At 49.8% G+C, this 68,160-nt stretch overlaps 3 protein-coding genes and 2 long non-coding RNA genes across 5 annotated transcripts in view; 3 read left to right on the top strand and 2 right to left on the bottom strand.

Annotated features, from left to right (window-relative positions):
* SRRM3 (serine/arginine repetitive matrix 3) overlaps positions 1-3,066 on the top strand; it is a 33,238-nt gene extending 30,172 nt beyond the window's left edge. Inside the window, exons 12-14 of the mRNA XM_081819478.1 lie at positions 425-649; positions 752-889; positions 2,700-3,066. Coding sequence (XP_081675604.1) covers positions 425-649; positions 752-889; positions 2,700-2,928 — 592 coding nt within the window. The 3' untranslated portion in view covers positions 2,929-3,066. The remainder of the gene's footprint in view (positions 1-424; positions 650-751; positions 890-2,699) is intronic.
* A 6,939-nt stretch (positions 3,067-10,005) lies between these two features.
* HSPB1 (heat shock protein family B (small) member 1) lies at positions 10,006-11,488 on the top strand. Its single transcript, XM_006733909.3, has 3 exons — positions 10,006-10,498; positions 11,004-11,067; positions 11,173-11,488. Exons 1-3 carry the CDS (start codon positions 10,129-10,131, stop codon positions 11,360-11,362), a joined length of 624 nt encoding a protein of 207 aa, XP_006733972.1. The 5' UTR covers positions 10,006-10,128; the 3' UTR covers positions 11,363-11,488.
* Positions 11,489-25,569: 14,081 nt separating this feature from the next.
* On the bottom strand, positions 25,570-50,233 carry YWHAG (tyrosine 3-monooxygenase/tryptophan 5-monooxygenase activation protein gamma). The gene is made up of 2 exons (XM_081819477.1): positions 49,953-50,233; positions 25,570-28,995 (listed from the first exon to the last, which is right to left on the bottom strand). Exons 1-2 carry the CDS (start codon positions 50,037-50,039, stop codon positions 28,339-28,341), a joined length of 744 nt encoding a protein of 247 aa, XP_081675603.1. The 5' UTR covers positions 50,040-50,233; the 3' UTR covers positions 25,570-28,338.
* Positions 32,990-49,945, bottom strand: LOC145721506 (uncharacterized). Its single transcript, XR_014145232.1, has 2 exons — positions 48,109-49,945; positions 32,990-39,637 (listed from the first exon to the last, which is right to left on the bottom strand). It is a non-coding gene; the product is annotated as an uncharacterized LOC145721506 (long non-coding RNA).
* A 10,305-nt stretch (positions 50,234-60,538) lies between the features above and the next one.
* On the top strand, positions 60,539-62,872 carry LOC145721394 (uncharacterized). The gene is made up of 3 exons (XR_014145068.1): positions 60,539-60,652; positions 61,236-61,408; positions 62,476-62,872. It is a non-coding gene; the product is annotated as an uncharacterized LOC145721394 (long non-coding RNA).
* The last annotated feature ends 5,288 nt before the right edge of the window (positions 62,873-68,160 follow it).

The following is a 68,160-nucleotide window of genomic DNA, read 5'->3' as shown; positions in this document are numbered from 1 at the left end:
CCCCAACAGAGTCCCACCCCCCACCCCCCGTGATTCTCCTCCCATCAAGGGGCACTCGCCTCCCTCACCTGACCGCCCCCACTGATCACTGTCCCTCGACACCACGGAACACTCTCTTCCACACTTATGTCACTACCTCACGCCCACCCCTAGCCCTTTTCCCTCCTCTGGGAATCTAGTCCCGCTCCACCAACTCACGCACCACTTCCTCCCCCTCACTAACCCTTCTCCTCATCCACATGTCCTCCGTAGAACTCCTCCCCTACGGAGTCCCTTTCCCTCCACTGAGCCCACTTTGTCCCTAGCTGAGCCCGCTCCCTGTCACCGGCACCCCTTTAACCCCACTCCGCCACCCCCCCCCACCCCCGTCCAGCCCACTGTCTCCCTAGCTGACTGAGTCCCTGTCGCCGCGCCCCTCCTCCAGGGCCAAGGAGCGGCCCCCGCGCGCCCGGCCGGCCAGCACCTCCCCGTCCCCGGGCGCGCACGGCAGGCACGGCGGCCCGGAGGGGAAGAGCTCGTCGCGCAGCCCGGGCCCCCACCCGCGCTCGTGGAGCTCCAGCCGCTCGCCCTCCAAGTCCCGCTCGCGCTCTGCGGAGAAGAGGACCCGCAGCCCCAGCCGCTCGCCGTCGCCCAAGAAAACCCTGGGCCGGTAAGTGCGGGCCCGGGGTCCCGCCGGGCGCAGGGGTGGCGGCGGGGACGGGCCCAAAGGGGCCCGGCTGGGCCGCGTCGCTCACCTCGACCGGGCCCACAGGGACAAGGACGGCGAGGGCCGCGCGAGGCACGCCGAGGCCGAGGCCGCCCGCACCCGGCGCCGCTCCCGCAGCTACTCGCCCATCCGCAAGCGGCGCCGGGACTCGCCCAGCTTCATGGAGCCGCGGCGCATCACCAGGTACGGAGGGGCCGGGCCGGGCTCGCAGGGACCTCCTGGGGGACGCACTGAACCTGGTGCAGGCAGGGGAGGTGGGGTTCAGGGGAGGGAAGAGGGCCTGGTGAGGGCTAGAGGCCCCTGGAGGAGGAGAGAGGCTAGAACTGGAGGTGCTGGGGAGGGTGGGACTCAGAGGCAGGGGTCTGAAGGCCCACGGAGGGGAGGGGGCTGTGTACTTGGGTCTGAGTGGGCAGCAGCAAGCATGGAGTTCAGCTCCAGAAGATTCCAGCCATCCTCCTGGAGCCCCTCCCTCTCTCCGTGCTCCCTACATCCATCTCCTGGCAATGATGTCTCCTTTTCTCCTTCATCTCAAGGTCCAGCCTGCCGAGTGGCCTGTGGCCGGCCTGGGGGCCGAGTGGACCCCCTCCCCACAGGCTGCAGGGGAGATGCCCATGTGAGCTGATCTGGCTCTGTTCAGCTGTCATCTGTCTGCCTTTCATGTTGTCACTAACTTCACTCCGCTCACCTCCCAGCACAACCCCCCCGCCCCAGGGGGCGGAATTCGGAGGAGGGGGCACCAGCAGCCTGCTCTCTGGGGCAGCTGTGGGAGGGCCTGTCCCTTCCACTCTCCCTTCCCCCCATCCCAGTCCAATGGGGCTGTGGGGAGTGTGTGGCAGATATGGCAGAAGCCACATCAGAGAGCGTCTCTGCCAGGACTGGAGGGTGTGGGCCTAGGTCTCCCCGTGAAATTATGCTCTGTGTTTGTGGAAACCAGTCCGAAGCCCTAGACCCCTGAGACTTGGGGTGGAGGGCTACAGGCAAAATTCTGAGCCCAGCTCTGCCACAGACCCTGCTGGGCAGCCTTTAGGAGATTGGTGTGCCTCTCTGGGTCTGGGTGTGCATGTCTGAACAATAAGCAGAGCTCCCTGAGCATCTTTTCAGCTCTAACATGGACTGATTCTCAAACTAGCCCTTCCAAGTCCTTGATGATGCAGATTGTGGAGGGAGGAGAGGGCATCGCCTCCTCCCCTCAGCCCAGAGCTAGAGGCCAGATGGCCAGGCTTGGGACACCCCCTAGACAGGCCACACACCTCACCCATATGCGGAGGGCCCTAGACTCCTGGAGTCCTGCACCTTCCACCTGGCACCCCCCTCAGCCCCTCTCCCAGGCTGCCTCCTCCTCCCACTAACGTACACCTGTTTTCTTCCTCAGAATTAACCCCACGCCATGGGGCACTGTTGCCCCCTTAACCACTCTCTTTTCTTTTCTCTGGGTCACAGCCTCCTGGCTTCAAACTAACTCCGGGCCGGCGGGAGGTAGCTGAGTGAGAAGGGGCCAGCGGGACTGGGGGGGACAGGGTGGGGGCATGGTCATGGGCAGCAACGGCCAGGGCTCTCTTCCTTGTTCCCTTGAAGTGACCTGACAAACCGAAACCCTCGATTCTGTGGGGACCAGAGAAACAGGGCTGGGCCTTATCCACAACCCTTTCCATGACCAGAAACCACTGCTTAGCTTGGTTGATGTGAGTTGTCTATATTTAAAAGTTTCATTTATTCAACAAATATTTATTGAGCACCTTCTCAGGCCAAGCAGACTTGGTCTCCTTTCTCTGAAGACAAGTGAGGAAAAACGAAATGACCAACAGGAAACTGGCAAGAGACCACTGACTGTCCAGTCCTTTCGGGGCAGGGGACACTCCAAGGCCAGAGGTCAGGGGAAACTGAGGCAGGGAAGCCCTGGCCACTGCTGGGGAAGGGCTCAGGGCCTGAGTGAGGGCCCAAGACAGAGCTCAGGGACCCGAATGGCCTATAATCAGCTTTTCCCTCCCGGCAGTGCCCGAAAGCGTCCCATCCCCTACTACCGGCCCAGCCCCTCGTCCTCCTCCAGCTGCCTGAGCAGCGACTACTCAAGCCGGAGCCCCAGCCGCAGCCCCAGCCCGGGCCACAGCCACGGAAGCTACAGCAGCCGCAGCCGCGGGACCCGCAGCCGCACGCGCAGCCCCTCCCGGACCCCCAGTCCCAGCTACCACAGCCGGAGCAGCTCAGAGAGTGGGGGCTTCTGAGCCCAGACAGACCCAGCTTGGTGCCCCCTGGCATAGGGAAAGGCGAGAGGTCAGGCCCCAGGACCTGTGAGGGGGCCTGCACCCCACTGCTACAAAGAGGTCCCTGGGCCAGGGAAGACCTTGAGGGTGGGCGCCCTGCAGACGAGGAGGAGCTAGGTTCTGCTGCTTTTGGAGGGTCCCCACCCCCACCTCCTGTCTGCCCACCATGTCCAGGGAACAAAGAGCCGTTGCGAACACAGGGATCACCCTGTCCCCCTTCCTGCTTGATGCCAGCTCACCAGGCTGGGGACAGCTCAGTGGACCCAGGGACACCTTGGAAGGTGCCAGACCTGGGAGCCTCCCCTCCCCTCTCCACAAGGCCCTCGGCTCCTCTCTATCAATGGGCAGACAAGGAGGTGGGAAGGCAAGCAGGATCTAAGTTAGCCAGAAGGAAGAATGGCCTAACCCTTGGTGCATCGCCATCCAGGCTGGGGAGCTGCTTCCTTCTGAATTGGCTGCACGATCCTGGCTGAGGATGGGAGGCTGGCTCCACAGCCTCCCCCCCAGCCCCTCCCCTGGCCCAGGAGTACCCAGACCCACTAGGTGGGCCCCTAAGCCCCAGCCTGAGGAGCCGGGGAGCTCACTCTTGGTCCCACCTCTTCTCTCCAGGCCAGGCTCTCCCCTTCAGCCCTCACCCCATGCCCTGAGCCAAGGCCACAGCTGCCAGGCCTTCTGCATGACAAGAGGTGGGACATTCAGACCACACTGCATCTGACCTTGAGGTCAAAAGGGGTTCAGGTCAGGAGGTGGGAGGGAGAAGGGGTAGATGGAAGAAGAGCCTGTGAGGAGCAGGGGAGAGCAATGCAGTCCGATGACCGAGCAAGCCCTGGTGTCCCAGTGTGCCCTATGTCTGGGACATAGGCCAGATGGCAGCACAGGGTCACCGGCATGGGATAACATGCACTTTGGGGCCTGCCCAAGGGAGCACTTCCTTCTTGGGGTTTGGTGGGGAGGTGGTCAATGGAGGCTACCCAGAGAAGAGTGCTAGAGCCCTTTGAAGAAAGGGTTAGGGTTAGATCTAGACTGAGGGCCTTGGCCTGGGGCATCAATGGGGAAGCAGTGGCCCCCCAGCCCTCTTCTGCTGCTCCCAGCCCACTCCTCCTGGGGCCCTCAGGGATCTCACAAAGTCTTCCTTGGCCCAACAGGGCACCTGCCCTGGGCTCCCATGGGGGGAGGGGTCTGGGGTCTGGTCCGGGTTCCCCCTCTATTTCCCCCTCCCTCTTTCTCCGCAGTGCGGATAAAAATTGGACTCTAATAAAACACTTGGTGCCCGGATGACAGGTGGTGAGACCAGGCCTCTGTGGATTTGGGCACCTGGGGAGTGTGGGGAGGGCACAGGGTCCTGGGGTCCTTCCCTCCAAGAAGTGGGAGGGGCGCAGACTCCACCCCAGAGAGAAGATCTGGCACCAACAAGCCAGAGCCCAGTGTGTCCATCCCCCTGACTCAGTGTAGGAGCAGAGCATGCAGCTCAGTGGGGAGGAAAACAGGGACCCAGGAAGACTTTCCTTTCAGCCTGGAGACTCTGGGGGCTTTGAACATCCCCACTTCCCTCAACCCCCACGCCCCACCTAGCTTCCTCTCCCATCATTGTCCTTGACTCCAATACACCCCAGTCCAGCTGACCTGCCTCCTTGGGCCCTCCATGCATGACCTCTCCACCACCAAAGGTTCCGGTGAGCTCATGGTTCAAGACCTAGCTCAGCTGCCTCCTACTCCAAGGAGCCTTCGTGGTCCCCAGCTGCAGTGGCCACTCTCACCTCTGGGTCTCTCCCGCTCTTCCGGGTCTACACCTGCCTTTAGGGCCCCAAGCTCTTGTACGGCTTATTTGTGGGCATGTCCATCTCTCCCTAAATCTGTGAGTTTCTGGAGCCCAGGCCATGCCTTCTTGGCCTCTGCATCCCATCCCCCAAATAGGCACCCTTGAGATGTTTGTCAAATGAGTAAACAAGTGACCCGGGGAGCCAGGGAGTAAGCGGGTCCAGAAACCTTGGGGGAGGGGAGGAACCAAAGGCAAGGTGTGGTGGTGGCAGATAGACACTAGAGGGCGACAGAGAGGAAGAAAATTGCCGGTCAGTCCGCACAGAACAGGCCAGAATGGAGAGCCCTGGGCGGAGGTTCTATGTCAGCCTGGAAACCCGAAGCTCCTGTCCTCAGCGCCCATCCTGGCTACTTGGGGAAGTAGTGTCCAGTCCCCGAGGAAGGATTGGGAGAGTACCAAGCCCCTACCCTCCCACAGACTGAGGGTTCAGCCTGAACTCTGTCCTATACCTTGGGAAAAGGGGAAAACTACCTCTAGGAAGGCAGGCAGGAAAACAGGAAACTCCAATTCTGCATCTGGGAGCCAGGGGTGGGGGGGATGGGGTATGTGCATGGGGGAACCTTCCCAGGATGTGGGCTTTTGGGGTGTCGAATGCAGGTCCTCTCCTGGTGTCTCTGCGGATGGGGGCCTCGGGGACCCTTCTGTCCTTACCCTGCCAATACACACAGCAGCCGGGAGTCAGTCTGGGCAGGGCTTCCTGTGTCCTGTTAGATATTTTCTCTTCTTAATTGGTTTCCTGCAGCCCCAGACCCAGGGTAGCAAGTCAGTGCACACGCCCAGTCTGGGTGTCCCAGGGAGCATCTCCCATACCCTGCCTCTCTGAGATGCTCTTGGAAGTCCCCGGGCCTCCCACCGGCCAGTGAGTGAATATGCTGAGGGCATATTCAGCAAACCTGCCCTACCACCAGGCACCTGCCCTTCCTTCTCCAGGCCCCTCGCCACTCAAGGACAACCAAGACACGAGAGTGCTCTAGCCATAGGGCCTCCCACCTCCACAGCCACCACAGGGGATGCCAGGTCCTCCCTCATCACCTCCCTCCACTCACCATACACACACCCCTCCAGGAGTATTAGATGGCAGAGTGGGCAGTGCAGACAGCCGGGGGTGGGGGGAGTGAGGGCGAGTGGAGGAGAAACTGTTGATTCACTATGCTGGAAGGAGCCTTCGAGAACATCCAGTCCAATGGTCTCATTGTACAGATGAAGAAAATGAGTCACGGGAGCCGGCTGCTGGCCAAGGTCACAGAGCCAGAGACAAGCAGGTCCCCAGACTCCCAAGCTAGACAGATCCTTTCTGCTAGACAGTGGGGCGGTAGGGGCCAGCCCTCCCCACATGGCCCCTCCTTGGCCCCCCTTTAGTGGTGAGGGGGTGAGTGACACCCAAGACTAGCCAGAAGCCTAGGGGATGGGCTGGCTGGAGAGGGACTCCCAGAGAGGCAGTGTCTAGATGCTTCCAGAAAGACCTGGTGCCCCCCACCCCCATGTGCTCTAATTACTGCTGCCCACATTTTTAACTCCCAGTAAGCCCAGTGACTGGCACAATCCATCAGCTGTCGGGTCTCTCCAGGGAGCTCGGGCAGCTGCCTGAAGACTCTCGCATTTTCTCTGAGGCTGAGCCAGGGAGAGAGGGGCTGGCTCAGCTGCAGCTGGCAAAGGCCTGTCAAAGTTGTGGCTACTGTGGCCAAGGCCTTGGGCTCACTGCCAGACAAGGAGGCTGGGAGGCTGGTCTCGGGCTGCTGCAGAGTACCGCAGACTTTGGGGCTAGGGATGAGGGGAGGGGCCCCTCTGATTAAGGAATCCCAGACCCAAGCTTGCCTCCCCCACCACTGCCCCTGTGGCTACTGGGAAATCCCTGGGAGTGGAGTTATCTTCTTTTTTTTTTTTTTAAGATTTTTAAAATTTATTTATTTGACAGAGAGAGACACAGCGAGAGAGGGAACACAAGCAGGGGGAGTGGGAGAGGGAGAAGCAGGCTTCCCACGGAGCAGGAGCCCGATGCGGGGCTCGATCCCAGGACCCTGGGATCATGACCTGAGCTGAAGGCAGACGCTTAACGACTGAGCCACCCAGGCGCCCCTGGAGTTGTCTTCTTAATCCCAGAAATATTAGCCCTGGCAGCTCAGTGCCCAGAATGATAGAGTGGAAGATTGTCAAAGAACACTTCGGCAGGTGGACAAGTGGGGGCTGACAACCAGCCCTTGCTCCTCTTGCCCTGTGCCTGAGCAACCGGGGTACGACCTCCAGGAAGGGTGCATGGTCAGGGCTGGAAGGGACTCCAGAGAGGCTGGCCCAACCTTCCCTGCCCCCTGGGTGCACACCTCCCCCTGCGCCCACCAGCCCAGAGCCCACAGCCCTCCCTGGACTGCTTAGGAAGTGTCTCCCCTGCTCAAAGAGAGTCAGGACGCTTGAGTTCCAATCCCTCCACCCGCTTACCAACTTTGTGACCTTGGGGCAGTTCCAGCTCAGTTTTCTCATCTCAGAAATGGGACTCTGAGAAGATACTTAGACCTGCCATAAAGTGCATACAACTGCGTAATTCTTATTAGCCTAAGTCTCAGCACCCAAAATTAAAGGCCCTCTTTCCTTAATAAAGGTGAACACTTACTGAGCACCAAGCACTCCCCACACATTATTGCATTTGAGATTCACCACAACCCCAAAAGATGGGTGTGTTATTACTACCCACATTTTGCAGGTGGGGACAGCGGGCTCAAGGAGGTCACCAGGCCGGTGAACAGCAGCATCCAAGTTCAAGCCCAGCCTGTCTGACCCCAAAACCCAGTTTTTCCTGCAACCCCACCCCTCTTGCCACCACCCAGAGCCACCCATGTTCCCTCCCTTGTGATTGACAAGGTCCCTCAAGAAGCAATCCATTGAAGATGGATGGATGAAGTCTCAGTCCTGCCTCCCCCACCCCCCATGGGCAGAGGGCTGGGAGCTGTTGGGCCCTGGTTTGCACAACTTCCTGGCTGGGGCAGCAGGAATGGACCCTCCCTGCCCTGGCTTCAGGCAAGATGCAGACAGCTACTAAGGGAGCCTCTGTCTACAAAGGGTTGGCAGGCAAGGCAGCCCGGCAGCCCCCACCCAAAGCGTGGCTGGGCCTGGCAGGACCACACTTGAAAGCATCCATGACCACACCTGACAGCTCCTGTAGGGTGGGGCTCCTGGACTCCAGTCTGGGCCAAGGTGGGCAAGCAGAGGCGGATGAGAGCCCTCCCTGGCTCCTGACCTCACCTCGACTTTATAGAGCTGGGAATGGGTGGGGTTGGAAATGCCAGGGAGCAAAGACCTGGGGCTTGCTGAAGCTGAGACCCTTGGGGCTGGGGGGGGGTGCCGCCAGTAGCTCCCAAAGGAGACCTACTGGGCCCGTGACCTGATCCAGCAAGGGAGGTGGAGCAGAGATGGGGTCCTGTCTGCCTCACACCCTTGGCCCATGAAAGCCCCAGGAGCTCAGAGGTAACCAGAACAACCTCAGACTTATGACCCAGACCTAGCTGTTCCCCCATGGGGAGCAGGTGGATAAGAAAGAGAGAAAGGCATCCAGGAGCTCCCTCTTGAAGAGGAAGTGGACACAGAAAAGGCATGAGATTTGTTGCTACCCCCAGCTCATCGAAGCAAGTGGCTGGAGTCTGGCTTCTGATTTCTCAGGTCTCCTGGGCAGGGCAAGGCCCCCGGTAAAACTGGTGGGGGTTCAGCCTCAGCCCAGCCCTGGGAAAGGGGCAGCAAGCAGAGTGGGCCTCAGAAAGGGAGGAAGTGGAAGACTCCGAGGTGGGAGTCCCATGAGGGTGAGAGCCACGGGCACTAGACAGGCAAGAGGCTTACTCTACTAGTATCTTAAAGGAGACAGTGCACCAATCACTGTATCTCTTTGAACTCATTTCTTCATCTAAAAAGGAGGGATAGGGGCGCCTGGGTGGCTCAGTTGGCTAAGCGACTGCCTTCGGCTCAGGTCATGATCCTGGAGTCCCGGGATCGAGTCCCGCATCGGGCTCCCTGCTCAGCAGGGAGTGTGCTTCGTCCTCTGACCCTCCCCCCACTCATGTGCTCTCTCTCTCTCATTCTCTCTGTCTCAAATAAATAAATAAAATCTTTAAAAAATAAAAATAAAAAAATAAAAAGGAGGGATAACAGGGTGTAAATCGGAAGAAGGAAGACTGGAGGGGGCTCATGCCTGTGAAAGCAGGAGAGAGGGAATGTCAGGATTATGGCAGGAGCCTAGGTGCAGTACCCTCTCTCAAAGGTGGGAGATGGGGACCTGGATCCCACAGGTGGTCAGACAGGAGGTGGGGGTCAAAGGGCAGGCCTCAGGTTCCAAGCATGTTTGAGTGAATTGTACTTCGAGATCATAATCTGCAAAAAGGGAAACTGAGGCCTAGAGAAAGGAGGGGCCTTGTCCCAAATCACAGTAAATCAACAGCAAAGCCCAGGCCAGATTCAAGGTTACTTACTGCCCTTCAAGTTCCCTGTCCAGGGCTCCTCAAGGAACAATAGATACATGGGGGGATTTGACAACAGCCTTCCTCCTGACCCCCTCTCAGCACTGGGTTTCTGACCTGGGTCACTGCCTCTGCAACTGGGATACTTACACACTCTCCTTCCTCCTCCCCCACCCCTTTTAATTGCAGATAAATAACATAACAATTGTGAACAATTATCAGGTACCAGGCCCTGGACTGAAGTCCTTACTTGCATTAAGTTGCTGAATCCTCACATCAATCCAATGATGTAAGCATTTTTATTACTATCATCATCTCTGTTTTCCAGATGGGGAAACCGAGGTCCAAAGTCTAACTTGCACAAGTCCATCCCATTAGTGGCAGAACAGGATGTGAAGTCAGACGGTCTGGCTCCAGAGCCCACACTCTTATCTGCGATGCCAGGCTGCTTTTTAAGACATTATTTCCCCGGGAGGCCTTGTGGTTCAAATCCCGGCTCTGCCACTTCTAGATACATGTGGTCTGGGACAAGTAGCCCAGCTTCTCTGGGCTTTGTCCTCCGGGACAAACGGATGGGGCTGTCCACCGGCCCTGGACGAGAGCTTTAGCGCCCAGGCCTGCCAGTATCTGGCAGTGGGCACTGCACCAGGACCGGTGCTACCGTCATTTGTTTTCTTGAACAAGAGAAGGTTCCAGATGTGGGCAGGGCCTTCCTCGGCCCGCCCCCGCCCCGTGTGCAGGGGGAGGAATGCAGGGGGAGGGGCTGCCCCCAGCCCGTCATTGCCTTTAATAGAGACCTGAAACACCGCCTGCTAAAAATACCCGGCTGGAGCCGCATAAAAGCACTGCGGGTCCGACGCCCCACACTTCTCCAAGCCTCAGCTAGAAGCGCAAAGCCAAGCCAGCATGACCGAGCGCCGAGTGCCCTTCTCGCTCCTGCGGAGCCCCAGCTGGGACCCTTTCCGCGACTGGTACCCGGCCCACAGCCGCCTCTTCGACCAGGCCTTCGGGCTGCCCCGGCTGCCCGAGGAGTGGGCGCAGTGGTTCGGCCACAGCGGCTGGCCGGGCTACGTGCGCCCGCTGCCCCCGGCCGCGGTCGAGAGCCCCGCCGCGGTGGCCGCGCCCGCCTACAGCCGCGCGCTCAGCCGGCAGCTCAGCAGCGGCGTCTCAGAGATCCGGCAGACTGCCGACCGCTGGCGCGTGTCCCTGGACGTCAGCCACTTCGCCCCCGAGGAGCTGACGGTCAAGACGAAGGAAGGCGTGGTGGAGATCACCGGTGAGCCCCCCGGCCCTGCTGGGACCCTGCTGGCGGGGCGGGAACTGGGCAGGGAAACTCCACCAGGGACCCGGAAGATTTGGGACTCACCCTGCCCCCGGGCTGTGGCCCCGACTCTAGAACGGGGACTTCGGGTAGTTCCTCAGGGCCCCTCTGGCCCGAAAAACGTTTTATTGAGGGAAGAAATGCCGCCTTCGGGCGCAGATCTCCCAGTCCCGCCCCCAAGTGACCAGGTCTCCTTGGAGCCACCCACAGGCCCGGACGAAGAGGCCATTGTCCCCTGGCGCTGTCCCTGTTCCCTGCCCCTAAGCCCGGGTCCGCGGAGGGGGCGGGTGCGCTTCCTTCGCGCCGCACCGAGCCCCACCCAACCCCCCAAAGCACTGAACCCAACTTTCCAGAAGCTTCTGAGGGGCCCTGAGACACACGGGGGCGTGTGTGGATTTGGGCGGGATGTGGATTTGGGCGGGCCCCTCCCTGCAGCTTCTGACCTCATTCTCCCACCCAGGCAAGCATGAAGAGAGGCAGGACGAGCATGGCTACATCTCCCGGTGCTTCACCCGAAAATACACGTAAGTCTTGGCCCCAGATCCAGGGGGACCTAAGGAGGGGTGCAGGGAGTGGGGGGCAGTGAGGCCCAGGTGTGTAACTCTTGTCCTCCCTCTCTGCCTGTCTAGGCTGCCCCCTGGTGTGGACCCCACCCTGGTCTCCTCCTCCCTGTCCCCTGAGGGCACGCTCACCGTGGAGGCCCCGATGCCCAAGCCAGCCACCCAGTCGGCAGAAATCACTATCCCTGTCACTTTCGAGGCACGTGCCCAGATTGGGGGCCCAGAAGCTGGAAAGTCGGAGCAGCCTGGAGCCAAGTAAAGGCTTTGCCCTGCTGTCCACACCCCCACCTCAGTAGCCATCACTGACCATCCCCACCCGCCATCTGTATGCTTTTTTGATACGTTTACCTTCTGTTTTTCTCAAATAAAGTTCAAAGCAACTGCCCGCCACTGCCTCAGATTCTGGTGTTTGTGGAGGCCTGGGGGTTGGTGCCATTTGCTGGCTCACACATGGATCACATTTGCCGAGGGCCTGCTGTGTGCCAAGCCCCATGCTAGGCCCTGTGGGTACAGTGGGGTACAGCAGGGGCATACCCCAGTCCTCCAACCCTGAGTCCAGTAAGAGGGAAGTAATGATCGGAACCAGCAGTGATGGGGGAAACCAGGTGAGGCAACTGGTCCAGGCTTGGGCACTCAGGGACACCTAGGCTGGAGTCATGTGCCAGGAGGACAGAGCAGGGCCTGGGGAGGGGAGCTTCTTAGGAGCTCAGAGTCCCTTGCTCACTTCATTGAGACTTCACTATTCTCCCAGAGAGGGGCAGGACCACAGAGAAGGCATGGGAGGTGTGGCAGTCCAGGTGACTTTCTGAGAGGAGGTTGGCCTTGTCAAAGGTCCCATCCCCTGATGTCCGTGCATTCAGGATGAGGCCTAGGCTTTTGGGTCAAGGGCACTCGGCAAAGAATGAGGGCCGTGTGGCCAAGGTTTTGGTGGAAAAGAAGCAAACACCCTGACAGGGAAGACTAACCCAGGTAGGAAGAGTCACACCTACCTGGCCCTCATCTTACCCACCACCCTCTCACCTGGCCCAAGAAGGGTTTGGAGGGACCTGGGGGAGGGATAGAGCAGATAGGGGTTTTGGAGCCCAGTCTCAGGTCCCCAGGAACTTGAGAGATCCCACACCATCTCCACCTACAAAGGTCACAGAGCCTGAAACTGTGGCAAGACACCATGACATTGTTTTCTAAGCCCACAGCCCTACCTTCCCAGGTTCTCTGAGAGGAGTGGCACCCTGCAGGGAAGGGCCAGGAGCATGCACACACACTCACTACCCTCGCCACTGCCCAGCTTCTTAATTTCCACTCCCTGGTGCGGATACCACAATCTGGAGCAGGCAGGAAGCCAAAGCAGGTCCCAGGCCTCGGAGGCCTTGCCGGGCCTGGAGGAGGCCAGCCAGGGAAATAAACACACGAACAGCTGGCAGAGCAGGTCTGGGCCTGTTGGCTAGGGCACTGCCCGGTCTACGCCACCCCTATCACCATTCATTGCACGAGCTCCAATCTCCTCAATCTGCCATCCTCCTCCCTGACAACAGACATGATACATCTCAGGTGTCTTCTGGACACGTCCACATTCCTGTGGTCACAACTGAATCAGCCTGTCCAGGGCTCACCCTTGCTCTGTAGCGCCAGCTCCCTTCTGGCTGGCAACAGGATGGCCCCGGCCTGCAGGGATGTGACTGCCTCCTCCCCTCTCGTCAGTCTTGTCAGAGAGAGTGAGAGCAAGGCTGCCAGCACCCTGCAAGTGTGGGAAAGCTGGTGCCAAGCCTTTGACAAGGTAATCCTCACTCCAACTCTGCGAAGAGGTGGGGTTAGTCCTGCTGAACACCTGGGCACCGAGAGCCTCGAAGAGGTGAACAGACTTGCCTGGGTCCACACAGCTAGTCCTGGAGGGGTGGAGGGACGTCAGTGTGGCCACAGGCAGGGGAGGGCAGGTTAGCTCACACAGGAAGGCTGGGGGGTCGGTGTAGAAGTGTTCCACACGGCAAGCTTGAAGTGCTTCTGAAAGAGGCTTGGTGGGGCCACAGAAGGAGGACAGGGATGCAGCTGAGTCTGGGGTCCAAGGCTGCTCACAGGGGGTCAGGCTGCAAATGACCTGGAGGGAGCTGCCAGGGGTCTCAGACGCAGAGTCCAGGCCTGGAGCAGGTAGGAGTCAGCCCTCAGGGGGTGCCTATCACAGGAGTGAGTCCGAGGTTAACAGCTTTGAGATTTTGGGGGCTCAGGCCATTATTTGGGACACAGCTGGGCACAGGGTAGGTGAGAGGGGAAGAATTCCATCCCTGCAAAGGAAACAGAGCCCAATTTCCTAGGAAAACTAAAGTAGGAGATGAACTGTAGCCTGGCTGGCCACTGTGGGGGCAGAGACAGGAGGGGAGTCTGAGGCTGGGCCGGCCCTATGCCCAGAGCTCCACTCAGAGGTGGGGTGTGGGGCAGGGCCTCTGGGCAGAGTGAATAGGGCTGGCTGGCTCAGGCCTGCAGGTCTCCCCTGGGACAGGCTGGCACTTGGCACGGGGACACCTGGGGAGTCCCTGACTGCTGCTGTGGGGCAGGAACAGTTCCAAGCTTCTCCAGGCCTTTCCCTGATTTTCAGTGGGTCCCTGTCTAAAGGCCTCTGATGTCCTTCAAGTATGCAGACTCAAGATATTGGTCTTGATTCAGTGAATGCTAGCATCGGGGCCCCTCTGCTCAGCTGAAGGTGTCTGAGGGGCAATGCTCTGTGCTCCAGGCTGATGACTAAGGCCTCAAGTCCCTGTGGCTGCTAGTCACCCCTCACCAGCTGCAGCTTCCCTAAGGATCTGTGCAGTGCACAAGCCATCCTCAGTTCCAGGCCTACATCCCTGGGTCTCTCCTTTTCTCTCTCCCTCCTAGTTGTGAAATCTGCCCCCCTGTTGGCACTTCCTCTGGGCCCAGGACCCAGCCAGTCAGTCCAAGTCCCTGCTCAAGGGGCCAAATGGAGGAAACAGCTCAATGAAAAGCAGCATTATGCCATTAGCAAGGGGGCGGGACACCCTGTTGGGTCTTAGTGGAATAGGAAAAAGGGATTTCCAGAAGCGACCCTTGGATAGGCAAGTGGCAATGGTATGGGCCAGGGCTGGCAGGCTGGCACAGTCAGGCTGGAGGAAGGAGAGCAAGAGGGCCAGTGAGGGAGGTGGGTGGGACCAGTCTTGGTGGGGGTGGGCACTGTAGGCCACACTAAATGCAGGCTACCAGAGAGGTTTAAGCATCCCTGCTTTAGAAACAAGGGTCCAGATCTTAGAGGAGAGTGGTTGGGAGGAACCAGTCAAGACGCAGGGGACAATGTGCTGCTTGAGGTGTAGTGGGCAGGGGTCCTGCCAGGGGGAGGGGGAAAGGATGCCAGGTGCCAGGATGTAGCAGTAGCAGGCTCTGTGGTATGGGGTGACAGACTGGGATGTGGGGGTACAGCGGGCAAGGGAAGAAAGGGATCTGCTGAGGCCCTGAGCCCTGGACTCTCATGGCTCCCTACCTAGGCTTGCTGACCTCAGTCTCTGCAAGGTTAGGCAGACCCCACGCCTCTGCTGCTAGGGGAGTGAATTGTTTCCCAGTAGCATCATCTTCCCTGCTACAGAATCAACCCAGGGTTTGTCAGGCACAGACTGCTCCAGGGAGAGGGTGGGGTGGGAAGAAAAGCTGCCTGGACAGTGGCTGCAGAGGACCCTAGTGCTGGGTCCAACGGGCATATGGTCAGAGCACCTTCGTGATGGAGGCAGGGGCAACCAAGCAAAGAAAGGAGAGGAGGGTCAGGCAGGACAGGAGCCCTGCCCAGGGACTGGCCATGGGGTCAACAGACAGCCCAGACCCCCTGGTCTATTGGCAGCCACCCACGCACTATTCAACCCTGGCAGAACCTAAGACTGGGCAGGGATCAGGCTGGTGAGGGTCCTATCCGCTTGCTTTACCCTGGACTCCCCTACACCTCCCCCCTTGCATACCACCCCTCCCCCGCCATGCACACAGTGGGGACCTGGGGATTTGGGACAACCCTTGAGCTCAGAGCTTGACCTCTGGCCCAGACTTGCATAGCAGCAATAAGCTGCCAGCTCAGGACCAAAGTAGGGAGGAAGCTGCACAGGTGAGGGCAAGCCTAGGCTGGTCTTAGCCAGGATCTGGCACTGGGCCTGGCAGCTCAGACCCAGGGAAGTAGGGTCTGGGCCTGGCAGCTCAGACCCACCCTCATGCTGCCCTCCCAGGAACAGGAAAGTGACCCCAGGGAATATGGAAGAGGCCAAGCATGTGCCCCCCACCCCAAAATCCGTACTGTCTGTCCACCAAACAATGCCCCTGTGTGCCAGCCCTGAGGAGCACAGGGTTCCATGGAGGGGGGAGACCCACACACGAGTGGAAAATATCTCCATCCCCACCACAATCCTCTTAGCTAAGGGCTCTGGGTCTTCCCCACCTCTTCCACCTGGCCAGGCGGCTTTGGACCTCACTGTGTGCACCTCACTCTCTATCCCAAGGATGAGCCATGTTCTCATGGGCTTCTTAGGAGACAACTCTGCCCACCACTCCTTGTGGTGGGAGAACTGGCAGCATGAAAAATGCCAGGAATCCCAGGCATAGTGAAGAGGAATAGCTCCAGATCAATAACAGAAGCGCTGGGTGGCTTCATGTAGGAGCATGGAGGGCGGAAGAGATTCACTGGCCAGCCAGCCACCTCCATCTCTTCTGAAAGGCAGGCTGAGGGCAAGGGAAAGCCAAGGGCCCAGCCAGGGTTCCCAACATCCAGAGAGAAAAGGTCATGTCTGGGGACCCTGGGGGAAAACCCACCAGCCCTGTGAGGAGTCTCTGCAGCATAATGACCCCCTCCACCCTTCCTTCCAGCCTAGCACATGTACCAGCCTGGTACACCACCCTGTCCAAACTATGGTGGCAGTGTTTGGATCAAGATGTGGCACCAGTGGTCCAGGTGCTGCCTCATAGGAAGAAAGTCTATCCCCACTCCCTCCCCTGGGCTGAACAGGCGAGAACCTTCCAGAAAGGCTTGGATTAAAGAAAAGATTGAGGTGGCAGAAGCAGCTCTGTGTTCAGGAAAAAGCACTGGGCTGAGGCCAGCTCTGTCCCTGTTAGAGGTATGGTCTGGGGTCCACCCTGTGTGGGCTCAGTTTCCATTTTGGGGTCTTGATGACCTCTAAGGCCCCTCTCCTACCTTGGCTGTCTGTGTTGTCAGCCCTCTGCAGGATGGGAATCAAGGGAGAATCATGAAGACTGGCAGCTGCCCAGAGTCTCCTAACAATGGTAGGAAGGCCAAAGTCCCAAGGGTGTCCAAGGATATAAGGACAGCTCTCTTCAGGACCAAGAAGGGCCTGGCATGGGGAAGGCTTTCAGGCTTGGCCCTGACCCCAAGGCAGGTCTGGGTAAACCTTTCCCTTTCCTTCTCACATCATTCCGCCCCCACCCCCCAAGATGGGTTGCAAGTTTCTCTGGAACTCCCTCCAGGATGGTTACTGAGTCTATGTGCTCAGGCTGGCAGGATAATGGGACAGGGTAATTGAGGACTTATTTAGGTGAATGAATGACCACAGAGGTCACTGAGCCTTCTCCCCTAAGCCCCCTCCCTCTCTGAGTTCTCCCACCCTCTCTCAGCCCTCTCCAAGACCCTTCTGATCTCCCACCACCCTGGTTGGTCTTCCCAATTCCTCTCTGATTGCACCCCCTTACTCAGACCCACTCCTCACTGCATCCATCCCAAGCTTTTTCAATGACCACCCCCCTTTCTCAGAGTTCTCCCATTTTCTTTTTCTAGAACTATTTTGTTTAAGATTTTATTTATTTATTTATTAAGAGACAGAAAGAGGGAGCTCACAAGCAGGGGGAGTGGTAGGCAGAGGGAGAGGGAGAAGCAGACCCCCTGCTGAGCAGGGAGCCTGACATGGGGCTCGATCCCAGGACCTTGGGATCATGACCTGAGCCGAAGGCAGACCCTTAACCAACTGAGCCACCCAGGCATCTCCCTCCCATCTTTTTTTTTTTATGATTTTATTTAGAGAGAGAGAGGAGGGAGGGGCAAAGGGAGAGAAACCCAAGCAGACTGTGCAGAATGCAGAGCCCATCATGGGGCTCAATCCCACCACCCATGAGATCATGACCTAAGCCAAAACCAGAGTCGGACGCTCAACCGACTGAGCCACCCAGGCATCCCAGAGTTCTTCCATTTTCACTGAACTTCCACCTCCCATCACTATACCTCTCCCTCATTTGAACTCCCCTCCCCCTCTGAAATCCACCCCCACTCTCTCTGAGCCCTGGTAGGTAAGCTATTCTTTTATAATCCCCTCAGTGGGCCTGCTGAAGATTCTGAAGACCCGCTTCTCTAGGCCTGACCAGCCTGAAAGCCTTGAACCCTGGGAGTGTCCCCACAGGCCAATCCTTCAGCAGGGGTCCTGGTGTTCCAAGGCCCTCCTTCGGAGAGGTTCTGGAGGAGAAACCAATCCCCACCAAGCAGGCTGCAGGCCCTGCCAGCTCAGACCTTGGGCAGTACTGGTCAAATTTAGAAAAAAAGCCTAGCCTAGGCCCCATGCAAGGGGGATGGAGCAGTGCCAAGACAGGCCCTGACTGCCCCCAGCATGCCTCCCTGGGGCTGGGTGTCCCCATCTTCCCCTCCCCTCCCCCAGGCCCAGACAGGACAGTAAATGACTGCCCCCTGGTGCTCTCCCAGAGACACTCAGATATCTAACACTGCCTACCCCAGAACCTTCAGGAATCTCTGCCCAGGTTCTAGGTCCTGCCAGGCCCTGAGCAGAAATGGGTCAGGAGACCCCGTCTTGGAAAACACTGACACCCTGAGCCCTGCACCTTCCATACCTTTGGCCCTGTTCTCTGTTCTGGACCTCACTCTCTGAGAACCCTCAAGCCTCCCAGAAGATCTCATCTGGGGGACCCAGTTCACTCCCTCGGCTGCCACCCCTGCCTCTGCCTTTGCAGGGTCTGGCAGCCAAGGCCTGGAATCAGAGCCCCTGCTCTGCCCTGCTGCATAGGTGTTCACCACTGTTTCTGTTACTTATCACAACTGGCATGTACTGGGCACCTGCTAGCTGCCAATCACTCCTTAGCTTATGAAATCCTCACAGCAACCAAATGCCACTGAGAGGCAGCAGAGGCTCGTGGTTATGCTTTCTGTCACTGATCAAAACTGCCTAGGTTCAAATCTTCATTGGGCCACTTACTAACTGTATAGGACCTTGAGCAAGTTACAAAGTCTTGGTTTCTTCCTCTGCAAAGTGAAGTCTCTGAAACAGAGCCCGAACCACACACTGAACACCCAGTCATGCTAGGCATTTTTTTTTTTAAAGATTTTATTTATTTATTCATGAGAGACACAGAGAGAGAGGCAGAGGGAGAAGCAGGCTCCCAAGGAGCAGGGAGCCCGATGTGGGACTCGATCCCAAGGACCCCGGGATCACGACCTGAGCCGAAGGCAGACGCTTAACCATCTGAGCCACCCAGGTGCCCCCATGCTAGGCATTTTTATGAGGTAGATTGTATTAGTCCCATTTTACAGATACAGAAACTGGGAAACCGTCCGTCTGAAAGGCTAAGGAACTTGAGAGGTTACACCACACAACTAGGACGTGGTAGGGTTGGAATTCAAATCCTGAGCTTTCTGCCACCGACAGCCCTTTCATTTGGAACAGGACAGACATTGCTGAGGGACAGACATTTCACCTTTGTAAACAGTAGCTAGCCACGCTGAAGCTGACCTACCCGTCTCCCCTCCCGGGCCCTCAGGTCGTACTAGCTCTATGTGGGGAGCTGTTTAGGGCAGAGATTGGGGTGCACGCGCTCCCTAACATTTCTGCCGTCTGATTCTGGGGCTGGCCCTGGGCCGCTACCATCAGTCCCAAGTCGGGAAGCGTGTGGGGGGGGAGAGAAGGCCTTCAGGGGTGGAACAAGCCCTCGCTCAGGAGGACAGGGCTGTGACACGCGGCAGGTGAGGCTGGAGAAGGCTTGAATGCCAAAAGAGGCAGGGGCGGCTTCGGTGCATCCAGGTTATGGCGCCATGGCGCCAGGGTGTGACAGACCCAAGTCGCCACCCGCCCTGAGCCCTTCCGACTGCTGTGAGGGTCGGGCAGGCTGTACTGAGGCCCGGCTTCCTCCTCTGCAATGTGGGGTAAATGTAGCCCCCAGGGCTGGTGCCAGGGCGAGGGCTGCGCAGGTAAGAAAGCATAGCAAACCTGCTCAGGGCATTTGCGGTTGTGCTGGCTCTTCAGAAACTGAGTGGCAGGCACGGGGTCAGGGGGAAAGCTGGCGTCTGAGGCCCTGTCCCCCCCCCGCGCGCTCCTGCCACCGACCACAGCGATGGACAGCGCCCGGAGACGCGACCAACGGGCCAGACGGCGTTCTTATACCCCGCATATCCCGGCCCGCACTACTCTGCGAGACAACTGCGCACGAGAGCGGAGGCGGGCTGGGGGAGGGCGGAAAGGGAGCCCCGCGGTGGGAGCCAATCGGACCTGGGCAACTGCATAGGCAGATCCTGGCGCAGCGCTAGCAACAGGCCGACCATTGGAAGAGCGGGACAGACTGGCCTGTGATTGGCTCTCGCCACTGCCCGAGATTGAAGGCGGGCCGCGTCCCGCCCAGCTCATATCCGGGGGTTTGACCGGTCCTGGAACCTTCGTGATTCAGGCTCCTGCGAGCCCCCAGCGCTTCAGAGCGCCGGCTCGTCCGTAGTCCCGTGGCGGGACCGTGGGGGCGAGCACCTGTGGGGCGCGGGCGTGCGCGTACGGCCGTGCGGCTCACTCAACGTGGCCTCACCCCTGTGCCCGCGCGGAACTGAAGCCCGCAGGGCTCAGGTGTTTGGGATGGGAGGTGACCCGAGAGAAGCCCGTGGACGGGGCTACCACGTGGATTGGCGCGGAGGAGGCCCAGAGGCTGGCAGGAAGCAGAACCGGGCGGAAACCCGGGGACCGGGGCCGGGTAGGGCTCTGTGTATGCTGGCCAGCCGCAGAGCCGGGCAGAGCCGGGCGGCGCCCTGCAGGGGACAGTGCCTAGGCGGGGCCTGGGCCCAGGTGGATGCGGGGAAACCCCCCACTCCCAACTCCAGGGCCCAGCAAGCCATTTGGTACCGCTGGTAATGGTACAGGAGCGGCCTGACCAGTCGTCGCTGGTGCATTTTGGGGGGCGGGAGGGGGGAGTCGTGAGGGATCACCGAGGCTGTTTTAGTTCTGCATTTCGGGGAGCAATTGCCCCTTTTGCTCAGCAGTGGGATGCAGTAGCTGTTTGATTTTGGACAGAATTTAGGGAGATTACATGGAAAGGGACTCGCCCAAAAGTGCTTGCAGTCAGCCATAAGCTGCTCATCCTTTATACCGGTTACCTAGCCATTATTCCCTAAATCTATCTTGTCTCTATTTCTAATGCAATCTCCTAATTTAGGGCAAGAGAATAGGTTTCACTCTTAAATCTGTCCACTACCCAATCCTCTGCAACCTAGAACCCATCACGGAGAAAACACAACACTCCCCAAAAGAAAGGTCTTTAAAACTGAGCAGGTTCCGGGGCGCCTGGGTGGCTCAGTCCTTAAGCGTCTGCCTTCTGCTCAGGTCATGATCCCACGGTCCTGGGATCGAGCCCCGCATCGGGCTCCCTGCTCCGCGGAAAGGCTGCTTCTCCCTCTCCCTCTCCCTCTCCCACTCCCCCTGCTTGTGTTCCCCCTTTCGCTCTCTGTCAAATAAATAAAATCTTAAAAAAAAAAAAACCACAAAAAACTGAGCAGGTTCCTAATGGAGAAGGCAAAAACGCCTGTAAACCATAACATTATACCTCCGTATTTGGGGAGGCAAGGACCTTCAGAAGGCTTTGTTAACAAACCCAATGGAACCCAAAATGAATTTTCCACCAGGCTTTAAGGAACCCACCAGCCTTCAAAACCCCACCCCTAAAATCTAGCTTCAGTTAAGTGAAAAAGAGGGTTTGATTACCTTTTTGGTCCCTAAGAGTCAGTAAGTAGGGGGAACTTGTCCATCACTGTGGGAAGAACCAGTTATACCAAGATTGTGTTAAACCAAGTCGAGATTCTTTCTCCTGATGTAGATTCCGTATGAAGGCAGCCTCTCAGACATGCCTGCCTGTCCCTGAGAACTCCTGGGAACATGGCGGACTATACCATTTCACCACCTTCCCCAGGCTTAGGGGCAGAACTGCGGTAGACCACCAGGACTCACCATGTGGGGTGCATGTGTTGGCTTGCTATGTCAAAGCAAGTGATGACTGGGCACCTACCTAACACTTTCTCCATCCGGGGGAGGCAGGAGAGGGTTAGGAGGCAAAACATCCTAGCTGAGAAGACTCAGAAAACATTTGGTTCCCGTGGGTGGCAGGCACTCACTCCCTCTAGCTTGTCCTTCAGCTTAGTCCTCATGGGCTCAGGTAACAGGCCCGGGTGCTGACTACTGCTTAAGATCACCTGATTCCCCGTAGAGAACCAGGAGGCTCCCCTTCAATTCAAATTCAGTTCCACATAAACCACTGAAAAGACTGGATGGAGGGGCAAAGTGTAAGCCTTACCCAAGACAAAAATGTGCCCCAACAGGGATGGGAACAAATTAAGTGACACAGGAGGAAACAACTGGACAAACCCAGAACGTGGGACATTCTATAAGACCATCTCTTGCAGGCGCCTGGCTGGCTGTTGGTTGTGTGCTCGACTCTTGATCTCGGAGTTGTAAATTCAAGTGCCACGCTGGGTGTAGAGATTACCTAAAAATAAAATCTTAAAAAAAAACCCATCTCTTGAAGATGCCTGGTTTCTTGAAAAAGTCATTATCATAAAGAAAAGAGGTGGAAGGAATAGGGGCTAAAGAAACCTAATAATGAAATTAGAATGAATTAATTAGATCCGAGTTGGTGGTGGGGAGGGGTGGTTAGAGCTTTCAAAGGCATCCTGGGGCCAAATTAGGGAAATTTGAATATGGGCTGACATTAGGGGATTGTTGATTTCCTTAGGTGCGATGATAATGAGGCGTTTATGTGAGAGAATATCGTTATTTTTAAGAGAAATAGGAGTAGAGTAAATGTCATTTCAAGGTTCCACAAGATAGAAATATAAATACGAAAAATTGTTAACTGCTGTACCAATATTTGGTTATCACTGTACCATTCTTTTCAGCTTTTGTGTTTGAAATTTCTCAAAATAAAATGTTGGGGGTGGGGCACCTGGGTGGCTCAGTCGGTTAAGCACCTGCCTTCGGCTCAGGTCATGATCCCAGGGTCCTGGGATGGAGCCCCGCATCGGGCTCCCTGTTCCTCGGGAAGCCTGCTTCTCCCTCTCCCACTCCCCTGCTTGTGTTCCTTCTCTCGCTGTGTCTCTCTCTGTCAAATAAATAAAATCTGTAAACAACAAAAAAATGTTGGGGGTAAAATGCCCCACCCACCCACGATCACCGAGCTACCCTTTAAACAGGGTTAAATCTAATTCAAGAGGTACTTTCCCCGGATCACCAAATTTCGATTAACCATATTTAGAATCACAAGACAAAACCTTTTATGGACCAAAGGTCACTTATTGCTCAAAAGAAGCAGAAATCCTTCCATCTCAAAGCCAGAGTCAAGTCTGAGCCAGATAAAAAATAAAGAGTGGTTACTTCTGGGAAGGGGAAATGGGCGGTTTGAAAACAGATATGGGAGAATGAGTTACCGATAAACCAGGGGTCACCAGACTACTGGCCAGATGGTAGACACTTTTAAGTTTCGTGGGCAACATACTGTCCCTTTGCACTTTTTTTCCTTTCCAACCCTTTCAAAATGTGAAATACATTCTTAGCTCGAAGGCAGTACAAAAATCTGTTTTAGACTGCACTTCTGTATTTTTAATGTGCCTGCACTACCTACTGAAATATAAACCAAAAAAACCTTATCATGTTCCCCAAATTCCTGACTTTCCTCTCCCACAGGGGTTTAACTGAGTGCCATCTGAGAGCATTACTGAAATTGGGAAATCCTGACCCATTTGTCTTGCCAGGTGTGGATAAAGCATGAACATGAGATACCAACAAACCTGACCTGGTATTAAAGACTCTCGCCCCACGGCCTACCAACCACAGGTATCTGGTTAATTAGAGCTAGAGTTTGTGGCTGTTCAGATTCAACCATTTATCCTGATCCGTACCAGAATTGGAAAATTCAAACCGGCAGGCTAATTAGCAAGCTGGCAGACCACATTTCAATGCTCTGATTAGGCTGGGTTACCACTTAATGTCACTCCTAGAATCACAGAAGTGTTACCCAGCTAGTTTTCAGCAGGTTTTTTTCTCCAAGCTTGCTTTGACAACTGTACACCCAGGAGGAGGCAGCTGCCATTCTTAGCCATTCAGATCAGCCTGTGTGAGTCAACATGCAGTTTCAGCTGACCAACACAGAGGCCAATGCATGTGGTAATTACACGTAAATAGAGTGGAGGGAAACTAGGGCCCCGAACAGCAACTTACTTGCTACACGGAAAGTCCCCTGCCACTGAATCTCATTGGACAACCCTTCCGCCCCACCCTCCAAGTTCTTGGAATGGAGAATTCTGCTCTATGGATGGCCCAAGCTAAGGGGATCCAGTCCTTTATAAATGCTCTCCTCCCCCATCACCCACTGTTTAACTGCTTCCCACTACCAGTTACAGCTTTACGTTCTGGAGTGCACTTAAGAGGAGGACCACGATCACTAGTGCCTAACATGGGGCATCATGCGTTTTCTGAATTCGAACTTTCTTAACTCTTTAGGGCCATCCATCTCTGACTACTTATCCTTGTGATGCCGGGTTTTTTTTCTTTCCAAATACTTCAGCTCAAAAAACACTAACAGACTGAGAGCAATAGCTGACCTCTACCAAGAGATCAGCAAAACTGTAAAACAATGCTCCCCTTCCCTTTTTTTTGGGGGGGGGAACCACACACAATTACTTTTCTTGATATTTTTTGGGGGGTGAGGGGCAGAGAGAATCCTAAGCAGGCCCCGTGCCCAACGTGGAGCACGATGTGGGGCTCACAACCCTGAGATCATGGCCTGAACTAAAATCAAGAGTTGGGACGCTTAACGTACTAAGCCACCCAGGCGCCCTAAAACTGTTACTTATCTCAACATGTAATGGGTTTCTATTGATTTTTAAACAAATGAGTATTTTTAATTTCTGGTTTTTGATACATCCCCCCATAACCGAAAGCTCTTACAGAGTTGTGTGAAGGGGTCCTGTAAAGTTTGAGAACCACTGCATTAAGGGGAACTCTCCCAAACTGGATAGAAATGCAGCAACAGAGCATTTTATCTTAAGAGAAATTTAAGTGTACGAGGAAGTACTCTGGGCAATTTCCAGTCTTCTGTCAGATTCCAGGAGCCACCCCTTCTTTCTGCTGAGTTCTGGTGAGCCTGTTACATGACTGCTCTGATGTTGCCCGCATGTGCACTGTCCTGATCGTCTCTCTACCCTCAGTAACTCCCACACTGAAAGAGCTGTCATCACGTGAACAGTGGCTGCCACTCAGTTTCTTAGTCTCCTAGCTGAGCAGAAGCAGCCTGGTATTTGTAGGCAAGGCTCAGGAGGGCCCAGGACGGCCCAGGCCTGGGGCTCTGACATCGTGGGAACTCAGGCACATCCGCCACTTCTGTATCCACAGCTGTACCCGTGGCGGCACCCAGGGTGGTTCTGAGTGACAAATGAGCCAACATAGGTGAATTCATCCAGTACGCGGCAAAAACTTGGTTCGCACAAATCATTATTCCTACAGTGTGAATTCCGATTACCCCAAAAATTAAAAAGCCACCCTCTTTCAAATACCCCGCACCCCCCCACCCCTTTGCTGGAGCACACCCAAGCTGATGGAGGAAAGCCTTGGCCTTGGCATTCTTCCTTCCTATAGACAAATATCCCTCCCCACAGTGATCAAGGCAGAACACCCCCACACCCAGGGACGTGATTCACGTGGGGGGTGCATTCTGACAGCTGCGACCAGCAACAGCAACGCTACTGAGAGCTCAGGCCATACCAACTGAGGCTGCCAAGCACCTCAGAGGGACTAGACGTAAGACCATTTATTTATGAACATTTTCAGCACAAAGAACCACCTCAACTAAGACTTAATGAGATCTCCAACAATACTGGGTGCCTCACTGGGAGACCGAACCAGGCACGTGACCCAGTTTCCATTTAGAGCTACACCCCAAAGCTCAGAAGTTTCAGAATTTGCCCAAGGATCAAAAGGAGCCATAATTCAAACTCAGATCTGTGCTTCTCACAAATCATACCCCCTGAAAGGCCTTTAGAGATCTATCTGAACATGCTCATTCTGTAGGAGCAACAATGGAGGCCCAAAAGGTGCAATGATTTTTCAAGGTCAGAAAACACAGGTCTGACTCCCAGCTATAAACACTTTCCAAGACAGTGTTGTCCCTTGCCCCCAGTCCAACCAACCCTTGGAAAGCAAAGGGAAATTAAAGTCATTTAAATAAAACTAAGTAGCACTGACATCAGATCTGTAAGTTTATTTGCTCAATGTACGACAGCTACATAATGACTCACATTCATGATATTCCATCACTGAGGAAAACTGCTAAGAATGGTCCGTGTGTGAAATAATTCCTTAGAGAAACACGGAGTTGGAAAAATAATCACTGATTAGACCTTAAAAATAGTTCACTGCATAACATGACAAAAAGCACAAAGGCTCATTCAGAGAACATATTCATTGTTCTCCTACACTGTAATAGTTATAATTTCACCATGACAAACACCAGACATTAAGATTAAGCTAACACTGGTGTTTTCTTTTGCTTCCCCCCCCCACCCAAAAAACAAAATATATAACTGCATGTCACTATAGCAACATCCAAAACAGATCAATTTGTTACGATCACTATTTGGTAGAGCAAACTGTATCCCCAAAAGGAAAAAATTAAATTAAAAAAAACTTTAAAAAATTTGAAGACTTAATTTTTTTTTTGTCATAGGAATACATAACACCTACAGTATAAGTTAATAAATTTCAAGCTACTGTATAGAAATACAACACTAGCATGCACAATATTGTATCAATAGAGTAATGGAGGAGTGATCATTTCACTGGAGAGACAGTATCAGAGGCAAGTGCATTTCTTTAAAAATAAAGAAAAGAAAAGAAACCATTCAAGCTGCTTAAATATCAAGTCTCCCATTCCCTCTTCATTTTTAGCCCTCAGGTATAACTGCATCTTGCATTATTCTAAAAAGCAGCCAGAGCCAAAGCTGAAATTTAAAAGAAAAAATAGGTTTTGTAATTCCAGTAAATCATTTCCAAAGGCTACAAGGAAGGACACAACACTGCTCACTGGACATGAAGATAAGTTAAGGAAAGCCCCACCTACCCCCCCTCCCCCCAAATCATTTCCCATCCATGGCATTGACTTTAGGCCCCGGTGATGGCACATAAAGCTGTACAGCTCTCTTCTAGTTCTGCTAGGGTTCAGTTAACTGGGACTTTTGCTCTAGCGTATGGAGGGAACCTTCTAAGGAAAGTCACGCTGGGTAAACTGTGCCATGCTACAGGGCATCACCGTTCTGTTCTTCACTATCACCTGGATCCTGTCAAACATCTTCATTTCCCAACTCTAAGTTCAATTTTGGTAAACAGCAAAAGCAACTGTCAAGTGTCTCCTCAATTACTACTCATACCTCTCCTTGACTAAATAAACCAAAGGAACAGACAAAACAAGTCTGGCGTCATTACCTAGATCTCGGGAGTTCATACCGTTTCTGATCTTGTAAAAAAGGCTGAACACACACTCAACAGGTCATGTTTTCAGACAGATTTTTCCAAAATGAGAATGAAGGACCTAAGGCTGAGAACAGATTTGTGGAAACAGCAATGTAGTTTTCTTCGATTCCAGAGCGTGTGTCAACTGTACAAGAGAGAAAGGACTCTCCCGCTTCAATGCTTTCATTAAAAAAAAATATATATTTAGAAAAAATCTTGGTCAAATAGGAGTGATTTATTATCTGAGAATGACTTTAGTTCATCTTCCGACAACAACTGCTTGGGGAAGGAGTGTTTTTGGGGAGGAAAAACGGACATACTTACGAGGCTCCCAAAATTGGACAGAATGCTTATGAATAGAAGAGCTCTTCCTTTGGATTTTTCTACCAGTAAGCTTCTAGCACCTGAATTTCCACACACTGCACCACAAACTTCCTCAAGATGACTGCCCAGCTTCTCTAGCTCAACAGCGTCTCCACCCTCCCAAGAGCCACCAGCAGAAGGTCCAGTGGGGAACACTCAAGTGAAGAGTGATGGCAGCGTGATCCCTGAGGAAGGAGCTGTGGCAGCTTAAAAATCAGGAGTTCTCTGAAAATATCAACACAATAAATGACATACAGACCTGAATTTTCTCTATTTTTGTGGTGTTTAACGTTTCTATTAAAGTGATTAATCATTTTTGTGGTGGATTTGAGTTAAGAGGAAAGGACAAAAATCCCACAGCCACCTGCCAAGCACCTATTAACCAAAACCTAAAGTAGCTTTGAATTCTCCTCAGGCAAGCCTTTTGGCCTAGGAGACAGCGAACAGCAAAACCAACCTGGATAAGGCTAAGGATGTAAAGCCAAAATGACTAGCAAAGAAAAATACACAATCAATGGCTTGATGTTACATATGGCTGTAATGTAGAAATACTGTAAACTGCAATTTAGTGTTAATACTGTCAGCTAATCCGAGACTTCAGGAAACTGGCAAGGCCTAAACCATAAGGATAAACACACCTTATGTGCCAAGTCTGTCAGTTTGGGATTTAAACTAGTCCATGGCTGGTCGAGTACACCCTGAAAAAAAACGCACAGCTAGAACAGATGAGATAGAAAGTACCCAAAACGTAGGACAAGAGCGTATGTATATACAAATCCTTACTGGAACCACAGAACTTACTGAATGAGGGCCATCCTGTTTCAGTTTTCTTTTCGTCTTAAAACCCTATTCTCTAGCAATAAGTTAGATTAAAGACAGACAGCTCCACCTGCACTCATCTACAGAACAGTCCATACGCCAGTGTGAGGCTGCTATTCCAATACCAGCACAGCTAGCCTGACTTTCCACTAGTGGTATTTTGGCAAAAATGTCAAAAGAGGCAATCAAAGACAGGACAGGTCGTGGGCTTCTCCCTAGGAAGGTCGTCCCTCCCTTTCCCTCCCCCACCCGACCCCCAGCTCATGGGAAAAAATAAAGACTGCAGTAGTAGCATCAGCGGGCGCTGCCAGTCCACCTGGGGGCCTTAATTGTTGCCTTCGCCGCCGTCGTCGTCTTGCTGATCGCTTGTCCAGAGCGTTAGGTTGTCGCGGAGGAGCTGCATGATGAGAGTGGAGTCCTTGTAGGAGTCCTCGTTCAGAGTGTCGAGCTCGGCAATGGCGTCATCGAAGGCGGTCTTGGCCAAGTGGCAGGCTTGCTCTGGGGCATTCTGGATCTCGTAGTAGAAAACGGAGTAGTTAAGGGCCAGGCCTAATCTAATGGGGTGAGTAGGCTGCATGTGCTCCTTGCTGATCTCGTGGGCTTCGCTATAGGCCTTCTCAGAGGACTCCACGACGGTCGCCCTCTTCTCTCCAGTGGCGACTTCAGCCAGGTAGCGATAATAGTCCCCTTTCATCTTCAGGTAAAACACTTTGCTCTCGTACTGGGTCTCACTGCAATTCTTGATCAGGTAGTTATCTAGCAGGCTCAGCACATCCTGACATACCGCTTCCAGCTCCTTCTCGATTTTTTCACGGTAAGCACGGACCATCTCAATCTTCTTCTCATTGCCATCTGCAGATGTCTTCTGCTCAATGCTACTAATGACCCTCCAGGAAGAACGGCGTGCCCCAACAACATTCTTGTAGGCCACAGACAGGAGGTTTCTCTCTTCATTGGACAGTGGCTCATTCAGTTCTGTCACCTATGAGGAGGAGAGAATGAAGAATAGTTATGGTCCAGATGATGTTGCTTGGGTCGACCACATCTTTATGCCACTACAACATTAACAGATCCACCAGGTGACTAAAGCGATTGGACAGAGTGGTGAGACTGTGTAGGTGCGCGGAAGGGGGACAGTTGGAACGAATGACAAACAAGGAAAACACTGCAGCTGGATCAGTGGTGCCTAAACCCCTGCTTCTTCCCTAGAAAAGGACACATACTTTTCACATAGCTGTTTCAATGAAGATCTACCAAGGTGAGCTCTTAGATGACAAACCAAATTTGGATCTAAACTGCAAAAGGTCAATAGTTCTCTCCTGTAACATTACATATATACCAATCCTGGGGATTTTAAGCACAGATGGCTGTTAGATACCTCAACAGTTTTTTTGGCAATCAAACTGACACTTTCCTTCCAACCTTGTCCTGTCTACTCAGTTCCATCCCTTTCCAGTGAGAATATTCAGAAGTCAAATTCAAGTTGCCTTTTGAGACAGGAGGTGGCTTTTCTGCTCTTGGGTTAAGACTATATGAATTACAAACCTCAGGAAGGGAAGTCAAAACTGGGGGCACGGGACTGAGTCTGAACACTGAGATATGTTAGCAACTGTGAGAACACATTTGTTGCACTCCGAACACTATCAGTGATACAAAAGAATGCAGAGATGAGCAAGGTACTGCTAAGCTGAAGTGGCCACAGCAATTAATGCTTCTTTCAATACGGACATTTCTAAGTTTCAATCTTCATCATCCCAATGATTAACCACCCTGAGGAAACTAAAGCAACGTCACACCAATGATCTATATTTTTATGACTACCAAAAAACTGCTTATAACAAAAAAATTAAATCGAGTCAATAACACTACATTCACTTAATTTGTTACTGCATGCCTGTCGTATCAGAGCCATATACTACTGTCCACCACATAAAAGAGAAGCTTTTACAAGGAGGCTAGAGCTTATTTTTTATTCCTAATCAGACAGCACATTTTTGTCTGTCTGGCTATTGTATCTAAACTGGTGTATACTAAGTCAGTGGCTAAGCCACAACATCAAGAATCCCAGGTCATCAACTATTTCAGAAGGACTAGATACTTCTCTCACCTTGTCCTCTCCTACCTTTGGCTCCAGTCGTAACATGTTAAGTATAACAAAAACTTCATACTTCTACCCTTTGTTCTTCTCCCCCTGCCCGGAATACTTATACAAGTGTCAAGAACCAAGTTAACAGTTAATATGCACATCCTCTATGAAATCTTCCCCATCTCTCCTTCCACCCCATTAAAACTGGCCACTCTCTTTAATTCTCACTGATCCCTGTGTGGATCAACCATAGCATCTATATAACATCTGTTATTACTTATAGATGTGAAGGGAGGGCAGGGAGACATAATCCAAAGTGAAAGACCAAAACTATTTGGGGGGAGGGGGTTGGGATACCAAGAGACTTTTTTCTGTGTGTGAATCATTCACATTTAGTATGTATGGCACTTTCATAACCCGGGAGGTGGGAAGGGTTATGCTTAGTGCAACTGGTTGTGTAAATTAAATAGTATCTCTCAGGAGATAATTAAATCAGAACACAAACCAAATCATACTTATTAGTTTACTGCAAGCAATTCATTCTTTGAAAGAATTAATCATCCTTTGCTCACTAATTCCCACAGTATCTAGCAAATGACATATACTCAAATTTTTTTTAAAGATTTTATTTATTTGAGAGGGAGAAGCAGACGCCAAGCTGAGCACGGAGCCTGATGTGGGGCTTGATCCCAGCACCCTGGGATCACAACCTGAGTCAAAGGCAGACGCTTAACCGACTGAGCCACCCAGGTACCCTATACTCAAAATATTTCCTATACTGATTAGCAGCTTTTCTTATGTTACCCTTTTACTATGCATTTTTGATTCTCCCATTATACTGAAGAATAAGACCTCTACCAGACATGGCCTTCTTGTGAAACTGACGGCAGAGTTGGGAAGACAGGGTTTCTGTACTACTGGACTTCAGACCAGAAGGAAACCAGGACAGAGGTGCTTTCCATTCTATGACCCCCGACCCCCATTCCCCTGTGGAAACACCACTTCTCTGGCATAAGGCAGCTCATATCATACATCCAATTCTTTTTTTTCTCCCCACATCCAATTCTTTATATATTCTAGGCTTTGGAGACCCTCTGCTCAACCCACAGACCACACTGTCACTCCTGCTGATTTTTTTTTTTTTTTTTTTAGATTTTATTCATTTATTTGAGAGAGAGAATGAGATAGAGCATGAGAGGGGGGAGGGTCAGAGGGAGAAGCAGACTCCCCGCCGAGCAGGGAGCCCGACGCGGGACTCGATCCCGGGACTCCAGGATCATGACCCGAGCCGAAGGCAGCCGCTCAACCGACTGAGCCACCCAGGCGCCCCACTCCTGCTGATTTCTGATGTGTATTCACCTAACCCAGAAGATGGGTTTTCCCAGTCCCACCATTTACTAAGTGACCTTGAGGCAAAATTTTCATCTCTCTGGGCCTTGATTTTCTTTTCTGTTAAACTCAGATTTCTGCCTCTTTCATAAAGTTATTGTAAGAGTGTATCAGATAAACGATAAAGTGCTCTTGACCCAGTAAAGTGACAGAGGTGTGAGCAATTACTTTTGAGAATACCTTGAATAATTTTCCATTTTAATTCTCAGCATAAGAAGCCTCTAAATTTCTTACATAACCATCTGCTAGCTTATATCCCTGTATCAAGTATCGCATCTCCATTTCATCCTGTTCTCTCTTCTAAATTGAAATTTCCTTAGCTACCTTACATCACTTCCTTTCCATAAACTTTGGTTTCATATAGCCTGAAAAAACTCCCCAGACTGGCTTTCAAACACGCTGAGGCCTTTGTAAGCCTCAGGCACGCATACCATAGGACTGCAGCCTATATTCACGGAATACCAAAGGCTGGCTGCCTCTACTGCAACCTGATCACTGTCTCCAATGCAGAGAGAAGCCAGAGTGCCTAAGGCCATTGAGATCCAGTTCTGGCCTTTCCCCTAAATCATGCTGTCCTTATTTCCAGAGCCAGCCACTATTTAAAGCTCAAATGACCTCACCAGTACCCTATACTGCTGGGTCTCCTCCTGCTGCAAATGAAGTATAGCTGCAGAGCCCAGAGGCAGCATTGTGTGCTTATGTAAAGTCTGCATAGTTGCCTCAAACAGAAACATGGAGATTATGAAGTGTCAATATCACCTTTAGATACAATAAACTCAACCACATTTGGAACATACCCAGATGTTCTCTGCCACTGAAAAACTAAGTTGGAGAGAAAAACCTTTAACTCTTAAAAAGTCTGCTCAAAGGAAAGTTTCTCTAAAAACCTTAAATCAGAATTTCAAAAAACGCTTAAGATCGAAAGGACTTGTGTGAGAATGAATCTGTGATTTTTACATTAAAATAGAGATCCCAAAGGTACTAGTTTTGAAAGTCAAAAGATGGGGCATCTGGGAGGCTCAGGTCATGATCTCCCCAGGTCCTGGGATGGAACCCCACCCATCAGGCTCCCAGCTCAGTGGGGAATCTGCTTCCCCCCTCCCCCTGCTTATGCTCTCTCTCTCTCTCGAATGAATAAATAAAATCTTTAAAATATATATGAAGTCAAAAGATAACTTTTTTGTTTTAAGATTTTATTTATTTGACAGAGACAGAGCGAGAGAAGGAACACAAGCGGGGGGGGGGGGAGTGGGAGAGGGAGAAATAGGCTTCCCGCTCAGCAGGGAGCCCGATGCAGGGCTCGATCGAAGGACCCTGGGATCATGACCCAAGCCGAAGGCAGACGCCTAACGACTGAGCCACCCAGGCACCCCCAAAAGATAACTTTTAAAAGGAAAAAATATATATGCTCATAGTAACCAAGATAGAATGAGAGAATTCAATGTGGGAAGATGAGAGATATGTATCATCTGGGAAAGGAGGTAATTATTTTTCCAAACAGTCACTGAATTGTTTCTAAGAATGCAACACTTGTAAATACGGTCCCCAAAATACACTGTCCTGGCTGTTGTAAAATGTAGGAAGTCCGCATCCTCTGGCATGTCACACGTTCTGCCTAAAAACAAAATTAAGGTTTCTCTCTTCTCAATGACTAGGATACTAGCCCAAGTTCAAATTTCTTTTAGTGAGCTAAAGATAAACAGATGAGTAAAAAGACCCCCAAAGTCTGTTATTCTCAGATAGTTAAAGGACAGTTTAAGAACTGGAACTCCCCAAATCCCAGATGCTAAGGAATCAGATATTAATTAGCGTTTTCCCCTAAGAGTTGATGCAGAGACTTTTCAATGGAAGATTAGCAACCCTTGAGAATCTTGGAAAGCTATTTAGATGACTTTCTGACCCCAACACTTAGAGCACCCAGTCTTTTACAATTTCCTCAACTTATCAAGAACCTTAAGTTGTAATGAATGCAACTTCATATATTTAATATCTTCTTAAATAAGAAAAAAACTTGCATCAGGCTTATTTTACTTAAAATCTATTTCTATCTCGCAAAAGCTTGTGTGGAAGTTAAAAAAATAAGGGGCGCCTGGGTAGCTCAGTGGGTTAAGCCTCTGCCTTTGGCTCAGGTCATGGTCCTGGGGTCCTGGGATCCAGCTCAGCTTTGGGCTTCCTGCTCAAAGGGGAGCCTGCTTCTCCCTCTCCTTCTGCACCTCCCCCCCGACTTGTGCTCTCTCTGCTCTACTAAATCTTAAAAAAAGAAAATAGGAGTTACAGTAGTGAACGTAAGACACACTAATTTAAGAACACTGAAAGTTTCCACAAAGAAAGAACTGGGTTCACATCCAAAAAACAAGACAGAAGGGATGAATAGGTGATTGTGAAAGGATTTTTAGGGTGGTGAAACTATTCCGTATGATACTCTAATGGTGGATGCTTGTCATTACACACGTGCCAAAATTCATAGAATGTACACCCCAAGTGAACCCTAATGTAAACCATGGGCTTTGGCTGATAACAATGTGACACTGTAGGTCTCAGGACGCTGATTATTATTTTTTTTTTTAAAGATTTTATTTATTTATTTGACAGAGAGAGACACAGCGAGAGAGGGAACACAAGCAGGGGGAGTGGGAGATGGAGAAGCAGGTTTCCCACAGAGCAGGGAGCCCGATGTGGGGCTTGAGCCACTCAGGCGCCCCCAGGACACTGATTATAACACTGATTATAACAAACCACTGAGATGTTGATAGTGGGGGGGCGGGTGCTGTGGGCAGGGATGGTACACGGGAGCTCTGTGCTTTCCACTCAATTTCACTATGAACCTAAAACTGCTCTAAAAAAATAGTCTTGTAAAGAAAAGATGAAAAAAGGGGGGTACTAGCAGACACTAGGTATAACATTTGGCCCCATCTTACATTTTTTTGTGCCCCTAGGTTTGGAGTACTAATCACCTGGAAGTGCCAAGAGGACATGAAAAAGATAAACACAGTGATTGCTATATATGAACACCCTATACCAAAAACAGAAAAAATAAGATGACAAGGTGCAGGATGGGCATCGGTATCCACATAATGGACACATTATCTATATACTGTACAGGCAGAGGAATAAACCACCAATCAGACTGGCAATACCGAAGTCTTGTGACTTGCTGTGAAGGTGATGGTGTCAACAGCACTCTCATCCATGGTGGGAAACTATAAACTGGTACAACCTTTATGGAGGACAATCTGGAAAGGACTAACAAAATTATAAATATTCAACAACCTTTTGCCTCTGCAATGCCCACCCCTACCCCCGTTTTTTAAAGTAAGCTCTAAACCCAACGTGGGGCTTCAACTCCCAGCCCTAAGATCAAGAGTCCTACGCTGCTGGGACTGAGCCAGCCAGGCGCCCCTCTGCAATTCCCTTCCCAGAAACTGATTCACTGCATTATTGCTAACAGCTAAAGCCTGGAACCACCTAAGTGGTCTTCAGCAAGAAACTTGTTAGGGGCACCTGGGTGGTTAAGTGTCTGCCTTTGACTCAGGTCATGATCCCAGGGTCCTGGGAACGAGCCCCACGCTGGGCTCCTTGTTCAGCCGGGAGCCTGCTTCTCCCTCTCCCCCTGCTTGTGTTCTCTGTCAAATAAATAAAATGTTTAAAAAAAAATTATTTTTATTTTTTTAAATTATTTTAAAAAAAGAAACTAATTAAGATTATGCCACATCCATACTGTGGAATTCTTAGTCACTCAGAAAGTATCTGTCTTCTCAGTGTATTTCTAGAAAGGTGTGAAAACAGAGTGGCTGGGAAGCAGTCGAGATTGAGAAGACTGGATTTTGACCTGTTACAGTACCAATTCAAACAAACCCACTCCATAATTCACCCTGATAACTGTATCTACAATTAAAGTTTAAAACCAATTTTGAGAACCAAGTTAAAAAAAAAAAAAAAAAAGCCCAAAGGCAGTAATGTACTTGGTGGAGAGCCTGCTTCTCCCTCTCCCTCTGCCTCTCCTTCCCACTTGTTCTTTCTCTCAAATAAATAAAAACCTTAAAATAAAAAATGGCAGCACCATGTTCCTGAAAATGTCGAATTACCACATGACTCAGCAATTCCACCGGTAGGTGAGTACATACAAGAGAAATGAAAACACAATGTCCACACAAAAACTTGTACACAAAGGTTCTTAGCAGCATTACTCAAAACAGCCAAAAGCAAAAACAATCTAAATGTCAACTGGTAAGCAGACTAAATTAAATGCAATATTATCCAAACAATGGAGTATTACTCAAGCATAAAAAGGAATGGAATGGGGACACAGGCTACAACATGGATGGCAGTGAAGAGGCTATGCCAAATGAAAGATGCCTGTCAGAAGAGACCACATACTATAGGACTCCAGTGACAGGAAATGTCCCAAATTCTACAGAAACACAAAACAGACTGGTGGCTGCTTAGGGCTGGGGAGTTTTGAGGGCAGGGGAGTAGGCAGTGACTCCCAATGAGTACAGGGTTTCTTTTTGGGGAATGATGATATTTATTCTAGGATTCTGATCCTGGCGCCAGCTAACACAACCCTGAAATGCTAAAAACCACTGAACTGTACACTTTTAATGGGTGAACCGTACAGTATGTGGATTTTCTCTAAATAAGGCTGTAAAGAGAAAACTGCTGCACTATATCATAGTCTACACAGCACTTTCACACACCCCAGCAATTAAACATTAACTCCTGTGTGTTCAAGGAGTTCCGAATTCCAAATACTTCACACTTCGTAATACGTGGGCCTATACAAAGTCACTTGTCACAGAGCACAAACCTCTAATAATTAATTCTCCTCTTGTGATTTCCAATAAACTCCCATGTAGTCTGATGTATGTTACTATTTCTCATCCCCTCCCCCAATATGAGAACAAGAATACTGTGTAGGTTCATCACTCGGGTATACTTAAGCAAATCTGAAAAGGGCTAAGAAATTTACGTTTCCTACCACAAGTATTTTTCATTGTAAAGCATTCACTCCTGCCACTATTGGGGCGGCGGGGGGGGAACAACAAGGAGAGAAACATACTGAGATTATGTATGTTAATTTCCCGAAGTACAGACAATCCACACTAATACCAAATCACAGCTCCTTCCCCTCCTACAGATCCTGAGTGAAGGTCTTCCACCCTCTACTTACACATCTTCTGTGAGAACTCAGCCTAAATCCACCTTCAGAAACTAACTTCATGGGTGCCTGGGTGGCTCAGATGGTTAAGCGTCTGCCTCTGGCTCGGGTCATGATCCCAGGATCCTGGGATAGAGTCCCACATCGGGCTCCCAGCTCAGCAGGGAGTCTGCTTCTCCCTCTCCCTCTGCATCTTCCCCTGCTTGTGCTCTCTCTCTCGCTCTCAAATAAATCAATCAATCTTAAAAAAAAGAAACGAACTTCATGGTAAAACCAAGTTTATCTCCCTACAACTGCCATGTGCTAGCCTTAAGAATTTTATCTCTCAGGGCCACAATCAATTCCTCAAAACAGGTGAAGGCAGCCCTCCTCAACTCTTGGTCTCGCTACTTACTGTTTCCATGATCTGTATACAACTCCCCTCACCTTCCTGACTCTCTTCCCGCAAGTAAGCTGCTCTGTCACTACCCTGCAGCCTGCTACCGAGAATACAAGACTTCAAAGTTCAGCCAGGCTACCTGCTGAATGCAAGCAAACAAATGAGCTAATATTTATAATTGCTGCTTTTATCATAGATCTGTTTTGGTGGAGACAGGGGTACGCTCCCAGCAGAAACTTAAACAAGCTCGTGTGTATACAAGTGCTATATGAACTATGGTACACTGCAGCAGTTTCTTAAAATCTGCTCTACAGAGATTACCTATTGAGCAAAGGCCAGGGATGCTCCTGAACACCCTACAATGCACAGCCCCTCTCTAAGAGTGAAGAATATGGTCCAAATTATCAATGGTACCAAGGTAGAAAAACCCTGTGCCAAGTTATCAATGCTCGGTCATGATACTCACACTCTTCCTCATACTGCACACTTCCGTGCTCTCATGCTTTTCCACCTAGACACACTTCCAGAACCCATAAAGAAAAATTCGCCATGTATCCTTCAAGTCCTAATTCCAATACCACATACACTTCCTTCCTGAAGTCTTCTGAAAAATTCTCAGGCAGCTCTAATCACTGCTCACTCTGTGTATGAGTAACTTCTACCTTGCATCTTGTATACTGCTTACTTCTAATGCCTTGTACTGCTAAATATATATCGTTCCTTTTCCCACAATGACTGAAGTCCTTAGGGGCAGGTACCACATTGCACTCACCAATGAATCACCATGGTACCAGTCACTTTTGAATGTTTAGGTGACATGATGTATCAAGCCCAGATTGTCTGCATAAGTAGCACTAATGGGGGGCTGGGTGGCTCAGTCGTTAAGCGTCTGCCTTCGGCTCAGGTCATGAGCCCAGGGTCCTGGGATCAAGCCCTACATCGGGCTCCCTGCTCAGCGGGAAGCCTGCTTCTCCCTCTCCCACTGCCCCCTGCTTGTGTTCCCTCTTTTGCTGTCAAATAAATAAATAAAATCTTAAAAAAAAAAAAAAAAGTAAGTAGCACTAACAATTCCTCCCAACCCTGTATAGATCTCCTTCCTTTGCAATGTTTTGTAGCTCCTCCCACGAAGAAATGGAATCTAGCTCCCCACCCCTATCATCTGCACTCGGTCATGTGACTTCCTTTGCAGAGGCCTGAACAGTGCTTATCAAGAAGGGCTTGCTGCTGGGAAACGTCCATGGCCACTGTAGTTTCAACTAGCCACACCGAGGCTGGTCTAAACCAAAACTACTTGGCCAACAAACAGAACTGTGAGAAATAAGAAATCTTTCTTTTGGGTAATCTGATATAAACAAAAACTAACCTAACTTATATGCTCATTTTAATACCATTATCTTGCAGGGGCGCCTGGGTGGCTGATGGCTGAGATAGTTAAGCATCTGTCTTCAGCTGGGGTCATGATCCCAGGGTCCTGCGATCAAGCCCCACATTGGGCTCCTGGCTCAGCAGGAAGCCTGCTTCTCCCTCTCCCTCTGCCTTTCCCCCTGCTCATGCTCTCTCTCTCTGTATCTCAAATGAATAAATAAAATCTTTAAAAAAAAAATACTATTATCTTGCAATGTTAAATTCTGCTTAAATTAACTTCTGAAAATCAGTCAGTCTCAATTCATACTGAGATCTCAATTAATGCCCTATGACACTTTCCCCCCAAAGTGCTACGGTTGGGTACCATCTGCATCAAATGTAATCATGAAAAGCTGAATTTGGGGGCCAAAGTACAAGACTTTAAGCAAAAATAAGGCCACTTCAGTAGCCTAGGTTCCACCCATGGCTCCAGTCTGATCCCACTTTCTAACAATTTTTTTTTAAAGATTTTATTTATTTGACAGAGAGACAGCCAGAGATGGAACACAAGCAGGGGGAGTAGGAGAGGGAGAAGCAAGCTTCCTGCAATGCAGGGAGCCCGATGCGGGGCTCAATCCCAGGACCCTGGGATCATGACCTGAACCGAAGGCAGATGCTTAATGACTGAGCCATCCAGGCGCCCCACCCCCCTGCCGACTTTCTAACAATTAGGACATTTGTCAGAACTTTGCAGCTTGCTGTTTAACCCCACATATCAGGAAAACACCTGATCGAATGTCTTGAAAAAATTCAGATATACTAATTCTAGCACTCCCATGGCTAGTAGTCACATAACCCTATTCTAAAAAGCAATTAAATCAAAATTAGTTAAAAATTAAACAGCTTCTCAGGGTGCTTGGGTGGCTCAGTCAGTTAAGCATCCATCTGCGTTCAGCTCAGGTCATGGTCCCAGGGTCCTGGGAACAAGCCCTGTGCCAGGCTCTCTGCTCAGGGGGGAGCCTGCTTCACTCTCTTCTCCCTGCTCGCGCTCTCTCTCAAATAAAATCTTAAAAAAAAAAAAAAATTAAACAGCTTCTTATACAAACCCATACTTACTCCCCTTCATAATAATTTCCTTTTAGGCCTTTTCTTAGGCTTCTACAACTTCCCCTGGAATCAATGTCCTCTTCACTTTCATTGGGACTGTTCGCCTATGTCCATACCTGTGTCCAGATCTCTGGTTTCACTTCCATTATCCAAGGCTATTCCTCCAAATTAATTATAAATAATAGTTCAATTATCTCACCAAATTTGACAACTTAACCCCCAAACCACACCCCTGACCTCCTTGTTCAAAATCACTCACCTTTAAAATCAAACTCTTACACTCCATCCAGTAATACCTGTCCTCACTCCTACCTACTAGCTCGTGCTCCTAAACCCCATCCTTTCTCTCTTTCCTTTCAGGCTTTATTCCTTTCTTCTAAGGTCCATCAATTCAATTACTTTTGTATGAATATAAACTTTCTTACTGAGGTGAGAGGAGACAGGGAGAGAGACATCAACCTAAGACAAGTCCCTGCACATTAAGGTTTTTCTAACTTCAGCAGAGCCCTACTGCCTCGCGATCCTTACTTCCTCTGGCCTCTTCACAGAACAGAGTGACCACGAGGGAAGCCGAGCCTTTTCTTAGCAGACAACTGGCGCTATCATTGCCTCCTCCCTGTGTGCCAACCCAGTGTTTCCTCCCCCTCACTATAAGCCCAGCAGTCATTTCTCTCCCCTAGATCTTCCCTCCTCCTCACCTGTTTTTTCCCATTAACACATCACCCAAGTTCAGGACGAAAATGAGTGATGCCTTTTATCTCATTTATCTCATTTCTCATTTCCTGAAAAATCAAGTTCCTGAAAATAAGTCTATACTTCTCAGCACTTCCTCACCTTTCATTCACCCCTCACCCCACCACCCCTGCACCCAACTCAAAAAAGCCATCAACTGTCCTTCCTATTTCTAGTCCCCAACCAACGTTCCTTACATCTTCAACTTAAATCTCTATTCCTAAATGAATCCAACACTGCTAACCACTCCCCCTTTCCTGACCCGCTCTTCCCTTCGTTAGCATTCTCTCCTGGTTTCCAGCCTTCCTCACTACCAACTAACAGGCTCGGCTTCTTTATTCTGACTCCCAACTCTCCACTTTCCCTAGGTGACCTTACTATGCCTGGTTTTAACCATCATGGATAGACAGTGACCCCCACTAGAATGTCCATTCCATGAATGCCATGAGGTGGGCCATGTATTCCCCAACTCTCGGACAAGAGCCCAGTCATTAAGTGGTCCTACAAAAATACCCGGTTATTCGATGAACGAATAATATTAACAGTGCTTGCCCTGTGCACAGTGCTGTTCTAAGTGCTTTGCACGTGTTAACATGTAGCTGCCTCCACTTACATGGCTCCCCAAACTCAGCTCGACTACAGTGGAATTCACCTCGTCCATTATTTTTCCTCCCTCCTCTTTCTTCTCTGTTTCCAGCCATCAAACTCCCCCTCAGACCTGCCCTCACTGTCCTTGTCCAGGTTCTCATCCCTTCAGACTCAACCCCCATAACAATCTAATCAGTCTCTCTCCCTCTGCCTCACTGTACTTTTCAATTTCCAAATCTTTTCAGATCAAAAATCGAATTATGGTCCTCTTCTGCCTACAGTCCTTCCAGGACTTCCCATAGTTTAAGGAAGAACTCAGACTTCATTAGGCCTTTTGTGAACTGGCCCCTACTCACTTCTGTGGACTCTTGCTAAGAGTACCTCAAATGCACACACTACCGCAGCACATTTTGCTCCTAGACACTCTGAAACTACACAGGCTATTCCTCCTCCCTCCATGCTCTCCCCTTCCCTTCTAGCCCAACACCCTACTCCAGCATCGCTTCTGTACCAAATAGCCCCTGAAGTCCAGTGTGACTTCGATGTCCTGCTACTCTATTACTGAAATTACAGCTGTTTGAAATTTACCATATTATTTTCCTTTCCTCAATAAATGGATCCCCTTCCAAAAATCTCAAGTTTTCCTGCAGGACCTTCAAATGGCAAAAAAATAAGTAAAATGGCAACATATCCACCTAAATTACTGCTAACTCATTAAATTGGTCAGCTCCATACCTGTGAGCACGGATTCAAAGCCAGGTTGTCTGGGGCCAGATAGCCAGGATATACTGGCTTACTACCTACCCACCAGCATATTCATCCATCTGAACACCCAGCAGTATACTGACCTTAAGGCGAAAATGATTTTTTAAAAAATGTTTGGCAAGCAACAAAGCCAAACAAAAGCAAAGTTGTTTCCTCACATCGTCCTCAACAATCCAATTGGGTTTTAGCTCTTCTTTCAGATTAGGCATAAAAGCCAGAACTAACAGAAGAATCTACCTTTCCAAAAATAAAACAAAAACAAAGGCAGTAAGAGAGGAATCAGTCCTGTAATGTTCAAACTCTTAACACCATCCATCCTCTGCCCCCTCATGACATACCCAGGCTTTCATCCCCGCCCCCCGCCATGAGAAAAGGCTGATGGCAGAGGCAGCGCCTGCGTTTCAGAGAAGCACCTCTTAAAATCAAGGAAAAAATGCAAATCATCTGTCACCTGGGTTAAATGATTTAAGCAAGAAACTACATTAGAGGTTGCCAAATTTGAATGTAGGGAGATCTTGCTGGTAACTTGAGCATTTATGGCAAATGAGGGGCAATTTTTGGTAAGAAGCCATCTTCCAAGATGGTAAATCCCAAGGGGCCAACCAGTAAGAAAGTACATAGATAAAAGACTGACTGCTATGCTGACAAATGGTGAAGCTGGTTGTATGGAGACATATTCTACTATTCATTTCTACAAGTGTTTGAAAATTTCCATATTAGTGTTTTCTTTTTTTTTTTTTTAAGTTTAAGTAATCTCTACACCCAAAGTGAGGCTTAAACTCACCACCCAGAGATCAAGAGTCACATGCTCTTCCGATTGAGCCAGCCAGGTGCCCCAGTGTTTTCTTTTTAAAGGTAATCATTCCAACCACAAGAAAGCAACAAAAAGGGAGATTTGCTGCTAGCAGTCAAGCTCCCCATGACTCTTTTTCTTCGTGTAGTAAAAGTGCAATAGGGTATCCTTGAATTTTGAAGTATGTGTATGTAATGCCTATTCAATTACATTTTTCACTACTTTTAAGGAAACTCGGTACCTATTAATGATTTTAAGAACCTTAAAAATTATGCTGTCTTTCAGCAATTCCACTTTTGGGTCTCTGTTCTAATATATAAACTATGTTGGAAGCTTTAGCCACAAAGGTATTCACGGCACTATTACACAAATTTGGAAAGAGTATAAATGTTAAATAAAAGATCCTTGAAATAACGTCAAGGGAGAAGGCAAGGTACAAAAGCAAGCCTAATAAACCCTACAGAAAAAGACATGGTGGAAATATCCCTGCATGGGGAATTATTACGGTGATACCTGTTAATTTTTTCCCAAATTTCCTAACATCTTAAAGGCCAGACATTTTTGTCATCAGTAATCAGTCCCATTGATGACAGCCTTCCAAAAACCGGACTCCCTTAAAAAATAACAGCATCCTGGAGCCTGGGTGGCTCCGTCTGGTTAAGCGTCTGCCTTCGGCTCAGGTCATGATCCCAGGGTCCTGGGGCAGAGTCCCATATGGGGCTCCTGTTCAGCAGGGAGTCTGCTCTCCCTCTACCCCTCCCTCCTGCTCAGCTCTCTCTCTCTCTCTCATGCTCTTTCCTCAAATAAAGTCTTTAAAAAAAAAAATAACAGCATCCCCAAATTCAAAATATTCCTGAATATTCCTTCTCAAAACAAAACAAACAAAAAATTAGGGGCGCCTGGCTGACTCTTGATCATTTTAAGTTAGAGCCCCACACTGGGTGTAGAGGTAACTTAAAAATAAAATCTTAAAAAAAATTTTAAAGAATATTCCTTCTCGGGCGCCTGGGTGGCTCAGTTGGTTGAGCGACTGCCTTCGGCTCAGGTCATGATCCTGGAGTCCCTGGATCGAGTCCCGCATCGGGCTCCCTGCTCAGCAAGGAGCCTGCTTCTCCCTCTGACCCTCCCCCCTCTCATGTGCTCTCTCTCTCTCATTCTGTCTCAATTAAAAAAAAAAAAAAAAAAAGAATATTCCTTCTCTACTACCCAGTTGTTCCCATGAGCTTTTCTGTGCCTCGGGATGTTCCTTCCTGCTGTTCTTAGCCTCCTATCTTATTCTCTCCTTGCCCGTCTGGACTGGGTCATTTTCAACTTAACAGAAAAAATCTAGTGCCTGAAGTCTACTTCTATTGCACAGATGTAGTTTAAAAAGACTAGACATAGGTCATATGTGAAGAGTGGAATATCATTTGAAAATAGCATCTATCCACCAGTCTACCCATGTCAGGCAGGCCCTCCTGTAAGACTGTGCTGGCAAGAGGACGGGACCATCTGCACGGCTACTAGATCCACGCCGGGGCCACCAGGGCAGAGGCCTACTCGTCCACTTTTTCATATTAGACTGCTACAAAAAGAGCACTGTATTGATCTGAATGGTACTGAATTGAAACAATTCAGTTAAAAAAAAAAAAGTTTAAGCTTATTTCCACATCCTTGAAGTACTGGCACCAGAGACCGCTATTAGATCCAGGTTATTTAAATATGGTAGGCTCAAGTGTCGTATTAATAATTCCTTTCAGAAAGCTCAAGAAATTGAAATGACCTATCTCCTCAAAACAAACCTGCATCTTTAAAAGCCTTCCTCTTGTTACCTCTTAGCCTTTTCTCTGCAGCCACTCTGCACACTCGGCTGTGGGGGAGGGGGGCTAAGGGATTCCTCTTGAGCTCCTGTCATTACTTGTGCAGCTGCCCATTGCTGTCACTGTCCTATTCCCAGCTCTGACACCCGTTCTAGTAACAGAATTAAGAGGAGAAAGCTGACCCTACACCTGAGTCCTACTCAGTTTGGCTTTCGATCTCTCCAAAAATAAGATCTTGCTCCAAAGATTAAGAAGATAAGACCGATGAGTTTACTTGGAAATTTACTTTCTAAATCTCATGGGAAAAAATCTACATATGTGAGAACACACTCATTCCCATTTACCTACTCACAATCCAACTACCGCTATGCAGCACATGAACAGTATTCAACTTAGGTAAAGAAAAATCTCCCTCTGTGGGACACACCCTTACAGGTGAAAAGCTGTTAACAATTTGGCTTAGACTTCACTAGTTCTTTAGAAAGGAAGAAAAAAAAAAAGACTGATGCAAAGTCCTTAAGATTTAATTTTTATTGTTGCTGCAAAATCATGGGACCAAACCAATTCTTTAACCATTTATCTTAAAATTAAAGCTCTCTTTTGGGAACTTCTACTGATCACTTTTCATGGAACTGTTTTTTTACCCAAATTAATAAACAAGTAAAATCAAAATTCAAGGACCTCTATGAGTGCCAATTTAAAGTAAGATGATGTGGTGGTAGTGAACCAAAATCATATTGGATACCTAAAATAGAATTTGGGGAAGAAAACAGGAAAATGATTATGAAAGGAAAGACTCTAAGGCAGCTGATACTGGTAGCCCTTTCAACCTACAAAAACAAGCAGAGCCTCCCATGATTGCAGTCTTAAACATCTGCTCAAGCATTAAGAAACATAACTTAGAAAGACAAAAAGAGGGGCATCTGGCTGGCTCAGTTGATAAGGCATACAACTCTCAATCCTGGGGTCATGAGTTCAAGCCCCACATTGGGCAGAGTTTACTTAAGCAAAAAGACAAAAAACAGTGATTTGTGTGTGATTTTTTCCCCCTTGAATATTAAACCTGTAAAATGGTCTGTGCTTTTCTTCCACATTCCATGGAATCTGATAGCAATACAGAAATAATCAGATGCCCCGCCAGATAAAAGGGTGAAGGCTGGTGATAATGGGAGTGAAACACTCTTGGCAACCTCAGAAGCCCCCGAACGATGAATGTAACATCATACATAGGGGATTCCCGTCAGTTTAGCATCCTGTGTTTGAAAAGCTCACCCTCTCAATGCACTGTACAGTGTTCATTAGGGGACCGCTGCCCCACAGCAGGGAAAGCATTTATAACGAAGGCAGCATTGGGGTGGAAAATGAGTCACAGTAAGAACCCAGCAACATTTCCATAATCTCCAAATAGTTAATAGTTTGTTCTGATTTCAGATAAATTGTTCTTATTAATTTGGGGGAACATCATATGGTTTTAAAGCTCTGTAACTTCTTAAATATAAGCCTAGCTAAGATAAGTCTCTTTTTTCAATTTATGCTGAAAAGGTTCAGATGTCAGAAAACAAAGACAAAAGGGTGCTGATTACCATTGGCTGTGAGCTGCTGTGGTTACTTTATTATTGACACATTCCTGAATCAGTAATGTTTTGAAATCCAGCCAGCTACAGCCAAACCATCATCCCTTTTTAGAAATACCATTTTCTCATTTTTTCAACTAGAGATGACAGTTGCACAACATTGTGAACGTGCTGAACGTTACTGAATTGTACATATGAAAACGGTTAATTATTCTGTGACTTTTACCTCAATAAAAACAAAATCATTTTCTCTACTTTTTAATAATTTAGAGTTTGGCTTAATAAATAAATGTTTCCCGAAGGTACTAGGCGATAAAATTCTCCCCGTGGTCTGTTAGTAACCCAAAGCTCTGTAACAAGGATATACATTTAGCAACACCTTTTATGTTGATGTAATTCAAAAAATACATAGGGGAAGGTTTTTTAAATTACAAAAAGCACTTAATATGTCATTTCAGTTATTGCAAAGAATACTACATAAAAAGCCAACTGTCATCTGTATTCTTTCCACCCCAAAGAAGAGAACAATTGAAACCACATGACTTAGAATAATGGCTGGCAGAACTCCCACCTCTCAAGTCCACAGAGGTGTCATTACTCCATTAGTGATAATGGCTATTGATCTAGCCTCCTGGAAGAACTAGCAGGAAAAAGAGAATATTTAAGATAGTAAGAATTTTACACTTTATTGATTCTAAGAAGACTTTTTTTATAATTAAGATAGCCTTTTGCAGCCAGTGCCCCCCAACCCAGTCACCTCAACAAGATGAGTAGCCCAGAACCTTTTCTCCCTCCTGAGGCAAGTACCAGTAGCCTACTTAGCATATTAACTTCTGGAGAGGCTATTAGCATCCCAAGGACAAGACAGAATTGTCTAATAAGAAACATCTAGGTGTTCACTCCTCCTTAAATGGAAGACTACAGGTTTCTCTTAAAAAACTAAACTTCTGGAGTGCGTGACTGGCTCAGCTGGAAGAGCATGTGACTCGTGATCTCCGGGTTGTTAGTTCAAACCCCGCACTGGGTGTAGAGATTACTAAAAAAAATTAACTTCAGGGGCGCCTGGGTGGCTCAGTCATTGGGCGTCTCCCTTCGGCTCAGGTCATGGTCCCAGGGTCCTGGGATTGAGCCCCACATCAGGCTCCCTTCTCAGAGGGTAACCTGCTTCTCCTCTCCCACTCCCCCTGCTTGTGTTCCCTCTCTTGCTGTGTCTCTATCAAATAAATAAAATCTTAAAAAAAAAAAGTTAAAAAAAATTAACTTAAAAAAACAAACTTCCCCCTTCCTTCTTCAAAACACTGCATGCTATTCCCTTCCTGGTCACCCACACACAACTACCACTCTGCACAGGTCACAACAGTATTACTAGGATAATTTCACTTAATGCAAATAAATTTAATCCCCCTATCATCAGGATGATTTCAGCCTTAGAAGGGCACTCACTTGAGTGACAGGACTGAGTATTTTCTTTGTATCTTTCTGTACTTTCCAAATTCTCCATGATGAGATGACTTTTATAAACACAGGAAGAAACAAAGTTTTATAGTTACTATTTTTGAGCACCTACTACATTCCTTATTTAATCCTCAAAGTTTTTCAAGTAGATATTGACCTATTTTACAGATGAGGAAAATGAGGGTCAGAGGTAAGCATACTTCCTCAGTCACAGTAAACAGGTTTGAAAAAAGGTCTGCTTTATTTTACAAACTGTTCTTTCCTCCATACTCTGACAAGAAGCAGAAATATAAATATGGCAAAAGAGAACTCTTCCAAATCTCAATGTGTTTTGTAACGAATTCTCACTAACATTACTGAAAATGACCCAGAAAGTCATAATTTTTAAGGCTTTTTTTTTTTTTAAATAAATCTTTTTTTTTTTTTTTATTTATCTGAGACAGAGAGCACATGAGAGGGGGGAGGGTCAGAGGGAGAAGCAGACTCCCCGCCGAGCAGGGAGCCCCATGCGGGACTCGATCCAGGGACTCCAGGATCATGACCTGAGCCGAAGGCAGTCGCTTAACCAACTGAGCCACCCAGGCGCCCTAAGGCTTTTATTAAAACCTGCCAACTTAGTAACTTGCAATAAATCCAAGCATACAGTCCACCCCAGCACTATGATCAGAAGACATATTCTTGTTTAAAACTGCTATTTTTATTCCATTATTGTTCAATTTTAACGAAACAACTGTTTTAAAATACAAATGTATCTTATACTCTTGTGAGTAAACTAGAAATTGGAAAATGAAGAGGCATACCTAGAGGTCACTGATTTGCATGCCTAAAGGTAAATGAAATCCTTATTTTTTGGACCAACTCCTCCTATCTGATGAATAAGGTAAAGTGCTCAATTCCACCTGCTTATCTGCTAATTTCTGCATTACCTTGGACAAATGCCATTTGCATACTCCCTACCAGCCCTTAGGTGCATTGCAGCCTCTGTGTCATTGTGTGTGACATCACTGGGTTGCTATGGATATAGGTGCGAGGTCACTCACTTTCCTGTGAAACTAGAAATATGGAAAAATTAGAAGAGTCTAAATAGCATGAATTAAACATATTTCCAATACTGTTATCTATTAAATGCACAAGTTATCATTTGAGCTTTAAAATGTTTTTTAAGACAGCATCTGTGGCAATACATTAATACAGCAATACTCCCAATTTCAGAATCAGGGCTCTTCCTTAATGAGATAAAAATCGTTTTCGTTAAGGTAGCTGGCTTAAATAAAAAACATCAGCATTGTTATCTTTTATGAAAAAGCAAAGCTATTCAAGAATTAATCTGTGACACCTATATTGCTTCATTAAAAAGATTTAACATGCAAGAAGATACACTCCTGAATTCACTTCACACTGGAAATGCATTTTCAAAACCTTTGTTACATAAGGCAGGAAGTTAAATATTAAGATAGTGGGAAACCTAAATCATTCATTAGATAATTCCCCATGTTTCATTTAATAATGCTCAATACTTGCCCCCTCCTCTAATATCAAACTCCTTGATAGCCCATTAGATAAATGTAGTGTTACTGACAAAATGGTGCAATACAGGCAGGAATCTGCATCCCAGACAAAATGCGACAACTGGCGATCAGCATTCTCTTTTCATCAGTATGAGGATGCGCTAGCTTTTCTTAAAAAAAAAAAAAAAAAAGCCTCAGATATACCTAAAACAAATTATTTAAAAAAAAAAAGACTTTTTCTCCTTTAAAATAACTCCTCCCAGCCTCCACCCAGTCTAGGCTCCCTGCAATATGACAAATGCAGAATCTTCTAGAATGACTTGATACTGCCTCCCACCACTGCTTTGTTTGCAGTATCAGATCAGAGAGAATATTTTTTCAACTTATAGGAATTTCAACAGATGTGTGCCTGTATTTAAAAAAGAAACAGCATGTGTCACAAATTGAACCAGTCAGCTAAATGCATAACCTTTATTTCAAAGACAATACCTACCCTTTTCAATACAAAAAACATTAGGAAAAAATGAAGAGGACATGTTGTGAACGATCAGTGAAAAAGCTAACGAGACATACGTTCCCCTTGCCTAAAAGCCAGAGGACCTGCTTTGGGGTATAAAGAAAGAGGAGCCTTTTGTTAAGAAAAACGTGAGAGCAGCAAGGAGGTTTCGGTTTTGCACCACTGAGCCCAGGGTTTCAGGAAAGCCTACATTTTTCCTGGGTAGGTTCTAAAGGATCCATCAGGAGAGGCAGTGGGGAAGGTTTGGGGGCGGAGGGAGGGGGGAGTATTAGAAAACCAGGAGACCTGATGAGTGAATGGGAAAGGCGCCGCCCAGACACCAGGGAGAGAAAGAGGAACCGCATCCATGCGGTCCCCCGCCCCCACGCCCAGGCTGGGAGGAGGGGAAGTGGGGCACAAAGGATGTTCACGGCCCCCGCTCAGGTACCCAGCGGACCCGGAGATACGGGGCCAGAGACCCCGCTCCCGAGACCAGCCCTGCAAGATCCCGCCCCGGCCCGAGCCCGGGGAAGGCCGAGGAGGCAGCGCCGCCAACCCTGAGGGACGCTCGAGGAGAGGCCGCGTCACAGCCCGGGTCCCTATCGCTGTCGGGGCCCTCCCCAGCTCCCCGAGTGGGTGGGGAGGGGCAGCCAACGCTGCAGTCGCGACTGACGACTAGTCCCCGGGCTGTCCACGAGAAGACCCGCGTCTGCGAAGGGGCTGGGGCGAGGCGGGGGGAGGGGAGGGGAGGAGAAGAGAAACTCACGTTCTTCATGGCCGCGGCCATGTCGTCGTAGCGCTCCGCCTGCTCGGCCAGCCGGGCTTTCTGCACCAGTTGCTCGCGGTCCACCATCTTCGCGGGCTAGGTCGGGCCGGGTGAGGAGACCGGGGTGGCCTGAAGGGCTCGGAGGGCGGCTACGGCGCGGCTGGAGCCCGTGTGCCGGAGGGACCGACCCACGAAGCGAGCAGCTGAGGCGACGGCGGCGGCGCTGTAGCTCGAGCTGCGACCGCGGGACCAGGCGCGAGGCGGCTGCGGCTGCTGTGCGTGCCGCGGGCGGACAACCCCCTGCGGCCCCGCCCACGCCGCGTGACGCAACCGGCCCCTCCCACCCGCCCGCGCACCCCGCCCTGGTCCCGCCCCGGCCCTTCCGCTTCTTGGCCTTGCCCTCCCTAACTCAGCTCGCGGCCGCTTTCTGGGCGTCCCCCTTTTCCCCGTTGCCCTCCGCCAGTGCTCCCCGTTTTTAACTTCGCCCCGATTCCTGCACCCCAGTTTCTCCAGAGTATCCTCCAAACTACCCCCCTCACACCTCCGCCCTGTCAGGCCCCAGCGCGTGGGCCCCTGGGAGTTGTAGTTCACTCAGCGGTGGGGTGCTACGTTGGAGAGATCAAGGACAAAGGGGGCGGTCAGGACTACATCTCCCAGTGGTCATAGCGCGTGAGCGGTAGAGAAGGGGGGGGGCTCTAATTCCGCGGCCACTGGGGACCCCTGGCGGGGACTGAGGCTGCATCAGTCCGAGCGAGTGCTGATTCACCGCCCCGCCCCATATTCTCCGGGAAATTTCGAGGGGAGGGGGCCAGGACCTCAGCCCTGGCCCCTGTCTCTGAGATAAAGTAGCAGCAGGCCAGGGAGGGACAGAGGAGAGGACGCGCGTCCACCGTAGATCCAAACTTGCTAGGGTAGTGCCCCCCCCACCCCGGGTTGGGTTAAATTAAGGAGCTTAATATTGGGAGCTAAACTGTCACCCTCCCCACAAGATTCTATTTCCCCATACACACTTTGAGGTCCGTGGACCCAAAGAGGTGAAAACATGGAAGGACAAATACTGGCCAGGCATACTGGTTAATTTACAGAAAGGATGCAGCTGTCTGCAGGCTGACCCCTGGGGGAGCTCCTTCTTCCTCTCCAGGGTGGAGTGTCAAAGATTCAAATCTGTTGCCAAGAGCCTACTGTATGCTTAACGTGAGGTTGTATCTGAGGGTTAACCAACCCTTTTCTGCCCACCTAGCACTTACACACGGAGCTCAGGCTGACGAATTCTTGCTCATATGCTTCCCTTTTCCACATCCCATGTAGCTCACATGCCAGTCGTTTTGACTGCACATTTTTTTTTAATTTTATTATGTTATGTTAGTCACCATACATCACTGGTTTTTGATGTGGTGATCCAAGATTCATTGTTTTCGTATAACACCCAGTGCTCCATGCAGTACATGCCCTCCTTAATACCCATCACCGGTCTAACCAATCCCCCCTCCCCCTCCCCTCTAAAACCCTGTTGTCTCTCAGAGTCTATAGTCTCTCATGGTTCATCTCTCCCTCCAAATGCCCCCCGCCCAATTTTTCCCTTCCTTCTCCCAGTGTCCTCCATGCTATTCCTTATGTTCCACAAATAAGTGAAACCATGTGATAATTGACTTTCTCTGCTTGACTTATTTCACTTAGCATAATCTCCTCCAGTCCCATCCATGTTGATGTAAAAGTTGGGTATTCATCCTTTCTGATGGCTGAGTAATATTCCATTGTATATATGGACCACATCTTCTTTATCCATTCATCTGTTGAAGGGCATCTCAGCTCTTTCCACAGTTTGGCTATTGAGGACATTGCTGCTATGAACATTGGGGTGCATATGGCCCTTCTTTTCACTACATCTGTGTCTTTGGGGTAAATACCCAGTAGGGCAATTGCTGGGTCATAGGGTAGCTCTATTTTTAAATTTTTGAGGCACCTCCACACTGTTTTGCAAAGTGGCTGTACCAACTTGCATTCCCACCAACATTGACTGCACATTTTATCTGCTTAATTTTTTTCAGCAATTATCTGTTGAGCACCTACTGTGTTCCAAGCACTGTTTTAGGCAATGGGGGAGAGCAAGGAACAAAACAAAAAATCCCTAGCCAAAAAATAGGTAAGATAAAGATAAATATGTAGAGTATGTTAGGAAGAGATAAGGAATGTTAAAAAAAAAAAAAAATTCAGGATAGGAAGTTGTGTATGTGAATCTAGAATGAAGGAGTCTCTGAGGGAATATTCCAGGCTCTATGCTACATGGTAGAGGAACAGGTCACGGAACCCTACCCTCAAGGAATTTAGAATGTTTTAAGTGCTGTTAAGTTTTGTTTGTTTGTTAATTCTTTCAGGCTGAATAGGAAGCAGTTCTGAAAAGCTTCTCCAGGGGGATTGGTAACATTTTCAACCCAGCTCTTAAAGGATGAGTGTAGCATTTGAGAGCATGAAGGGGGCATAGGCTACAGGACTCAGAGGCAGGTTTCTCCCTGACATATTTATTGTTAGGCAAAGAATCCAATGTGTTTGTTTCCTTAAGTGATGGGTAGTGGGACCGGGGATGGAGTCAGGAGCCAGAACATGAGGAGCCCTGAATGGCAGGCAAAGGGGTGAAGTCTTTATCCTGAAATAAATAGGAAGCCTGCGGAGAGATTTTAATGAGGGCAGAAAATGATGAGATTTGCTTTTTGTGTTCATCGCATCATTGCCTCCTTGGAGCTTAGCACAATGCCTGGCACACAGTAAATATGCGGAACATATGAAATAAATGAATTATTGAATGCATGCTCTTCAGGGAGACCACTCTGGCAGAAGTGGAGGAGATGGACTTAGTGGAGGAGAGGGTCTAGTGACCAAATAGCTCTCCTCACCACCAACATGGGATCTAGCCCCTCTTCTCTTACTACAACACCCAGCAAAATACAGTCCTTCTGGTGAGTAAACCCTCCCACTTCCTTCTGTCTCTTACATGAGTGTTCGCCAAGTCATTCCTCTTCCTCTCTCTTCCTCCCTGCAGGCCAGGCCTGAGCCATTCAGGCCTGGGCATCACAGGTCCGCGGCAATGAGCCCTGATAGCCAACCCCGCTCATCCTCCTGTGCATCCTCCTGTGCATTTTATGTGTCAATGATTCGGGCCCCAGAAGCAAAATCTTGGGAACTTCCTGGCACATTTCAGGCTGCCTCTCTGACCTCTCCACCTCATTTCCTTCCTCCACCAGTCCAATGTGCATTAATAATAATCATATCATTTTAAAAATCCAGGCCAAATCTGTTTGGGAAAAGTAAAGCAGATGCAAAGGAAAGGATGTTCCAAAGTCAAAGAGGAATGACATCTGCAGTCTCCACATCAAAGCTTCCCTCCAATAGTGCAGGGGAGAGCTGGCCCTGCCCTCCTTTCTTTTTTGATTTTTTTTAAGACTCTAAGCTTAAAGCTGCAGCAGCCCAGCAGCCCCTGGCTGTTTAGAGGGCGGCTTCAGAGGCATGGCGGCATTACACAGAGCAAATGGCTTAATATTCTGGCTCCTTTCTCCACTGTCTGGTACTGCTGGGGAAAAAAAACAAAAAAACCTGGAGCAGGGAGGTGGAAAGCTAGCCTTCTGGCTTCTGCCTGGCCCCCAGCTCTGTGTGCAAAGCCCCCTTCTCAGGGTTCTAATTTCCCCAAATTTGAAGTGAGAAATCAAACAAAATGAGCACCGAGTGCCCCACCCAGCTGTGACAAGTCATAGTTCTAGATTCAGCGTGTTCCTCCTCTTTAGCTGTGGAAACAGGCAATCGGTACCTGCAGAACTGGGAAATAACAGGCCCAAGGGTTGAGCTGCTCAGAATCATCCCTGTTCTTGACACCAGGAAGCCGAGAGACAGACAGGCTGTGTGACCAGCCAGATTTCACACGCCTGACCGAGAGCCTGAATTCAAACCCAGGCAGATCCTCCAGACTCCCTGCCCAGGCTACGGGGATCTACCCTTTGGCATCTGCTTGGGAAGGGGGGCCCTGGCCCTCTGGTAATGGGCCTGATACAACAAGGGCAGGCACCCTGTATGGCTGACCCTCTGCCCCATCTCCAGGACTGGAGGACATGGCTTTAGAGGCATGCTCTCTGGCTGAGCTGGCGGACAAGCAGGCCAGCCAGAGACATTACTGTCTTGCTGTTTCTGTGCAGTCATAAATCACTGTAGCCCCATCCCCTGGCTCCTGGCTCCTGGCTCCTGGGTTCCTCCTGCGGCTAGAAAGGTCCCTGACTGGAGGGGGGGAGCAGCAGTAGCAGCAGCAGCATTTTCTGAAGCAGGCAATACTCCGCACCCTGTCCTCTGGGAACACTTCCCCATCACTCTCCTGGCCCCCTGGGCTGTGGTAGGGGCAGAGCACATAAGAGATTCAGAGGCAAAGGACAACAGGGAAATCTGAGTGCGTTGCCCACCTTCCTGAGGAGAGTGGGGCAGCGAAAGAAGCCTGTGCTGGGAGGCAGGACCCACAGGTTGAAGCCTTGACTTTGTTATTGATCTTGCTGGGTGGCTTGGAGCAAGTCACTTTACCTCTCTGGGCTTCAGACTGTGCATCTATAAAATAAAAGAATTGGATGGATGCCTTTTCAGATCTTCTAGCCTGTGGCAACAGCCGTTCAACTGGCTTGCCCAGCCTCCCCAGTAGAAGATCTGAAAGATCTTTCCAAATATACATCCCAACTTCTCCTTCCCTGGCCTTGGCTCCACCATATGTGCCACTCCCATTGCACATGAGCCTAAGTCCCTGCTCCTTACCCTGGAGTTAAAGGCCTTTCCTAAGGACCCCTGCCGGCCTCTTTTTTTTTTTTTTTTTTAAAGATTTTATTTATTTATTTGAGAGAGAGAGAATGAGAGACAGAGAGCATGAGAGGGAGGAGGGTCAGAGGGAGAAGCAGACTCCCCGCCGAGCAGGGAGCCCGATGCGGGACTCGATCCTGGGACTCCAGGATCATGACCTGAGCCGAAGGCAGTCGCTTAACCGACTGAGCCACCCAGGCGCCCCCCCTGCCTGCCTCTTTAGCTGCACCTCTCACAAGGCACTGGGCTGGCATTTCCCAGCCATGCAGCACCCTCTTCCAACTATGGGCCTTTTCTTTTCTTTCCTTTTTTAAGATTTTATTTATTTATTTGTTCATTCATTCATTCATTCATTCATTCATTCATTTATAGCATGAGCGGGAGGGGCAGAGGGAGAGGGAGAGAATCTCAAGCAGGATCCTTGCTGAGTCCAGAGCCCAACGTGGGGCTTGATTCCACAACCCCAAGATCATGACCTGAGCCAAAATCAAGAGGTGGCTGCCCAACCGACTGAGCTACCCAGATGCCCTAACTCTGGGCCTTCTCTTTCTTTTTTTTTTTCCTCCATTTTTTAAAATTTAAATTCAATTAATTAACATATAATGTATTATTGGTTTCAGAGGTAGAGGTCAGTGATTCATCAGTCTTATATAATACCCAGTGCTCGTTATATCATGTGCCCTCCTTAATGTCCATCACCCAGTTACCCCATCCCCCACCTCCCTCCCCTCCAGCAACCCTCAGTTTGTTTCCTATGATTAAGAGGCTCTTATGGTTTGTCTCCCTCTCTGGTTTCATCTTGTTTTATTTTTTCCTCTCTTCCCCGATGATCCTCTCTTCTGTTTCTTAAATTCCACATATCAGTGAGATCATATGATAATTGTCTTCCTCTGATTGACTTAATTCACTTAGCGTAATACCCTCTAGTTCCATCCACGGCGTTGCAAATGGCAAGATTTCATTTTTTTTTTTCTTCTGCTGGGAACTCCTACCCCTACCCCCATTCAATTGTTACCTCTTATCTTTCCCAATCAGACACTCCAAGTTGAACTGACTGCTCCCCCTTGGGGCCCCAACCTGTGCTACACACTTCCAGCAAGGGGTCTGAATCTCCTTATTACACTTCTATTTATATGAGTCTCTCTTTCCCTGAGGTCTTAGAAATGGATTCCTCAAAGACAGAGATCCATCTGAGTCACCTCTAAGCTCCAAGCCTAGCATGGTACAGGTGTTCAGAGAAGTTTGGTTCAATGAAAGAGACTCTCCACTTCAAGAAAGGAGTGACCTGGTGATGGTCTTACCTCTTGAGGAGGATTTGAAAAGTTTTCCCCCAAAATAAATGGTCACGACCAAGTTGAGGCAAAAACTCAGGAAAGCAGAACGGTAAACAGTCCCAGGAGCAAATAGGGCACAGCCAGTAGGAAGAGCATCCACACAGGATTTCAAAGAAGGGCCTGTTGACATGGAGCTCACCACCAGCAGAAACGCTCTATTCTGACTCTCTGGGGCTGACCACTCCTTACCAAACCAGCCTCCCTAATCTAGGACCTAACTCTCAAATCCCCTAAAACTGATGGCACTGGAAAGAGGAAGAGATTGAAAAGTCTAATATATCTTTACATTTCATTTTTAAGATTTTATTTTTTTTTAAGTAATCTCCACACCCAATGCGGAGCTCGAACTGACAACCCCGAGATCAAGAGTCACACATTCCACCAACTAAACCAGCTAGGCACCACTAATATATCTTTACATTTTAAGTTTTGCATTCTGCTAAAAAGATTCAACTTCAAAATGTACCACACCAAGAACTGTCTGTGGTAAAAATGGCTTAAAAAAAAAATGTGCCATTATCTCAAACAAAGAGAGAAACTGTGCCATTCTCAAGAGATGGGCATTCTAGGGTAGAGGAGCCTGATCTAGAATATTCTCCCAAAACTCAGCTGTGTGAACTTGGACCAAATGTTTCACCAATCGGGACCTTGGGGTCCCCACTGAATCTTGAAGAGAAATTTCCGCCCTGCTCACTGAATTGGACAGTGACACAAATGAATTCTTTGACTTGGTAGAGGGGTCTGAAGCAGTGTTTTGATGCTTGGAACTCTGACAGAGGGCACATGATCATGGGAGACTGACAGGGATGGGCTTGGCAATAGCCTGCCAATCAATCACACGGAGTGAGGTGGACCCTTTTGTCTTTGGAGGACTGCAAGGTTCAGAAAGCCCACCAGTTCCTGCTCATTTCCGGGAAGCAATTTCTCCATCAGCTGGAGTGGTATGGTGATGACATGAGCAGCGTCTGGAGGGGGTGGGACAGGAATCAGGGGGTCAAGGACCAGTAGATAAGCAGGCTTGGAGGACCAGCCACTCCCAGGTGATCCTGAGCAGTGGTTCTCAACCTAGCTGGGCATCACTGCTTCCCAGTACCTGGGGGGAGTGTGTCTCAAATACAGAGTCCCAGGTGCAGCCTAAACATACTGGGTCAGAATCTCCAGTGGTGGGGTCTGGGAAGCTGTATGCTTCTGGGGGATTCTTCCTACCACCAGTAGAAGGGAGACCACTTGAGGGGTTCACCTTGAAAAGCCTTGGTGACTTGAAAGGAGGCCAGGCTGGGTTCCTGAAGAAGAAGTGGAGCGGCCATGAGGCCTTCTGAGAGCTGGCTGCAAGGGGTGCAGGGACTGGCATTTTCTCGTGTTGGCCATTCTGCCGAGTCAGCCCAGCACTAATGCTTCCAGAGTGCAAATCCCACTTGGTCATATAATAGGAACGCTGGTGCTGACACAGCAGGCAGACGGAAGCCCAGGCTGCACCAGGGGACAGATCCTCTGCACCAACTCCTTGCTCTGAGTCTGGGGACAGGCAGGGGCCAGAGGCACTCCCTCCACGCCAAGCCTTGAGTGAGCCCAGACAACGCAGGAGCATGGGGCCTGTTCTGGGTTTCAGAGCCAGCCAGATTTCCTCCCTGTGTTCCTGGAGTTTGGGGTTCGTAATTGGAAGGAACAGCGGAAGGACTCCTGTTCATCCAGGAGGGGAATCCCTTTTGCAGCACCCCATCTCCTGGGTGTCAGCCCCTGCTAGCACACCTCCAGCTACGGACCATTCATTGTTTTCCTGAGGTTCCCCCTCCCTCTGTGGGGTGGCACCCCTGTTCCCAGAGCATCTGCCCCATTTTTCCTCATTCTGCCTCCTAGCATTACAAGGAAAAGGAGAACCCTTCTCCCCAAAAGCCTTTTATGTCTAAGGCCAGAACATGTGAAGCCCTGTTGTTTCCACACTGGACAGTTTCCCCAGGAACAGAGAGTAGGTTTGACCACATGCTTTCCTGCAGCCATAGGGCCTGGGACACGATGGGAATGGAGAGATGGCCAAGGAGATAGATGGCCAAGACAGGCAGTACTGACCCCCTGCTTGAGAAGCATGTGCCAGAGCATTACACAAGGCCTAGGAGCACTTCATCACAAGCAGAGGTTTGGTCTCCGAGCCCAGGGCAGCCACACTCAACATCAGCTGTGTCAGGGGCCTAGCTACATCAAAGCTGCCTGGGGGACTGGGGGCCTGGGGGTCTGTAATCAGTGCTCCTCCTACTAAGTCCTCACCTTAGTTTCCAATACTCAGATAGCAAGGAGGGGCCAATAAGGGAGAAAAAGCCAGGAGAGCAAATGCATTTATGACATATAGGTAGGAGAGAAGCCATAGGACAGATAAGGAATCCAAGACACACAGAAGATAAGTAACCTGTCTGGGTGAGACAGCTAGTAAGTGGAGGGGCTGGGGCATGAGGGAGGTTCATAAGGGCTGGGGCATAAGGGAGGTCTCCTACTCTTCATCCGCCATCCAGAAGCACCACCTCAGTGGAGGGAATTTCTTTCTTTCTTTCTTTCTTTCTTTCTTTCTTTCTTTCTTTCTTTCTTTCTTTTTCTTTCTTTCTTTCTTTCTTCCTTTCTTTCTTTCTTTCTTCTTTCTTTCTTTCTTTCTTTCTTTCTTTCTTTCTTTCTTTCTTTCTTTCTTTCTTTCTTTCCCTCTTTTCAGAGCCAGTGAAGGCAGTCTGACTCCCTACACACAGCTGGGTTTATTTCTAACAGAGGGAGGAAGTGAGTGACCTGCTCACTCATGAGAGTGGGAAGGAGTGTGGTCTCTAGGAGGGTGAATCAGAGCCAAGGCCCTTCTGGAGAAGGAAGGACAGCAGTTTCCAGGTGTACTGCCCAAGGCTGTGGCCATCCAGGCTGGAGTCAAGCCCTAAGACAGCGAACAGACCCCTGGAAACCTCAGCTCCACAAATGACTTGCTGAATAACCTTAAACAAATTACTTCTCTTCTCTGGAACTCTGTCCCTCCTTTGCAAAATGAGGAACCAATGACGCGTCAGCTCAACACAAGCCATTTGGGCTAATACTAAAACCTTTACATTTTGTTACCTTCTCTAAAATGATCTGAACTCGGGTGATCCTGTGCAGATCGGAAGCACCCAATGATATCGTGGGGATTTCCTGGCTATTTATGATATTATGGGGCTTTCCGGGGTTCCGGGGAGGGGAGGATTAAAAAAAAAAAAAGTGCCAAGAGGAACCAAGGTTGGGAATCTCAGAATGGACCAGATGCTGCCCTTCAGCTTCTTCAGCCAAGAGGGGTTTTAAGCGAGGCAGAGATGGAGTCAGATTTGCATTTTAGAGCAGGCACCCCAGCAGCTGGGGTAGAGGATGGACTGGATGAGAAGAAGGCCAGAGGAAGACCACTTGGGAGGTTCCTGTAATAGCCCCTGTGAGAGGTGGGCGCTTGGGTTAGGGCAGTAGTAGTGGCTGTGGGAGGAGATGCCCAGCATGACTCCTAGGAAAGTGCGTGCAGAGGGAGGGTCTGATCCTTCTAGATGGAGCAGGTGTAAGGGAAAGATGATGGGTTCTGTTGGGAAGTGACAAGTACGAAAGGATATCCAAGTATAGGATTGTTGAATGACTATATTGTATACCTGAAATTAACATAACACTGTATGTTAACTATCCTGGAATTCAGATATAAAAATTTAATAAAATTTAAAATTTAATTCAATAAAAAGAAAGAAAAAAAGAAAGGATATCCAAATGAGATGCCCAGGTTGAGGCTGGAAACAGAAATTCGAAGGGGTGGGCCCATACATATGGGCTCAGGAGGAGACCCAGAGGGAGCACCAGGAAAGCCAGGGTCCCCGTGTCTCAGGGATCACAGAATGATGGGATCATCCAATCCTGGATGCCCATGGTGCTTAATTCCTGGTGCTCCAGGATGCCAGAAGCTTGCAGAGAACTCATGTGAGGACAAGAAAAGAAGGCCTTTTCTTGAGTTAGGGCATCCTTGTTGACCTAGGTAAGAGCCATTTCAGATAGCAAGGGGTGGAGGGGTGAAGAATTAAAAGCTGGAGCTGACTGCTTTCATCAGTAATTTAATGGTTAGATGAAGGAGAGAGAAGCTGATATTGCTGGTGGCTCAGGCAGAGGGAGGGTTTTATTTGTCAGAAGGAGGCTGAGCATTGTTTAAATTCTCAGAGAGGCTGGAAGAGGAGGGGATTGGAAGGGACAGGTGGATGAGTTGAGGTGGGGGAGGGCAGGAGCCCTGAAGAAGGGGTCGGCTGGGATGGCAGGTGGGTGGATGGGCCTCTGAGTGAAAAGCAGGGAGGTTCCTGGGAATCTCTTTCTCCAAGAAGGAGAAACTGAAGTCATTTGCTGAGTCATGAGAGGAGGAGGGGAGGAAGCTGGAGAAGAGGCTGAAGGTTTGAGGAAGTCTCTGGGGAGGATGGGGGAGTGAGCTGGGGCAAGGCCAGCCATTTGAGGACCAGCTGGACCTAGAGGCCACAGCACAAGGGCCCCAGTCTGCACAGCCCTGTGGTTTTCTCCTGCAGCCCTCGCAATGTGAGTCTGAGCTAAGAAGGTGAAGGTCAGATCACCCAGAGCAGGCAGTGGTCAGCTGTGGCCAAGGGTGTGGGGGACAGGGAGCCCAATATTTCAAAGGAGTGAGTGCTCAGATGGGCCAAGGACTGGGCTAGGGAAGGGAAACAGAGGCCAGAAGGGAGTCAGGGGCTGGAGGCCTCGGGGACATGGCAGGCAGCACAGGTCGAGGGGAGCAGGGAAGCAGATCAGGAGAGTGGAATGTTGTCATTCTCAGAGGTCCCCCAAGGCCTGCAGAAAATTCTGGGGAGCAGACATGGTTAGGGTTGAGGACCAGGAAGTTAAGAAGGTTCCCCCAGGAGGCTCTGGGGCAAGATGCTGTGTCCTGTGGATGCTGGAATCTTCCAGGAGGCAGGGCCTGGGGAAAAAGGCAAACTGCAACCAGGCCACGGGCCTCAGGAATGCCACTCAGGAACGGGCTGTTTGAGCAAAGGGATGAGTCACAGAGCTGCAAGGCCTTAGCCTCAAAGAAGGGGACTTGCCCAAGACGTGTGGAAGGAGCAGAGCTGGCAGGGTCGCTCATGGCTTGGACCTTCCTACCTCTCAGGTCTGCCTGGCACAGAGGGCTGCCACCTGCACATCTTGAACCCCTCACTGATCTCTGGGCCAGCACTTCCGCCTCTGAGAGGCTACGATTTGGGCCTCTTGATCTTCATAACAAGGGAAGAGGAAGCCAAGGGCTTGAACAAATAGGAGCATGACCACGGTGTACTCTGCTTGGTAGGTTGTTTTGTTTTGTTTTGTAGTTTTTTTAACCACTGGGCCATGCATGTGGCTGAGGAGAAGCACCAGGCAGAGTGGAGCATTTCTGAGGGGCTGGATGTCCTGGGGGTGCTCCCGAGGCAGGGGAAAGGCCAGGGAGGAGGTCCTAAGGCTGACAAAAAAAAAAAAACTAGAGCTGAGAAAATGGTATTGACAGACAGACACACAGCGGCGGGGACACAGCCCCAGAGACAGAGAGAGAGAGAGAGAGAATCCTTGAGACAAGGATTCAACAGAGGGACAGACAAGAAGACAGACTGATTGAGACAGAGACAGGGAGAGAAGGTGCTGAGCAGGCTAGCCAGGCGCCCACGGCTCATCTGGGAAGCTGCTGGGCTGGACCCAATCAGTGCAAGATGGATGACTGCTTTGGGAAGGCAGAGGCCGCAAGGCCCAGCAGCCAGGCAGCTGGGCTGTCTCTTCCATCTGCACGGCGTGCTGCAGAAAGCCCAGCCAGCTGACCCTGTTTCCCCACAGGCAGACTGAGGAGTGCACCCTCAGGGCTTCCTCAAGGGCAGCAGGAGGTTGGGGAAGGGCGCTGCTGTGGAAACAAGGGACCCCCACCCCCCAGCTACTACCACCCCGCTCTGCCCCTCACGAGCTCTGAGGTTTCCCGGCCACTGGGTCCCCTGTAGTCTTCACTCCCATTTTTAAAATGAGAACCACCACCACAGTCCTCAGTGATTCCGACATGTTTTCACCTGCTCCACAGAGACAGGGACCTGGGTAACTTGAGGGCGTCACAGGTGTCCTTCAGGTCCAACAAGAACTTGGGGTAACAGATGTCTTCTGTTCCTGGCACACTTTGGGGACAGTTCCAAAAATCTGGCCAAGAGGTTTGGGCTGAGGGTGGTTGTGACCCCGGGTCCCAGAGTTGCACAATTGATCAAGATCCCACCAGTTAAGGGCTCCTATCCAGCTCCTCTTACCTCCTGCCATTATGCTGAGTGCCAAACCCTGCTGCAACAGGGAGGTAAGGACAAGTTTCATTGTTCTGTCCTAACCATCCAAGAGATGTGCTCCAGACAGTAGCCCTCGGCAGCAGAGCTGGAAGAGATGCTCCTGATCACCAAGGCTACTCATCCCATCTCTCCACCATATATTTGCTCCTTCATTCACTCAAATGTTGAATGTTTACTAAGTGCATGAAATCTGGAAGGTGTGATGAGCCCAGGATGCGGGAAGAGGACACAGAAGGGGACCCATCGCCCTCTCCCCACCTATCCAAACCCTAGCATCAATGTTCCCTCTTCCAAAAAGCTTCCCAGGGGCGCCTGGGTGGCTCAGTTGGTTAAGTGACTGCCTTCGGCTCAGGTCATGATCCTGGAGTCCCGGGATCGAGTCCCGCATCGGGCTCCCTGCTCAGCAGGGAGTCTGCTTCTCCCTCTGACCCTCCCCCCTCTCATGCTCTCTATCTCATTCTCTCTCAAATAAATAAATAAAATCTTTAAAACAAACAAACAAAAAAACAAAAGGCTTCCCAGAACTTCTGCTAGGATCGATGCCTTTTCCTCCTCTGAGCCCACAACAGTTCTCCAAAGACCCACACACTGGGGCCTTATACAAGGTCTAGGAATGTATATGCTTTATATCCCTATAGATGGTCTCCTCTCTGGGGGCAGAGCCCATATGGCATTCATCTTTGCTTCCTATGGAGCCCAGCACCAGTAGCAAGGGGTCAGAGTTCAATGGATCCATATTTGCATGTCTTTGAACCTCAGCGGAGTTCAATGATGCATAATAATTACTGTCTTTAAACCTCAATCTTTTCACCTGTAAAGTGGGGATAATAATCTTCGCTTCCCAGTGTGGCCAGATGGATCAAATGAGATATTGCATGTGAAGTCCCCTGGCAAGCTGGAGACTCTACAGCTCTGTGCAGCCATGGGCTGTTGCTAATAATATAGCCATCTTGGGGCCGGAGCCGGGCTCAGAGAGGCAGGGAGCAGGCGCCCCTCTGTCTGACTGTGTGAAGGGAGTCTCTGAGCCTGAAACACCCCAAATGTGGAGAGCAACACTGCAGTGAGGAGAGAAGCCATGGGAACCCGGATACTCAGTTCCCAAGTCTGCCTCTAGCTCAAGGTGGGTGACCTTGGTCAGGGCAGTCCCTTTTCTGAGCATAAGTTTCTCCATCTGCCAGGTAGGAATAATAAGTCCTGGCTGGCAGCAGAGGTGAGTTGAGGCCTGGTGAGGGTGGGAATGCATAGGAACCCCCACATCGATGTCCAAATACTGTGGAGTTGTGGGGGTCACAGAGGTCTGCACCAACCCCTCTGTGGACATCACCCCTTGCCTTCTACCCCGACTGGGTCAGACAGCAGGAGCCCCTTTCGCTGGGAGACTGGGCTTCATTTCTGGCCCAGAGTGGTTCAGAATATTTTCTGAACTAGAGAATGAATGAATGAATGAATGAATGAGGTCCCAGGAAGCATTAGAGCCCCCTTTATACAGGTCAACAGCTCATCCTGTGCTCACCGTCTACCACTTTCGCCAGAGTCCACACCATCCTCACCTCCCCTGCATTAATGCATCAGTCTCCAACTGGTCTCACTGCTTCTATCTTATTATCTTACTAGCTCTCTCTTCTCCGCAGGATGCCCAGAGTGATCTCTGTAAAACTCAGATCTTATTATGTCCGTCCTCTGCTTATAACCTGCTAGTTAGCTTACCAGTACCCTCAGAATAATCTCCATAATCGTTAATGACCTACAAGGCTCTCCTCCCTTCTAAGCCTGCCATCTGGGTTGAACCCGTGTTCTAACCATCTGATTTTCCTCCCATTCCAACAAGGTCAGGTTCCTTTCCTTAAAAGTTCCTTTCTTCTCAAAGTTTTCTCTGGACTCTCGCCCCAGTATAAATTAGGGGCCCTACAACCTGCCCCTAACTTAACACTGTTCTGTCCCATTGCAATGCTCATCAGGCTTTGATGTAACCTTTGCTCTGTCTTCCGCCTGGACTATAAACTCAACCAGAGCATGGATCTGGTAGCCCAGCAATGGACCTTTTCATCCCTGCATGGCACAAGGAAGGGGCTCGGAATATTTGATGAGTAGCTGAGTGAGCTGGAAAGGAGGAAAGACTGCATAGAGTCTTTGAGAGTAAGGTCAAGCAGACCAAGTCACACCAGTCAGAGACAGAGCATCAGGCCTTGACTATGAGTTTGAGAAACCACTAAGAGCCAGAGACCACCTTCCCAGCCTTGCCTACATCTCAAAAGCCCTGAGGGCCAACTCCAGAGACCACAAGGACCACATCCTCAGTGTGACCCTGCAACCCCATTTAACAGACCTCTGTAGGTCAGTGCTCCCCTCTGAAAACAAGAGTTGAGACCCCAGCCCGCCCGATTGGTGGGACACTCTTAAGCTGCGAATGGCTGCAGATACTAGAAAAGGCCGCCTTCACCCCAAGCTCTTGGAGGCCACTCCCGAGCGTCCCTTTCCGTCCCGGTGTTGGCTGCTCCGGGGCTCCCCGCCCAGGTTCCAGCCAGCCCCACCCCTTCAGGGGCCGGGCCCAGGACACGCCCAAAAGCCCCGAGGGGCGCGCCCGGGAGAGGCTAATTCCGGGGGAGGAGGGGGCGTTTCCTTCGCCTTAGGCTGCGTCCCACCGGCCCTTGCTGTGATTGGCTGTGCCGTTCCCGGGCTCTCCAATCGGGAAGCAACCTCGGGGTCAGGGGTGGGGCTTCGGTTCCCACGCGGGGCGGGCTCCTACTCGCCTCCTTTCCCCGGCCCGCCGCGCCCCGCCCCGCGCTGAGGCCGTGACTCAGCAGGAAGGCGCGACCCGACTGGGCCGGAAGGGCCGAGCCTCGCCACTCCCTCTGGGTCCAAACACCGAGTGGGTGGGGCTTGGGGGAGGATTTGTGGGCTGAGGAGGGAGTCCCTAGGTCCGCTTGCTGGATCTTTCTGTGTGACCCAGAGAAACTCCAGACCCTTGTCTGTCCCTAGGTTCTCTTCTCTGCATGAAAGATAAGGATACTGGGCGGTCATGAGATAAGATAGGACTAGATAGTTAGTAGGAACAGCGTGGGTGTTTGCTCTGGGTGCAAATCCCTACCCCTAGTTAACCAGGTATGTGACCTTGGCCAATCCCTAAATACTGGTGTGTAAAATCAGAGGATTTCGTCTTCATCTCAGATTGTGACAGTGAAATGAGGCAAAATGACATAGATTCATGGGAAGCAGCAAAATTCCAATTAGGAGAGCCAGGTTTGATTAGCAAAACGAAAAGGGCTATTTTGGAAAGCTAGTCCTGAAGGCTAGGCAGTAGACAGGATAGCTAGACAGTTGTACATAAGAAATGAACCGGAACCCAAGTGAAAAAAACGGGCAAAGGCCTTGATAGACATTTCTCCAAAGAAGATACAAAAATAGCCAATGAATAGCCAATAAGAACAAGGAAAGATACTCAACATAATTAGTCACTAAAAAGATGCAAATCGGGTGGGGGATAGGCTGGATGGGGAATGGGGATTAAGGAGGGCACTTGTTATGATCAGCACTGGGTGTTCTATGTAAATGATGAACCACTGAACTCTCTTCCAGGAGCCAATAATGCACTGTATGTTAACTAACTAAAATTTAAATAAAAATTTGAAGAACAAGATGCAAATCAAAACCAGGTGATAGGGGCCCCTGGGTGGCTCAGTCGTTAAGCGTCTGCCTTCGGCTCAGGTCACGATCCAAGGGTCCTGGGATCAAGCCCCACATCGGGCTCCCTGCTTGGCAGGAAGCCTGCTTCTCCCTCTCCCAACTCCCCCTGCTTGTGTTCCTGCTCTCGCTATCTCTCTCTCTGTCAAATAAATAAATAAAATCTTAAAAAAAAAAACAAAAACCAGGTGATACCACTTCACAACCGCTGGGACGGCTAAAATTTTTTTGGTTTTTGTTTTAGATTTTTTTTTTTTTAATAGGGAGGGAGCAATAAGTTAGCAAGGATGTGGAGAGTTGGAATCCAGGCGCACTGGAGGTGGGAATGTGAGCTGGTGCAGCCACCGTGGAAAACCATTTGGTGGCTCCTCAAAATGTCAAAGGTGGAATTACCACATGACTCAGGAATTCTCTTCCTAGGTAGATACCCAAGAGAACTGAAAAATTCTCCAATACTTGTACGCCAATGTTCATAGCAGCATGAGTCATAATTGCCAGAAGGTACAAGCAGCCCAAGTGTCCATCAACAGATGAATGGATAAACAAAATTGATTGCGTCCACACAAAGGACTATTATTTCACCAGAAAAAGGAATGCCGTCCTGATACGTGCTATAATGCAGCTGAACGTTGAAAACATTATTCTAAGTGATAGAAGCCAGACACGAAAGGCTATATATTGCATGACTCTGTGTCTATGAAATGTCCAAAATAGGCAAATGCACAGAGATAGAAAGTAGATTAGTGGTTGCCAGGAGCTGGGGGAAGGGGAATGAGGAGTACCAGCTAATGGGTATAAGGGTTTTTTGGGGGAAGGGGGGATGAAATGTTCTGGAATTAGGTAGTGGTGATGGTTGCAAAACCCTGCGAATATACTAAAAAAACCACCGAGCTGTATACTTTACAAGGGTGAATTTTATGATATGTGAATTTTATCTCAATAAAACTGTTATAAAAAAGAAAAAAAGGGGGGGGGCGCGCCTGGGTGGCTCAGTCCATTAAGCAGCTGCCTTTGGCTCAAGTCATGATCCCAGGGTCCTGGGATCAGCCCCACACCCAGCTCTCTGCTCAACGGGGAGCTTGCTTCTCCCTCACTCTCTGCCACTCCCTGTGCTTGTGCTCTCTCTCTCCCTCTCTCTCAAATAAATAAATAAAAATCTCAAAAAAAAAAAAAAAGAAAAAGAAAGCAATGAGCAAAAATGTGGCAGTCAGAGGGCTTGCAAAACAAGGAGGAGAAGGAAAGAGGTAATAGGAGAAAGGGAGGGTCCCAGCACTGACATAGGCTATTAGGGCTAGAGTAGAGAAAAATGAGTGAAAATTATCTGGAAATGTGAATGGGGGGTGGGGGCGGATGGCAGCGGTGGTGGTGTGTATGAATATACAAGGGCTTCGTAAAAACAAAGTATCCAATTTTCAATTTTCAGCTGTTCATTGGGCCTTTGCTCCAAATCATCAGCCAAGCGTGGTACAGGTACAGTCCAGAATTGGGAAAACCAGAAATCAAGGGCTTCATTAGTGAACAAGAGAAAGGAGAGTTACAGGGGAGGCAAAAGCAGGTGAAAGATTCAGAAAGTCAGGTGCGTGGGTGGCTCAGTCGGTTGAACGTCCAAACCTCAGTTTCGGCTCAGGTCATGATCTCACGGTTGTGGGATCAAGCCCCACGTAGGGCTCCAAACTCAGCACGGAGTCTGCTTAAGATTCTCTCTCTCCCGGGGCGCGTGGGTGGCTCAGTCGTTAAGCGTCTGCCTTCAGCTCAGGTCATGATCCAAGGGTCCTGGGATGGAGCCCGCATCGGGCTCCCTGCTCGGCGGGAAGCCTGCTTCTCCCTCTCCCACTCCCCCTGCTTGTGTTTCCTCTCTTGCTGTCTCTCTCTCTGTCAAATAAATAAATAAAATCTTAAAAAAAAAACAGATTCCCTTTCCCCGCTCATGCTCTCTCTCTCTCTCTCTAATGAATAAATCTCAGAAAGAAAAAAAGAAGCAAAAGTCAGGAGTGCTTGGCAGAATCTAAGCTCCTGAAGAATTCCTTCAGTTTTTGGTAGGGATGCTGGGTATCCTACTATAATGGG

This window comes from Leptonychotes weddellii, chromosome 5 (assembly GCF_054177405.1).
Source record: "Leptonychotes weddellii isolate Sample4059 chromosome 5, ASM5417740v2, whole genome shotgun sequence".
Classification (NCBI taxonomy): Eukaryota; Metazoa; Chordata; class Mammalia; order Carnivora; family Phocidae; genus Leptonychotes; species Leptonychotes weddellii.
This window is presented reverse-complemented; position numbering and strand designations above follow the sequence as displayed.

Excerpts from the sequence above, each read along its gene's own strand:
- YWHAG (XM_081819477.1), bottom strand. The coding sequence starts at position 50,039 with ATGGTGGACCGCGAGCAACTGGTGCAGAAAGCCCGGCTGGCCGAGCAG. Across the intron at positions 28,996-49,952 it reads TGGCCGCGGCCATGAAGAAC|GTGACAGAACTGAATGAGCC; the intron begins GTGAGTTTCTCT and ends TCCTCCTCATAG.
- HSPB1 (XM_006733909.3), top strand. The coding sequence starts at position 10,129 with ATGACCGAGCGCCGAGTGCCCTTCTCGCTCCTGCGGAGCCCCAGCTGG. Across the intron at positions 10,499-11,003 it reads AGGCGTGGTGGAGATCACCG|GCAAGCATGAAGAGAGGCAG; the intron begins GTGAGCCCCCCG and ends TCTCCCACCCAG. Across the intron at positions 11,068-11,172 it reads TGCTTCACCCGAAAATACAC|GCTGCCCCCTGGTGTGGACC; the intron begins GTAAGTCTTGGC and ends CTGCCTGTCTAG.